The 72,089-nt window shown below is 43.8% G+C and overlaps 4 protein-coding genes across 4 annotated transcripts in view; 3 read left to right on the forward strand and 1 right to left on the reverse strand.

Annotated features, from left to right (window-relative positions):
* The window catches only part of slc8a2a (solute carrier family 8 member 2a), a gene marked incomplete at both ends in the record, with an annotated part of 10,523 nt that extends 5,809 nt beyond the window's left edge, over positions 1 to 4,714 (forward strand). The window contains 5 exons of the mRNA XM_079237231.1: positions 668 to 771; positions 2,365 to 2,477; positions 3,336 to 3,439; positions 3,925 to 4,193; positions 4,338 to 4,714. Coding sequence (XP_079093357.1) covers positions 668 to 771; positions 2,365 to 2,477; positions 3,336 to 3,439; positions 3,925 to 4,193; positions 4,338 to 4,714 — 967 coding nt within the window. The remainder of the gene's footprint in view (positions 1 to 667; positions 772 to 2,364; positions 2,478 to 3,335; positions 3,440 to 3,924; positions 4,194 to 4,337) is intronic.
* A 5,268-nt stretch (positions 4,715 to 9,982) lies between these two features.
* Positions 9,983 to 20,438, forward strand: LOC306753511 (heterogeneous nuclear ribonucleoprotein L-like). Its single transcript, XM_079237387.1, is given in 16 exon segments — positions 9,983 to 10,069; positions 10,557 to 10,675; positions 11,333 to 11,570; positions 12,025 to 12,105; positions 12,237 to 12,338; positions 12,439 to 12,511; positions 14,980 to 14,992; positions 14,994 to 15,055; positions 16,980 to 17,015; positions 17,253 to 17,321; positions 17,426 to 17,676; positions 18,198 to 18,319; positions 18,419 to 18,620; positions 18,707 to 18,764; positions 18,947 to 19,042; positions 19,186 to 20,438. Coding segments are annotated over 16 exon segments (1,665 nt in total). The 5' UTR covers positions 9,983 to 9,985; the 3' UTR covers positions 19,245 to 20,438.
* Positions 20,439 to 21,791: 1,353 nt separating this feature from the next.
* LOC306732926 (interferon regulatory factor 2-binding protein 1-like) lies at positions 21,792 to 27,934 on the forward strand. Its single transcript, XM_079214102.1, has 2 exons — positions 21,792 to 23,690; positions 27,020 to 27,934. The coding sequence occupies exon 1, from the start codon at positions 21,865 to 21,867 to the stop codon at positions 23,662 to 23,664; it is 1,800 nt and encodes a 599-aa protein (XP_079070228.1). The 5' UTR covers positions 21,792 to 21,864; the 3' UTR covers positions 23,665 to 23,690; positions 27,020 to 27,934.
* A 50-nt stretch (positions 27,935 to 27,984) lies between these two features.
* On the reverse strand, positions 27,985 to 33,754 carry micu2 (mitochondrial calcium uptake 2; the record flags this gene model as incomplete). The annotated part of the gene is made up of 12 exons (XM_079214103.1): positions 27,985 to 28,461; positions 29,222 to 29,379; positions 29,476 to 29,584; positions 29,667 to 29,838; positions 30,697 to 30,794; positions 30,927 to 30,980; positions 31,735 to 31,817; positions 32,170 to 32,217; positions 32,334 to 32,409; positions 32,499 to 32,530; positions 33,155 to 33,287; positions 33,557 to 33,754. 12 exons carry the CDS (start codon positions 33,752 to 33,754, stop codon positions 28,357 to 28,359), a joined length of 1,266 nt encoding a protein of 421 aa, XP_079070229.1. The 3' UTR covers positions 27,985 to 28,356.
* Between the last annotated feature and the right edge of the window lie 38,335 nt (positions 33,755 to 72,089).

A 72,089-nucleotide genomic window follows, 5' to 3' on the forward strand; every position in this document is an offset into this window, starting at 1 on the left:
CCTTGAGAGTCAAAATAATAGACATGATCTTGTTCTTTTTCAAACCAGCGGTAGTGTTACACAGCACCCTCCATGTTTTTTTTTACTCATACTTCTGTGGCCCATTAGAGCTGCTGATCAGGTGTGGGAACCTTTAGTCACCCCATGTAAACTGACGGATCCTTTTCCCATTAAAGTTTCATGTTATATAAGCTGTGTTTGCACATGGACTGATTGTACATTTAGTGAAAGACTTGAAGGCCCATCAATATGTGCAGCACACTAAAGTGGGTGGCAGATTGTAGCTCAGAGTTAATGGAGAGGCGTTAGTGTGTGGAGTCTTATTATTTCATGTCTTTTCTCAGCCCGGACCAGCATGCCGTATTTATATGTAAACTCAACTTCCAAGTTCTCAAGAATTCATCAAAATATGAATTATGCAGGCTTTGATTATTAACGATTGTTAATGTTGTGCTTCAAGACATTTAGTTTAGTGCTATTGCTTTGGCACTGAGGACCAAGTGTGCACTATGTTACGTTCAAGCCTGAATTATTTAAAGCCCCGCTGCGATTCATTATTTAGGTCACTACAATTTGCGAATGAGATTTAGACGGTCGAGCAAATGTTTAAGACGTTATGTTGATGATATTTGGTACTGAAAATGTGTGTGTGTGTGTGTGTGTCCAGTCAGATCTTACAGGTGCGCATTATAAATGTGGAGGAGTACGAGAAGCAGGAAAACTTCTTCATTGTGCTCGAGGACCCCAAATGGCTGAAGCGAGGCCTCTCCGGTGAGTGTGTCCTCATGGCTACGATGGTGATGTGCCGCCGCTTGCGATGACGTTTCACACGCAGTAGATGGCGAAGGTCTGGCATCGAAAACAACAGCAACACGGGCGGCTGAGCGCCGGCCACCTGCGTCAGAGCCAGTAACTGAAGATTACACGCTGCCATTCAGCAGCCAATTATGAATTTAGTGTCCCTTTAGTTGCCTGCTACCAATGTGTCAAAAAAGCAACTGGATATGTGCTTGTTACTGGAGGTCAAAAGACCCAATGGCATTAGATCGTAACGCACGGTAATTTATATCATTAGGTGCACTGTGCATGCCGACCCGCTGAACAAAGAATAGTAGAGGTGTTTTTTGTTTTTCCTGTTTTTGATCAAACCTCTCTGATGTGTATAAGCCTCTGAAAATAGTGTTGTATTGTGTTGAATCCATGTCTGTCTTTCTTCACAGCTCTGCTGCTAAACCAGGGTAAGATAGTCTGAGTGTTAAAGGTGCCATGTGCAGCATTTTTAAACACAAACTGTAAATCTGCCTATAGGCCGTGGATGAAGCCAGTGGACAGTCCCACGTCAAGTTACTGCATGTGTTCTTCTAAATGAATTGGATCGTAAACACCGTCCTTGAGATGAGTAGATCCCCTGGCCATCGCTCCCTTCTGGGGGAAATGATTTTGTTACTTTCCTTATACACTCGCTGGCATTGTGTGTGTACTACTATGCAAGTCTTTCATCACTTATCATTGTCAGAAACTCTGAAAGCTTTGGCTCCATTTACCCTATTTCTTGTTTCCTGCTGTGCTCAGCTCCCAGTACTTTAGCAGCTTCTGACTGAGTCTTAGTCCTTGTTTCAGATATCTGCTTTATTTGTCTTGCAGCTGGATGGGAGTCGTGTTAAGTCGCTGCAGAGGAAAACATTTCCTGATTTTCCTGCTTCATAAAAAAAATACGTTTTAAAGAACAAAATAACGGGGGACTTTTATTGTGAAGAATAGAAAACTGTAATGTCTTTATTAAGGAATATGCTAGCTTTGTTGGTGGCTAAGCTTCAACACAAACAAGTCTACCAACACTGCAGGGAGGAAGGTTCTTTAATTGGGTCGAATATAGTGAATGAAACGTGTTGATTCACCGCTTCACATTTGCTTCTTTGTCCCCCGTAATCACAGCCGAGGCTACGCTCACCTTGTTGTAAAGGAGTTGCAAAAACCCATGTACATGTGCACGGGAAAAAAGGGTGATAGGGTTATAGATGGGCATGGTCAGGGTTAAGACCACGACTACAGTCTGAGTCTATAAAAAGAGAAGCTACTCAACTCAAGGCCAAAAAAAAGTGCTCTTGGCCTCCTCAACATCCTGTTTCAACCGGAAATAAATCCACTGATGAAAGCAAGATTCTCTCTGAATGCTACACAGAGCACCTTTTAAACGTGTGTGCAGAGTGCTGCATGTTTGTTTCCTCTTCATCTTCTTGCATCAGGTGTGGGCCCTTGTGTCCTTGGCTGAAGTTGCGGATGTTTGTGTGGTTTTTGCAAATGACACAGTAAATATATATGAAAAATTGGACATGGTTATTTAACGTCTGCGCTCGCTGACAGGCAACCCCACCCCGGAGGAGGAGGAGGCCCGGAGGATCTCGGAGATGGGCAAACCCATTCTAGGGGAGCACAGCAGGCTGGAGGTCGTCATAGAGGAGTCCTGTGAGTTTAAGGTGTGTGAGTGGCTGATATATGCTGAATAGAGCAATGAATACAAGACATGTATGTTTCAGGTTAGGCCCATCAAGAAATGTTGCAGCTTTTTAAGGAACGTTTTAATGTAATATTACGTCTGAAATACGCTGCTATCTGCATTTGGCGTTGCAGACGAGCTAACTTCCAATATATACATTATTTATTTGAGTAGCAGCTCCTTTTTAAAAGCTTTAACAAATATATATAAGCACCTCAAGGGTCGGGGTTGTTCTTATTCAAGTATTTGTGTTTAAGCTCATTAACCAACTCACACCCTCTTACTCACCAGACTCCCAATGGAGTACTAGACCAGGTACAGTTTCTGCCAGCATTCTGTGTGTGATGGGACTATTTAGAGGTTCTCTCATCTCATTTCTTCATCAAACTCTCCTCATACTCTACTGATTACAAGAACATCCGATATTCATATCTACCCTTTCCCCCTTCTCGACTTCTCTCAGGCGTTGCATGCATCTTGATTTGAGATGTGTGTGTTCATTCATGTGTGCTGTGTGTGAAATTATGGGTGGGTTACTTCCAGATTAGATTCAAATTCTGCAGCAGAACAATGAGGCCAGTGGTTTTGTGGGCGTGCTATTAATACCAGCCATGTTCATGTTTGCCATATTTGCTTTGGATCTCACACTGTGGCTCCTATGAAACACACTTACCTCTCTCTGCTGCTGTTAAATATTCATATTAAATATGCTGTTAATATGTTCTTATGTAAAGATAGGTACAAACATATATAATACAATCCTGTGGATCCATCTGCCCTGTGTGTGTTAATACCAGCTATGACTGCCTCTGTCTCATTGCTTCATGTGTTGTAACAGAACACAGTGGACAAACTCCTGAGGGACACCAATCTGGCCGTGGTGCTCGGCACTCACTCGTGGAGGGAGCAGTTCATTGGAGCGGTCACAGTCAGTGCAGGTCAGTGGCGGATTGTTTGCCTTCTTCTTATCGATGTTTGTTTCTTTAAACCACGCTCATGTGGATGTATCGTCACCTGTAGTGTCTCTGTGTTTGTTCCCTGCCTATGGACCACGTAAATTAGCATTTTTTATAACTCCGGCATGTTTACAATATAAAAATGATGGTAACATTAAATGATGGTTAACCTTTATTAAGTATAAAATGGGAAATTAAAGGGTTTTGCGTTGCAATAAATGTTTACAATTAAAATGTTGCAACTGTTTCCTGCAAAGCTGGTCATCTGTCCGTTGAATATGAAACCACAGCCAGGAGCTGATTAGCTTAGCTTCGCATAAACACTCGGAACAGTTCATATCTCATGCTCACTAACATGTCATGTCTGTAAAAGGAGAAGTTGTGGCCTTACGGGCGGCGTCCAAAATAACAAACTATTCCTTTTTTTAAAGGAGCTTTGTTTGATTGATCTTCGCTGTGTCTCCTTCCAACAGGAGACGAGGATGAGGGACAGGAGCAGCGACCGCCCAACTGCTTCGACTATTTCATGCACATATTGTGCGTTTTCTGGAAGATTCTGTTCGCCTGCGTCCCACCCACAGAGTACTGGAACGGCTGGGCGTGCTTCATAGTGTCAATCTCCGTCATTGGTTTCTTAACGGCCATTATTGGAGACCTAGCCTCCCATTTTGGCTGCACCGTCGGCCTGAGGGACACCGTCACCGCGGTGGTCTTTGTAGCTCTGGGGACTTCAGTTCCTGGTAAGTGTTACTAGTAGTGAGTCTCGTTTTAGTTTTTCCCCTAGAATTCAGTATTCCATCAATTTTAGCTATGGTTATAAGCCCTGAAGGGTTGTTGTGTTGGATTAAACTCCTGAACTATTTGTTAACTTCCTTCTTCCCCAGATACCTTTGCCAGTAAAGTGGCTGCCACTCAGGACCAGTATGCGGATGCGTGTATAGGCAACGTGACAGGGAGCAACGCAGTCAATGTGTTTTTGGGCATCGGAGTGGCCTGGTCCATCGCTTCCATATATTGGCAAGTCAAAGGTAAGGTCTTCCGCGTTGACCCCGGCTCGCTGGCCTTCTCCGTCACACTCTTCACCATCTTCGCCTTCTTCGCTATGGGGGTGCTGATGCTACGCCGGAGGCCGTCTATAGGAGGCGAACTGGGCGGCGCGCGGACCTCCAAAATCCTCACTTCGCTGTTCCTCTTCGGACTCTGGTTCCTCTACGTCCTCTTCGCCAGCCTGGAGGCCTACTGCCATATACAGGGCTTCTGAGAGCGCACAGCTGGGGAGAGTAATGCATGCACAATAAAAAAACAACACACACCACTGGGACATTCACCTGTGCAGTTCTGTTCCAGTGACTTACCACTGAGAAGACTTATCATCACTTGACGCTGCCATGGTTCTTTGAAGTATATATAAATAGTATACATATATATAAAAACACACCACCAACTCGGACATGCAACAATCTGTACGTCTCCCCCACTGCAGGACAGTTCCAGCCAGCAGAGTTTTTTGACTAAATAACATGCGGTGACTGTTTTTGATGAAAGAGAGCGAAGCAGGTCAGCGCGTACTCTGGAGTCACTGGATTTTGCTTGATTCTGGCGTGATGCCTGTTGGTTCATAACCTGGATTTCAAGTTTGGTCTTCCCTTCTAGAGGCCAGGTCAGAGTAGACGGCCTGACCCGGTAATTAGATAAGAAAAACAGTGACAGCTGCTGTTACACAGATGTGCAATGTAAGTGTGTCGCCATGCTTATACCATGGCCACTTGTCTATGTTTGTTTGTCAGTAAGCATTAACCCACAATAAGGTATATTTGCTCAAAGCAAAAAAGTGGCATTGCTATGGTTACCTCCAGTTTGTGCGCACAGATTTAGAGCAATGGTAATAAAACTGTTGACTGGAAGCGTTTGAGTTGTCTTGGTGTACGACTTTGAATGGACCAGCCAGCCAATCGGAAGAGTTTTCTTCGGGCATGAAAAAATAACTGAGCACATTTCGGTTACAATCTACAGTTATGGGAGATAAGCTGCTGTTATGTAATTATCTCACACTGATAAATTGTGTTTCTCTGTTGAGTTATGTGACGCGAGGCATTGTGTAGTGTAATTTAATGCACCTACTGAGTTGAATCTCACTACAAGTATTGATAATAGTAAGCGATCAGAAATGCAATAACCCTATATTGGAACACATAATTTACAAAGAATTACACAGGCAATGAATTTCTAATAAGATGTGGAATGGGAAAACAAATGTACCTAGTATCTGCCATTGAGTGTGATTATTTAAAAGTGATGGTTCATTCACCCCTGAAGTCTTATTTGTGTATTTATCGATGGTGTCATTTCATGTCTTTGTAATTTAATGTATTTGAGCTGATATGAAGAAAAATACATTGTAATTTATTGCAAGCTGTCATAATTACATTGAAATTTTGAAATTTTAGCTGAGTGTGTCTCCATTGGACGACTTATTACTTCCTCATTAGTGCAAAAGAAGATGTTTGTGGAAAAGAAGTGTCTATGGCTAGATAGCAGTCAGGACTCTTAGAGGGTTAGAAATCTTTTTGAAAATGTCAAAGTGTGTTGACATGGAAAAAGCATGGCTGGAAAACCAAAAACAGACATAAATCAAGTCATTTTTATGAAGGAGGACCGGAGCAACGTAGCAACACTTTTCATGCAGGTGGGATGTAAGACAATAAAAACACTACCTGAGATGCCAGTCTAAAGATTAAAGCATGCAAGATCGGATGGTGCCTGGACCCAGCGCTGTGCTAAGGTCTAAAACAAGGACCCAGCGCTGTGCTAAGGTCTAAAACAAGGAACCAGAACTATATATATATATATATATATATATATATATATATATTTGCATTGGATCATACAGGGATGTTTGCTGAAATTGATTAGATGGCCCTACCAAAAACAATTGCCACCAGTCGCCAGTGTTGTTACAGGTTAGCAGTGTTCCTCTGCGCCCTATTTAAAATGTGTAACTCGTGGTATATAACCCTACGTATGGATTCACCCCACCTCCTCTCCTTCTCTTTCAACATTTACAATTTCATAAATTGACAATAGCAAACGGCAAAATACATTGAAATACAGTTAATCCACAACTGTACAACAAAAAAGGCAAAGACCAAAAATATAATTCAAATAAAAAAGAGGACACTAAGGCTTGATTGTGTAATAATTACAAACATATAGGCAACGCATACTGTTACAGGTCTCATGTTGTTGTTTTTTAGAACAGAGTTTATATATATATATATATATATATATATATATATATATATATATATATATATATATATATATATATATATATATATATATATATTGGTGGCTCAAGGTGGGCCAGGCCCCATGGCCCTCTATTGGCCGGCCGCCACTGACCCAAAGTCAGGTATGCATTTCCTCCTGATGCTCTGGCTGGCCCCAAGCGCCCAGCGCCTCATTTTCTGACACAAAAAAACAAGAGAAAGCACCTTAATAATCTCCGCAAACACATGGTTATTTAACTTCATTTAAATTGCTACAATACTGTCCGTAACCCTTGTGAGAAGAGACCTGTGGTTTAAAAATAATTAAAGTAACCGTTAATAAAGCGCCGTTCTTTCTCGTCAAAGTGGTTAAAAAAGGCTCGTTCGAGATGAGCCAGTTCTACGATACTCTCACGAGATCAAGCCGACCGTCGATTTTAGAGCCAGGCGCCGCAGTAGCTCTCCATCGACTGCGTGGCCCAGTGCATGATGGGAAACGCTTGGCTGTCGCCACGTCAGGGAGCTGATTGGCTGTTAGATCTGACTGCAAACACCACGTGTTGTAGAAAATTCTTATTTTATGTGTAGTTGTAATACTTAACGCTCGATTGTTGACTATTAGTCTCATGTTTAATCTAAAAACATATCTTTTGTGGTTAATAATACAAAATCGTATTTATAAAGCACACATCAAAACCAGTAGTAACGTATTTCCCAGGCAGACATAAAAAGAACAAAGGATGCAGCTACACACTCATTTCTACATAAATATATATTTACAAACACATAAATAAATCAAAACGTGATCTGTAAACTACAAGTAGACAAAAGTTCGGAACTAGCAGGAAGTCATTTTTTCTGTGACTTCCTGTGTTTACTTTGAAGCCTAAAACTGTCCGACTTGATCGCAGTTTATTGACAACGCCTCCTGCTGCAGCCGGCCCCCGACACTTTTTTTTTTTCCTCTCTCCAGTCCGCACCTGATGTGGAATACACGGCACTGTGAGTCGCGCGAGACACAAAAAATAACAATAAAAAAAAGGTGAAATAAGAAGTGTCAAATTCAATAAATGTCCGACACCCAGGGATGATCTCTCCTGTCCGTTCAAAGGAGCACCGTGATAGGGTGGATGGTTGGGTGGAAGATTTATTTTTGGTTGGTTCGATGTTTTATTTTATTCACAAATGCAAATGTGTATATATATATATATATATATATATATATATATATATATATATATATATATATATATATATATATATATATATATATATATATATATATATATATATATAAAATACTGAATTGTATTAATAAGATGTCCTATTAACTGCAAAGTTAAATACCTTTTTTTTGCATTGGATCATACAGGGATGTTTGCTGAAATTGATTAGATGGCCCTACCAAAAACAATTGCCACCAGTCGCCAGTGTTGTTACAGGTTAGCAGTGTTCCTCTGCGCCCTATTTAAAATGTGTAACTCGTGGTATATAACCCTACGTATGGATTCACCCCACCTCCTCTCCTTCTCCTCTTTCAACATTTACAATTTCATAAATTGACAATAGCAAACGGCAAAATACATTGAAATACAGTTTATCCACAACTGTACAACAAAAAAGGCAAAGACCAAAAATATAATTCAAATAAAAAAGAGGACACTAAGGCTTGATTGTGTAATAATTACAAACATATAGGCAACGCATACTGTTACAGGTCTCATGTTGTTGTTTTTTAGAACAGAGTTTATATATATATATATATATATATATATATATATATATATATATATATATATTTCAATTTTATATATATATAATTTCAATTTTATTTATATATATATATATATATATATATATATATATATATATATATATATATATATATATAATTTCAAACTCTTTGTAAAAAACACCCAACATTAGGTTTTTGGCTTGTAAATTTACACTTGTGAATATAAAATTTGGCAAAGATAATTAATACATTTATAATATACGCCCCTTTTCTGTCATAGATAACAAATCCAAATATAACATGTTCAAAAATAATACAAAATATTTGTACAAAACATTCCGAATAACTTTGGTGACATTTTTCCATAACATTTTGGAGAACTGACGATGCCAAAAAAGATGAGGCACAGTTTCAGGTTGAACTGTGCAAAAGGTACAATTTATATCTAAATCTTTCTTAAACTTCTTGAGAACATGCTTTGCACGGTAACACTTATGTAGAATCCTGAAGGAAACCTCTCTAATCTTATTTGTGAGACAATATTTGTGGGGCAATGACCAAACTTTAATCCAAGGAATATTCTTCGCAAAGTTACTCCAATATGTGATGACATAAGACTTTGAGATAATTTCACACTTGAAAAGAGAACAAATAGCTCGGTTATTATTCTGGATGGTGAGAAACACATTTTTTCACAATGGGTGTTGAAAAGGAATCCTCCTCGTCAGGATATTCCTTGAGTGTTCAAGAATTGACAGAACAGGTTATATTACAGTTAAGGTTATTTATTTAGCAATTACACACATACATGAAATGCATACATACAAGGCCTTGGACTCAGCTCCCCTGATGGTCTGCTCTGCATACAGTCTGCACACAGTCAGCACACCCCCAGAATGAGAGTGGGCACCGTTCTCTAAGAACAATGGATATTTATCCCATTTCTGTGAGACTCCCTCTTATCTGACTTTCATATTTGTCTCAGTCTTAGTAGCGAAAAAGGGAGCTGAGTCCGTCTGTAATTCAGACATCTAGCTGACATCAGCAGCAAAGACAGTCTGTCTGTATCTAATCTGTTTAGCCAAGGTCAAGAGCGACTGAGAACTTGACCAGTTGCGATTTCTCAGCTTCGAGACACATTCTTTAGTACAAGCGAGACATGAAACTTTAGTCAAAGTAAGGCAGTACAACATATACATCATTAAATTATCTTCAGTGTCAACAATATTAACCAAAGAAACATCAGCTGGACATGAAGTCATCCAGTGATCCCAACCTTTGATTACTATTGAAGAGACGCATTCATGAGTAGATTATTATCATTTATAATTATATAAGTCTTTGCCAACAGAATACAATGTGATTTTAGGAACTCCTGTGGAAATCAACTAGCTATGGACAATGGGCAAATAGAGTTGTTGCTTTTCCAGGGATCGTACGAATTGTGCTTTCAGCTGTCCAAAAAGGTATTCCCTTTTTCCCACATAACGTGAACGCAGCAATAACCCGGCACAGGGGACAGGACAACATGGCTGCCACTGCGGGCCGATACTACGGAGAAGGCGGCAGAGCAACGAAAAGACAGAAAACGGAGGAAGGAGGAATGACAACGGTGAGGCGTTCTCGCTGGCCTTCATATTAAGCGTGTTATTATGCTAAAACGTGCTCGGTTTAGTTGTTCTAGGAGACGCTTTTAGCCTGACAAAGTAGCGCTTATCTAGCAGCTAACGGCTAACTGAAATGTAGAAGCTAGCCACATTAGCGGTCGTTATATCGGGTTTGGATAGAAACACGTTAAAGCGGTGACAGCTGGTATAATACATATTGTGTAGAGCGTTAGCTACTAAACGACACGCAATTACCCTTTTCTTTACTGTAAACAAATATGATATATATAGTAAACCATAAGCGTTCACTATTAATGTTCATCTCCAACGCAATAAGGGTTATTTTATAAGGGTCTTGGTCTGCTATTCAGGCCCAACTAACGTTAGTAATCTCTGCCGAACTGCGCCATCCCTTTTTCCACCAGGTGTGGACATATTTCATGAACCTACAAGCGTCATGTTGTGTGTGTGTCTGTGTGTGTTCGTTTGCAGGAGAGCTACGATGACCCTCACAAACCGCTCCCCTCCTCGGTGGTGCACATCAGGGGCTTGGTGGACGGCATCATGGAGGCTGACCTGGTGGAGGCCCTGCAGGAGTTTGGGGCCATCAGGTAAAAAGGAATCCCCTGCAGTCTGTGTATGTCTAATGTGCTCTCTGTGTTGTCTTTACTGGTATTCATGTGTCAGGTCTCATGTGAATTAGTTAATCTGTCAGCATTCATAATAACCTCTTAAAATGCACTCACAGACAACCCAGTCCTGAACTGCTGTCATCCTATCAAGCTGTTACGACCATGTAGAGTAGCCGATTTGAAATGTGAATTCACATTTCAAATATAAAACAATATATATATTTGTTTGTATTTTCCAGTGGGTCAAATGTTCAGTTGTAAATCAACTGAACGCGGTCAAATGTGATATGCTACTATTACTTCTTTTATTAAAACAGGCCGTGATCAAAATAAAATGCGTGTTTGAAAATGGGCCGTTGCAAAACATGTAAATTAAAGATGTATAGAACAAATAGGTCCACCTCAGAAGTTTTCAACAACAATAACAGCCAGTCGGCAGTGTTGACTGGCGCTGTGTCTCCCTCCATGTTGCGAACGAGTGGGTCAAGTTTTGCTAGTACAGGGAAAGTGGTTTACGAGAGATGTGAAGGAGATTGAAAATGTAACAATACACATTTATGTGACTTGTGCTTTTACTCATGACACATGGTTCAGTAATCTAGCCTGTCATTTTCTTCTTTACATCTTTATTCACAGTTATGTCGTTATGATGCCCAAGAAGCGGCAGGCCCTCGTGGAGTATGAGGACACGAGTGGCTCTGCCAACGCTGTCACATATGCAGGAGAGAACCAGGTTTACATTGCAGGTCACCCCGCCTTCATCAATTACTCCACAAGCCAAAAGATCTCCCGGCCAGGGGACTCGGACGACACCCGGAGCGTCAACAACGTCCTGCTTCTCACGGTCATAAACCCCATCTATCCCATCACCACGGTAACCTTATTATACAAAATAACCTTGTGACCGCGTCACATCCTCATTTGTGTAGTAGTCTGTTGAACTGGATACGTTACTATGTGGTTACAAATTCAGACAGAATCATTTATTCAATAAATTACACAGTACATGTCGATGTCAGTTGAGTCTGGCTTGAGTCTGGCTTCATAAGAAATAAAGGGATTCGATCATTTTATTCTAAGTGCTGAAAAACTACTGTCTCATACTAGACGTACTGCTGCCAATAAGTCCATCATTGTAAATGCATATTAAAGCATACATATCTATTATTCTGCATCAGCATGGTTGTTGCAGCATTTGCATCTTTCTTCATTTTATATATGGTAGTTAAGAAAAGTGCATATTTTTCAAAGGTGATACGAGTGCTGTGGAAATGAGTGTGCTTACTTTATTAAGAGTGCTACATGAACTTATGTGTATGCCTCTGCAGGACGTGCTCTACACCATTTGTAACAACTGTGGACCTGTGCAGAGGATCGTCATCTTCAGAAAGAATGGCGTTCAGGCCATGGTGGAATATCCTTTTCAGTTATTGCCTTTTACATTTGGACACTCTATAATTGTACACTGTGTTGATGTTTAATTAAACCCGGGCCCCTCATAAATTTTGATTTTAATCAGAACTCGCCTTAACTCATTGCTGCCACGTTTGACTCGGTCCAAAGTGCTCAGAGGGCCAAAGCCTCTCTGAATGGGGCAGACATCTATTCTGGCTGCTGCACTCTAAAGATTGAGTATGCCAAGGTAAGCGTATGGCCATGTCTCAACTGTGGTGCCTGTTGAATTAATGTTAGATGTTAATGAGAGGAAACTGTTTTGATCTTTTTTGTAATGCAATCCACAGCCAGCACGACTTAATGTCTTCAAGAACGACCAGGACACGTGGGACTATACAAACCCCAACCTCAGTGGCCAAGGTAACATGCAGTCCCCGACCCTTTCTTCCCCCTATATTCTTCCTCTCATTCCACTGTATGGGATGATTAGGGCTCTCTGCCTCCGGGGTTATTGCCTTTGATCACAGGTGAATGGTTTCACCCACCGTTCACCACGCTACTCAGCACAGTGGTCAGAGGCAGTATTCCCGCGATGCCTTTCACAGTCTTCATGCATTTTTCTCGCCACACAGGAGGCTCAAAGTAAGGGCATGAGGAGCAACCTCAAGGGCAGCCAACCTTAATGACAGGCTCATGCATGTGAGAAGCCCTACACACTCGTCACAGTAGCATAAGTAGGCGCACCATTCCTTACGCAGGTCCACATTCCTTACAGAGCATGTCACAGCTACACACCCTCACAGCCCTGCTTACTCTACACTACAGAGACTATCACACCTGTTGTTATTCCTTCAAACATAGTGGAGATTTTATCATAGCTTATATTCAGCATTGCTCTAGCCAACTCGGTTGACTCGTGAAAATATTTGGCACACCTCTGGTTAAAGGTCCCATGAAACCACTCCTGAAATATTGAACATTTCTCAGGCATTGATTTACTGAAGAGGTACTTCTGCACGAGGGTGGGACTTAGTGATGGGCAGGCTCAGGTTTGAGGGTAGGTGGAGCATAAACCCAATGATCACTGTCAGTGACATCGAGATGTTGAGGATTAAACACTGAACTGTGGGGTTGAGTAGCATTACGATCAGCAGAGACAAAAGCTGCTGTGTTTACATTTTTAGTGGATGGATGATTTTGCATTTAACCATTGAACAACAGATCTGGGACACAAGAACATTCTACATTTCATGGGACCTTTTATTGTACAACATATATTCGAAACAAGCTGCATCGACATTGTTAAGCTTTCAAATCAATATTTTGGGCAAATACCATGTGAACATTGTTTTTTAAAGGTATGGATTACAGCATTTGTTATTGGATATGTGTTCTGTTGATGTAATGCTAAAATAATTTGTTTAAAAACCAACCTCCTTGCATACCTGAAACCTCCATGAAGGAAAATGAATCAGCCACTCACTTTATGATGACATAGATTCTTCTTTGCCACTACAATGACAGAAATACAGGTTAAAATACAAGATAGCCAACTGTTAAGTAGATGAAGATGATACTGCAATTCACATTTTCCTTAAATTCTGTGTGGGCCGCAATACTGTAGTTTTTAACCTGATTACAGACAAATACTTTACTTAAGTGTATCTGTGTTGAGGAGTTCTTTTTTTTTTTCTTTCATTTTTGGCCAATCACTGTTAAATGATGTAGTTGTTTTTTCTTGTACCAGGACCACAACATGTACATTCCAGGTCTTATACAGGTGTTTTGACATCTTTTTTATCGTTTGTGCTGCCTTACGAGCCAGAGGTTCTCCTTGTGTCCTCACTGTGCAAACTCATACAGGCTTACTTCAACCTCTACAGCACAACAGCACCCACAGCCACCGCTAATGTAAATCTGCTCTGTGGCATACATCGGACACAGTGGGGCAACAAATACCGGAACACAACCTCAACTCAGTACTTCCTTATTCCAAGTCCATCATCACCACTACCTCCACCACCTGACATGGGAGTCCATTTTATCTCTTGGTGGTGGTCAGTTGCCGCCATTTCAGTTTTAAAGGAACAGAAACATTCCCATGGCCACGCGAACAGACACCTCGCATATCCACCACAGACTGACGTTGATAGATTGATAAGCATCGACCCCCACCGCTCTGCCTGTACAGCACATCTCATCCGCAGAGCCCACCGAAGAGTCACAACACATTGATGATGAGGGCTGGGAGGCAGGCGTGTCGGTCGTTGGGATGTACCTGCCATAACACAACCACAGGGAGCAACAGAGGAGTTTTCAGACACACTCAGCCCGACCAGGGAACAGACGATACCACACACTGGGGCAGTAAACAAACAAAAAAGAGGCCATTCCCGTTCTCAGATGCTAACACCGCTCGTCTCTACCATCCTTGGGCGAACACAACACAACGAGGCGAATATCCACGGCAACACACAGCTGAACCGCCATGACAGCACATCGTCACGCAGATATTCCAGATGACTTATGTCAAGCGCTAGACGCCTTTTCCACTTTGCCAGAGGCTGACAGCTATTAAACCAAATAAGCAGGCATCACGTGAGCGTCCATTTTTTTTACATGAGAAGAAATATCCACGGGGGGGCCTATGAAGACACGAGCATCAAACACCTTTCAAGCATACAAGCACAGAGGCGAACAGATTCCAAAATCCTTTCCTAAAGCTTCCTACATTTATGGACTCTGGTGTTTTAGTTTTTCCCCCTGTATCTTCTTCCCCATTCCCCATCCTCTCTGTGCTGTTCTTGTGTTGTTTCTGCGTTGTTTCATTTTCCCTTTTTTTGCACTGGCCCATAGTTGATGCCTTTAACGCCTCCCGTGTGATGCAGGTTTGGCTCAGTGTGTCTGTGGACAGACAGCCCATTCTCAAACGGTGCAAATGTCCTGCTTTGTGGTCAGAGCACGGTAAGCTGGAAATGAGCCCTTTTGAATAGGAACTGTCCAAACAAACCGGCAGCAAGTCAAAACCCAGCACGGATGTGTGGATGTACTTTTCTTTCTGGTGGTTGGAATACAAGGAAGGGAAGAAGGAAGAAAAGACTGAAGAGGGAGAATGAGTTGAGGCTGGAGTCAAGAGGTTGGCAGGCAGCGTCCTTGCTGAAGACTGCCCCCTACCTGCCCACTGTGTCCCATGCTCCATGTGTGGTGCTGTAAGTACTTGACAGAATGAATTCATAATCTGACTTGATGGTTAAAAGTAGAAAAATGATTGTGAAACTAAAACAACGTGACTGTTGTTGAAGTGTTTAGCCATCATCATACTACAATATGGTAAAGGCCCACAGCAACACTAGCAAACAACAGATGTCAGTCATGGAATTGACAAATTGGCTCTGAATTGTCTTGCTAAATTCTATAATGTATTTTTATTTTTTTCTCGTTATACCACCTCATGTCAGGTTCACGCGCCTAACCATCCAAGGGAATGAGTGGGTCAGTCAGTAGTTGGGGAAAAACACTTTTTTATCAAGGAGGGAGTGTTATATTTGGATGTTACTGTCTCGTAGCACTAGTCGCTGCACGGTTGGTTATAAAATTAGGATTTTATTTCACAGATTTGGAATTTTAGTTCAGGTTGTTTTCATTTGGTTTTGCACTGTTCTCAGGTTGCTGTCACATCTGGTGGTGACACATTATTAAACAATTAAAATAGGTAGTTTTTATCGGTTCTCTTTATGTAAAAAAAATTAAAAAAACTTGTGGAGGTTGTGCTTGTCCCGATTTAAAGTCCCAATATTTGGTGACTACGCCAAGTGAACTCTCCCCATGTTTCTTATTGACGTGTGACTTGAGCTCCACATTCAATGAGCAATCTGCAGTCCAGGGTGCATTATAAGCAGCCACCAATTTAGTATGAACTCCACATCCGAGTCAGTCGGAGTTGGAAATTAGTACCAGTCGGCGGAAAAATGTGGCTACAACATGTGCTCCGCCCACCAGCCAAAACAACAACATTAATCTGAGGGGCTGGTGGTTTTTTTCAATCCACCAGACAAAGAGAAGTAAACTGTGGCGTTTAATGCACAATCTGTGTACCTGCAGTCTCTATGCACATCAGAACTATTCCGCAGATTCATATTTTGGTTACAGTTAAGGTTATATTTGGGATATTAAATCTATTTAATGGAACAGATGTGAAATGAATTGGATGTCATAAGCAAACTGTAACCAAACTATAAATAAGTTTGGGTCATGATGAGAAAATATGTAGTCATCATGAAGCTATAGTTATGAAGAAGAAATTCACTGATTGACAGATTATATTATTATATGGTGTATATATATATATATATATATATATATATATATATATATATATATATATATATATATATATATATTCCAACACTCAATTTTAAATGAGAACATTAAATGTTGTTTTCATAATGGATCGCCATGACTAGATTGTCAATCCGCTAAACTACAGGAAGTTGCCTTTATGAACCGGGTTTGGTTGAACAGAGCTTTTTTTACATCAAATATTATGGGGGAAAAATCCCTACTTACTTTTTGGTTGATTACATAAAGCCCAGTCTACAAATCGGGTGTCATTTTTTTTCATTCTTCCACAATGTAACCTCGTCAAAACAATTGATGTCAATTCACTTCTGGTATTCTACGTCTGTCGTATCTGATTTGTTTGAACCTGTATAGTTTTGATAGTTTTCAATAAAACATGCTTAGCTCATAGCACTGATGCAGGTTGAACCCTCTGATCTTCTACTGGGATCTTTCTACTCCATGTAATAGGATGTTGATACAGTGTTGCCAAATGTATACGCTCTAATGTTTATTTGGATTTGACATGTGTATATGTGTACCTGCACAGATGCTGATGGTGAAGGCAATTGGAACAATTCACAAGGTGTGTGTGTTTGTACTGGGATGGCGGATAAAAGATGAAAGCTATTTTTCCAAAATCACTGCTAAAAAAAAATCTCCATTATGTCACGTATTGGATTAGCAATACCTTAACACCTTAAGTATTAACCCCTCTGTTGCATGTCAATCACAACCATGTCCCTTAGTAGCCTGCGGTACCTGTTGGATGTTCTTTGACAAGGAAGCTGTTTTATAGGCAACTTTTATTTGACCATTTTAGATCCCAATGCCAATCCTAACAAACGGCAGAGGCAGCCGGCTCTTCTGGGAGACCACCCACCTGACTATGGTAAATATCCCGTCAAGACATTGGTCTGACATTTCGAAGAATGGATCACACTCCCAAGACTGTATCTGTACCTCAAATGTTGTGGTTTGTCCCCTCTGATGAAGCTGGCCCACAAGGAGGTTATCACGGCTACAATGAGGACAGCTACGGCCCGCCTCCTCCCCACCGCATGGGGCCAGGGATGGGCGGGCGCGGGCGTGGCAGCCAGCGCTACGGCCCGAGTTACGGGCCGCCGCCGCCCGAGTACGGGCCTCACGCCGACTCCCCGGTTCTTATGGTTTATGGCCTCGAGCCGTCTAAGGTCAACGCCGACAAGGTCTTCAACGTCTTCTGCCTCTACGGCAACGTAGAGAGGGTGAGTGGAACACCTTGGGAACATTACATTTAGCTGACGCTTTTATCCAAAGAGACTTACAATGAGTGCATTCAACCATGAGTACAAACTCGAAACAATAAGAATCAAGAAAGTACAATTTCTTCAATAAAGTTAAACTACAAAGTGCTGTCATTAAGTGCTACTAAAGTGTTACTAGTCAGTCAACACCAAAAACTGATGGCTGCATACGTCGTGGAATACGTCATGCATTTGTTTGATTGATAGTTATTGTTGGAGTTTAATAGAACACCTGCGTATATTTCATTTTCATTTCTTTAACTGATTCATAATTGTCGGCATTTTTTTTCCAAGCCAAAATATTTGTAAATAACTAGTCCATTTAATACTGTTAAACAAAACATGCAAATTTAAGTCATGGCCTCATAAAGGAATCGACCTTATTGGTAATGAAAATAATCGCCGTTTGCAGAACTAGTTTCATGCTCGCTGTTTTTTTCCCCTTTTGTGTGCGAGTCAGCTGAACGTTTTTCTTCCTTCAGATTAAGTTTATGAAGAGTAAGCCTGGAGCGGCAATGGTGGAGATGGGAGACTGTTACTCTGTGGACCGGGCCATCACTCACCTCAACAACAACTTCCTTTTCGGACAGAAACTCAACGTTTGGTAAGAGCAGCTGTCCAGACTATTAAAAAAAACAAGAGACCATAACATATAAAAAGATGCAGAGCTGGATAAACGACCTTTGACCTTTCCCCCTGGCAGTGTGTCCAAGCAGCAGGCTATTGTGCCCGGACAGTGCTACCAGTTGGAGGACAACACCAGCAGCTTCAAAGATTTCCACGGATCCCGCAACAACCGCTTCACCTCCCCGGAGCAGGCGTCCAAGAACCGGATTCAGCACCCCAGCAACGTCCTCCACTTCTTCAACGCGCAGCCCGACATCGCTCCAGAGGTCTTCAACCAGGTGAGCAAAGCCGCCAGGGTTCCATTGTGCACATTTTTTACACACCGTCGCCTCAAACTTCCACTGAAACTGTTCTTTCCTTCCAGGCCTGCGAAGAACTGGGAATCAAGAGCCCCACCAGTGTGAAACTTTTCACCGGAAAGAGTGAGTACTATGAGCTACAACCAGGACAATAGTATAATATTATAGAAGATTCTGTCTTTTATATGTTTTATAAAGTGAAGTAAAGAGTGGGTTGTAGTAGTTAAATGTGTGTAATAATTTAAAAGACAGTTGCGTATTAATTATTTTAGTAACCTAATCAGACCCGTTGTGTGGCACAAAAGGTGAGAGGAGTTCATCTGGCCTCATGGAGTGGGAATCCATCAATGATGCCATGGAAGCCCTGGCTCTGATTAACCATTTCCAGATGAAAAACCCCAGTAAGTTCTCCTCTTTGCAATAACATATCAACATTGTTTGTACATGCTGGTCGTGTAGTTGCACCATATACTTTACATGTTATAGCCTTTATATTGTCTTTTACCTTTCTTTAAAACGCATGTTTGTTTGTGTCCTCTTCCAGGTGGGCCTTACCCGTACACACTGAAGCTGTGTTTCTCAACCACACACCATGCCAACTGAACACACTCCCCACAAACCATTTGTAATGTTTCGTGTCTTTGCATACTGTTCTCTACAATGTCACGCTCCTGGAAAACATTCGATCAGTAAAATTGACGAAAACTAGGACTGCTTTGCTTTAGAACATGTTACTTAAACTATGATTTTTGTATGATGTATTTACTTTAATCATTTTTTCAATCAGTTTTATTTTGTATGTTTCTAACACAAGGTTTGAAGAAAGAAAAGCACTCCCCTGAAATAGTTCAATGTGGACCTCCGTTTGTTTGTTTAGTTTAATCACGTAGAACAGTAATGATGTGAATACTGATATAACCAGTGTTCACGCCTCCAGAGATGATTTGTATTGTATCATTCATTTCTTCACTCTTGACAGGGAAACCTCCACGTTCACAGGGAGGTACAAATATATATATATACTGGCACGTTCTTCCAAAGAGAAGCGGCTGTAGTTTTCTGACATCTCTGTCCCGCAGTAGTTCGGGTGCCTTCTGTATGTTGATACCTGAACAATAAAGGATTATCATGAGGAAGATTAAAGGTGGGCGGAGATGAAGGAGCTGGTTATCAGTTTAGCCTCTGTCGAAATGCCATCGTCAAGTCGTCACCTTTTGTAGTTATCAATACTGTGAATATAACTTTGGCTGGAATAACTCAAGAGTTAGTGGTTTCAGTTTCCACTTACCAGCATTAGGTAGCTTGGATCGGGCTGAAGCCCCATCACTACACGCAGGTTGTGTGTAGCATAATGCACTCAGACCTGCACTGCATTATTTTCAGTATTACTGTTTGTATTCAGAAGTGCTAGATGAATTAAAGCAGTTAAAAAAAAATGAAAATAATTGCCCTTTTTACTTATTCACCTAAATTTTTTTTTATTATTGACGCATGTTAGTAGAATATCCAAATTACACTTGAGCTAACTATATACAAAGTGTATGTAGTATACTTGTATTTTTTAATTGTAGACCACACTTTATTGTGTTGCGGCTTGGATTATTTGCTGGCTCTGCATATATAGCCTGTACTTGTGTTTCCATACAAAAATAAATGGAATGCAGTTTACTAAATAAATTGCACACATATATAAAACAACTTGTTAAAACATAGAAGGACCGTTCTTTCACCTTTCAACAGTTTAAAAAAAAAAAAAAAAAATCTAAAAAAGGCAATTCTACTCCAGGAACTAGATTGTCTCTAGTGGAGAATCACAACACAGGTAGCAATTTACACCAGAACACCACGTGTCCTGCTCCAGAGCCACCAGTGTAACCAGTCACGTCACGTACACAGGTATCAAGAACAGAGATGGGTTCTGCAGGTTTCATACGGTCATGGAAAACCTGGAAAAGTAATGGGATTTTAAAATGGTTATTCACAGGCCTGTAAAAGCCCTTGAAAAAAAATAAAATCCCAAAAGTTTTGGAAAAGTCATGGAAATTTGTTGTATTCATGTTGTTCATTTACGCTGAGTTTGAATAGTTAATATGCTTTTAAAATAAAGACGCTCAAAATATAAGCAGGCATACATACAGGCATATATAAATGTGTATTATTTTAATCAAACTATTGTTTGTTTGTTTGTGTGTTTTACTGAAAAGGTATAGGTAGAAGCAAAAAATGCTTATATATTCCTATCCTAAATTATTATCAATTAAGTCAGATAATTAACTCGAAATAAAGAAAAAAATATATATATATGTATATGTATATATATATATATACATATATATATGTATATATATACATATATATATATATTTTTATATATATATATATATATATATATATATATATATATACATATACATATATATTTTTTTCTTTATTTCGAGTTAATTATCTGACTTAATTGATAATAATTTAGGATAGGATATATATATATATATATATATATATATATATATATATATATGTATATGTATATATATATATATATATATATATATATATATATATATATATATATATACATCTTCTATATACATACATTTCATTCACACTTGTAACCCTCAACAATTGTCTCTCATTCATTTGTACACCGAGATTTCACAAAATGTTTGGTCATGGAAATGTGATTAAAAGTCATGGAAATCCATTGGTCAAAATGTGTATGAACCCTGATTCTGACTTGATGCAGGTCACGTTAGCTTACGTTAACATTGTAGTTCATTTTGAAGTGCCACATTTCAGTAGTTATGTTCTCATAATAATGGATGTAAAACAACTCGTGTCTCGGTTAATCGCCCCCTTTACTTTCCTTTGACTCGTTATGTTGTAGCGTTCATAATACTGGAGAGAAGAAAGCGGTGGAAGCAAAAGAAAACTACAACTCCCATGATGCCCTCGGCCTCGTAGGTGTTTCCGGTGTCTTATAACATTTTACTTCCTTCCACACAGACCGACACGAACAAAAATCGAGAAAGAAGACGTCCGCCAACTTTTAAATGTCGTCGTCAACGGTCGCGTGTTGAGCTCGTTCCCTCGCTTCCGTTTCCATCGTAACATGCGCGGCGCGTGACGCCACGTCTGAGAATAGAAGCGCTGTTGACAAAACGCAGAACCGTAACGTGTAGGCCTCCCCCGAAGAAAGTTTTTTGGTCGAGGGCCTGTAAACAACATGTCCTCCGCCTCGCAGCCTTCCTCCAGACGGCAGTGGTGCTACCTCTGCGATCTGCCCAAGATGCCCTGGGCCATGCTGTGGGAGTTCAGCGAGGCCGTGTGCCGGGGATGCGTCAACTACGACGGCGCGGACAGGATAGAGCTCCTCATCGAGACTGCCAGGCAGCTGAAGAGCACGCACGGGGTTTTGGACGGCCGGTCCCCGGGTCCTCAGCAGCAGGGCAAACCCAGCTCGGCCGGGCCCCTGGAAGCAGGGCGGCAGCACGGGGAGCGTATGGAGAGGGAGAGGGAGAGGGGGAGGGGTGAGTACGGGGTGTCATCTCGCCTCCCCAACGGGCTGCACAGGGCCGAAGACGTGGCCCTGTCAGAGGGCAGCAGACAGAGCCCAAACACACGCCGGGCTATCGTTGGGGCAGTTCCTAGCCTCCATGGTGCCATATCCCATGCCTTGATGACTCAGGGGTTGGTAGCGGCCCCTCACGGGCTTCTAGCACCCATGTCGGGCTCCAGATCGGGGGCCACGGCGATCACCGTCTCGGCCGGCCCCGTAATGGGCGACTCCGGCAGGAGGCAGGTGGTGTCCCTCGGCGTGGGTGCTAGCACCTCTGCTCTGGTGGGTATAGATCCCGCGTTGTGGCGGAACAATGAAGTGATGGCGGAGCTGAACGAGGTGGCTCGCTGCCGGGTCGAGGGCTGGCCCAACCGCCCCAAAGCGGTGCGGGACGTGCTCGTGGCGCTGAGCAGCTGCGTCCCCTTCAACGTGCGCTTCAGGAAGGACCACAACCTGACGGGCCGCGTCCTGGCCTTCGACACCAGCACGTCGCCGGAGTTCGAGCTGAAGGTGTTCGTGGAGTACCCCGCCGGCTCCGGGATGATCTTCTCGGGCGTCCCGGACCTGGTCAGGCAGATGTTCCGCGACTCGGCGAAAGACGCGGGCAAAGCGGTGAACTCTGGGCTGCGCTACGTGGAGTACGAGAAGCGGCCGGGCACGGGAGACTGGCGCGGGCTGTCGGAGCTGCTGAACGACGGCGTGCGCATGTTCAAGGAGCCGCCCATCCAAGAGGTCCTGCCCCAGCTGGATGCGGGGTTGCCCATGCCGACCGCTGGACGCTCCGCACCGGCGAAGGGCGCCCCTCGCCGCCGCAAGGCCTCCCCGGGCTCCGAGAACGGGGAGAGCGAAGGGAGGCCCGATCACCCGGCGAGAGAGCCCTGGCCCCGGGGCGCCTACTCCGGCATGGAGCCGCTCCCCGGCATGGCCGTCCCGCAAGAAGGGCCGCCCCGCCTGCACAGCCAGCCCTCGCCCATCTCGGCGCTGATGGGCGTCGCGGACAGCCTGAGCTCCAGCCAGATGGCCAGGGACGGCGCCGGCATGTCCACGGCGCACTCCTCCTCGGCCGGGCGCCCCACCAGCGGCAGCCCCTCCACCGCCTCCACCTCGGTGTCCCAGGCGGCCTTGGGGCAGGGCCTGAGCGCGGCGGGACAGAGCGGAAACGCCGCCGGCACCGGGGAGTCCACGAGCGGCGCCCAGGGCACCCTGCTCTGCTGCACCCTCTGCCGAGAGCGCCTGGAGGACACCCACTTTGTCCAGTGTCCCTCCGTCCCGCACCACAAGTTCTGCTTCCCCTGCACCCGGGGGTTCATCCGCAGCCAGGGTCAAGGCGGGGAGGTGTACTGTCCCAGCGGGGAGCGCTGTCCGCTGGCCGGGTCCTCCGTGCCCTGGGCCTTCATGCAGGGAGAGATCTCGACCATCCTGGCCGGAGACGGAGACGTGACGGTGAAGAAGGAGAGCGACCCTTGACGTCTCCATCTTGGCGTGGTGAATTGGTAAGACGATGAGAAACACGCGCCGCTTCTGCGTCTGTCTTAGATCAGCCGACACGAGGGACGCAGCTGTCCTGAGGGGGACGGACGCCGGCTTTAACAGAACATTATTTTTATTAGGTAGGGACACGGCGGACATTAATAAAACGTTCCTGTAAATGCGCCAGAGGCTGTTTTTCCATCTGTGGTCCCTGGACAGATGTTGCAAAGTCACCCTAAAAAAACTATCAGTTTGAAATTACAAAGTTACGCATCATTTACCCTTTACAAAGCATGCAGAAACAATAAAAGAGAGAATATTAATATGAGTAGAAACATCATTCAGGACACTTAAGATGTGCAACACAGAGGCTCATAAAGCAACACGTGCAAATACATGAGGGATAGTTCTGTCCAATAGAAACATGGACTAGAGATGATGCTGCGTTTTAGACGCTTAAAATATATAAATCCATCTGAGGCTGCAAAACAAAAGAGATGCATGCAGGGAGATGAGGGTCCACTGGCAATTACAAGACAGACAGACAGACGGGTGACAGCAGACAGACTGACTGAGGACAGACAGTCGGGTGACAGCAGACAGACGGGTAGGTGACAGTAGATTGGTAGGTGACAGCAGACCGACATGCAGGTAGGTGACGGCAGACAGACAGACAGACGGGTAGGTGACAGGAGACAGACAGACGGGTAGGTGACAGGAGACAGACAGACAGACGACAGGAGACAGACAGACGGGTAGGTGACAGGAGACAGACAGACAGACAGACGACAGGAGACAGACAGACAGACGACAGGAGACAGACAGACAGACAGACGGGTAGGTGACAGGAGACAGACAGACAGACGGGTAGGTGACAGGAGACAGACAGACAGACAGACGACAGGAGACAGACAGACAGACGACAGGAGACAGACAGACAGACAGACAGGTAGGTGACGGCAGACAGACAGGTAGGTGACGGCAGACAGACAGACAGACGGGTAGGTGACGGCAGACAGACAGACAGACGGGTAGGTGACGGCAGACAGACAGACAGACGGGTAGGTGACGGCAGACAGACAGACAGACGGGTAGGTGACGGCAGGCAGACAGACAGACAGACGGGTAGGTGACAGACAGACAGAGGGGTAGGTGACAGACAGACAGACAGACAGACAGACAGACGGGTAGGTGACAGACAGACAGACAGAGGGGTAGGTGACAGACAGACAGACAGAGGGGTAGGTGACAGACAGACAGAGGGGTAGGTGACAGACAGACAGACGGGTAGGTGACAGCAGACAGACGGGTAGGTGACGGCAGACAGACAGACAGACAGACGGGTAGGTGACAGACAGAAAGAGGGGTAGGTGACAGACAGACAAGTGGGTAGGTGACAGACAGACGGGTGGGTAGGTGACAGACGGGTGGGTAGGTGACAGACGGGTGGGTAGGTGACAGCAGACAGACGGGTAGGTGACAACAGACAGACGGGTAGGTGACAACAGACAGACGGGTAGGTGACGGCAGACAGACAGACAGACAGACGGGTGGGTAGGTGACAGCAGACAGACGGGTAGGTGACAACAGACAGACGGGTAGGTGACAACAGACAGACGGGTAGGTGACGGCAGACAGACAGACAGACAGACGGGTGGGTAGGTGACAGCAGACAGACGGGTAGGTGACAACAGACAGACGGGTAGGTGACGGCAGACAGACAGACAGACAGACGGGTGGGTAGGTGACAGCAGACAGACGGGTAGGTGACAACAGACAGACGGGTAGGTGACGGCAGACAGACAGACAGACAGACGGGTGGGTAGGTGACAGCAGACAGACGGGTAGGTGACAACAGACAGACGGGTAGGTGACGGCAGACAGACAGACAGACAGACGGGTGGGTAGGTGACAGCAGACAGACGGGTAGGTGACAACAGACAGACGGGTAGGTGACAGGAGACTGAGGACAGACAGACAGACAGACGGGTAGGTGACAGGAGACAGACGGGTAGGTGACAGGAGACTGAGGACAGACAGACAGACGGGTAGGTGACAGGAGACTGAGGACAGACAGACAGACAGACGGGTAGGTGACAGGAGACTGAGGACAGACAGACAGACGGGTAGGTGACAGGAGACAGACGGGTAGGTGACAGGAGACTGAGGACAGACAGACAGACAGACGGGTAGGTGACAGGAGACAGACGGGTAGGTGACAGGAGACTGAGGACAGACAGACAGACGGGTAGGTGACAGGAGACTGAGGACAGACAGACAGACGGGTAGGTGACAGGAGACTGAGGACAGACAGACAGACGGGTAGGTGACAGGAGACTGAGGACAGACAGACAGACAGACGGGTAGGTGACAGGAGACAGACGGGTAGGTGACAGGAGACAGACGGGTAGGTGACAGGAGACAGACGGGTAGGTGACGGCAGACAGACGGGTAGGTGACAGGAGACTGAGGACAGAGGTGTTCTAGAGCTGGGTCTGGTGCTGGGTACTAATTAACTATTTCTTTAAAGTATGTGTATTTTAAATATGACAACCAAAACAGATTAAATTAATCAAAACCAACTTGAGTCCCCGATAGGAAATGTGTAAAAAATAATAGCTGCAAAAAAGATTATTGCAAATGAAGAAAAAAAAACTATCAGTGTTACCAACCGTGGTACTGTTTATGATTATTATTATTATTATTATTATTATTATTATTATTTTTATTCAGCTTGGCTTACAAAGACAGAGTAGAACTCTGTGGCTGATGTGTCCTTCCTCACGTCCCTCACGATGTTCTTCCAGACTGCACGAAGGTGAAGGAAGGAGCGCGGTCACACTGTAGCTCAGAAGAATGTTTATTCGGCGTGTAATCGCCCAAATAATTCAGACTGCGCTGGGTTTTGCGCATGATCGGCCCGTTGCGAAGACGTAGAAGAAAGGTGCGTCTGCCGTGGTGCCAACGGAGATCTCAATAGTAGACTCACAAGACTCACAGGAATTCACAAGATGCTCTGTAGACGCTGTGACGTAAACACAACGTCGTCATCGCCTCTCAGCTGATGTCTCTGGCGGCCCGGTGTCCTCGGCTAACCGCCGTCTCTAATATTACACCTGGGGCTTTCAGGGTTCACCGACTGTTAAGGGCAAGACTTTTTAGGAATGTATTCACCTTTTTTTTATATCCCACTTTTGTACTCGTGCTGCAACATTTTCTAGTAGTATAAGTGATCAATTACTGTGACCTGGACCCCAGATGAGTTAATTTCTTTGCTAAAATGAACTTTATTATGAGTGGATTGTAGTTTAGCTAGTTTTGCTGACCCATGTTTCTTCTTCTCTCCCCCCAGTGGATCAAACACTTTGAAAGCACTTCCCTATTATCTCGAGCAGAGGTCCACTTCGGCTGCAGTTCATCATGTGTGCCTCTAAGAACAGAATGACTCTGAACCCCAGGAGAACAGCTACACACACACACACACACACACACCGCTATCTAAAGAAGAGGGACGCGTCCATCTGTCGGGGGGGAGGAGGCGGGAGGGTCCTCGGCTCCCCTGCGAAGGCCGAGCTGCTCGCGTCCCAGCCGAAGGTGGAGTCCTGAACCAAATCTCTTCCCCTCTTTGTTCCAGAGCAGCGGAGGCCTCGTCGTCAAAGCCCAGGATAGAAAGCACACGCTTGTTTTAGAAACGACAATCCGTTTTGGTCCTTTTTTGTTTCGGTTCTACGTGTTGTCCCCGTGCAGACGGAGGACGGCGACATTTGACAGAATCGAGCAATTCTTTTTAAAAAAAACATAACAAATGAATGTTCAAAATGTGGCAAAACCAATTGGTCCTTAAAAAGCCAAGGATTGAAGAAAAAAAAAAAAAAAAATGTAATCCCACAATATGTCTCTTAGGTATTCTCCTCTTATTGTATGTCAAAAATGTGAATTTACTTTCAATATGGCTATGTAATTTCTATTTTTGATACAATACAAATTTCTATGTATTTGTTTATAGTGATAAGAAGACCAAAGATGGCTTCATGCTCAATGTAATTTTATTGTATTGTAGCCGTGTATGCTGTACTCACTGATGACCTCGGCGTCAGTCACTAATTTGTTCATCTATCACAGAGGTAAGCTTGTCTTTTGTCTATTTACTTCTTTTTTTTATTGTATGTATGGTAAGATAATTAGCACCACAATCTTCAATGGTTAACCCACATACTCATGTGACCCGAACGGGTCAATTCTACAATAAATTACAAAATAGTTACGAGTCACGGACACTTTATTCTTTCAGCCTCACAAGTGCAGTGTTGAGACGTCTTTTTTTTTTTTTTTTTTTAAGAAACTTTATTTGATAAATATTGTTGACACAAAAAAAATCGTGAAAAACCCACACCAGAAAAAGGAGCCATTGAAAATGCATTAATGGCCACTGAATTAAAAGGAAGTGAATGTTCCAGAACACCGTGGGAGTGTGTAGAATGCAAACGTCATTATAAAGCGATCAGACATTCTGAACAGAAAATGCACGACTTGAATTAAGCACACGCACCAAACGATAAAAACTAATGTTTTGTAAACACAACTAGAACCCGTTCTTCAGCGAACATCAGACAATAGATAGTTGATCTGTAAACATATCGTTTTGTACACAAGATAGTGGCGTAAATCCTTTGTTTCTTGACAGAAGGTTCAGAAGGGGCACCCGGTGTCGGCGCCCAGGGCCTCCTGAGCCGCCTTCATGGTCTCCCGCTTCACACACCGCCAGTAGCCAGGGAAGCCGCTCTGATGCCGCACCTGAGGGCGAGGCGGGGGTTATCCCATCAGACAGACCCATTATTCAAAATGCAACACAGGAACATCTACTGATTCATTTAGCAAATAGTTTGCCATGCTAAAAGCGTCAATCTTATAAGTGTGGAGAGTATTTTTTCTCCCCCTTCTGAATTTCATCAGCATTCAATTTGATCACTTACTTAAATACAGGGTTCATACACATTTTGATGGATTTCCATGACCAAACATTTTGTGAAACATGAAAAGGGGAGAAAATGTAGTATTTAAACTAAAAATGAGAATGAGAGTGTATGTCTGCTTATATTTTGAGCGTCTTTCTTTTAAAAGCATATTCATTATTTCAAACTCGGCATAAATGAACGACATGAACACATGAATATAACACTTTTCCATGACTTTTCCAAAACTTGTGGGACTTTTCCAGGCCTGGAAATAACCATTTTAAAATTCCATGACCGTAAGAACCCTGTTAATAACTTGTTAGCAGAATAATTCAGCAATTCTGGGAAATATGAAAATCATTTTCTGCATAGTTGCAGATGAATTAGTTAGAGGGCCTTAGAGGGGCTGGTGGGCGGACCTTTGGACCGAGGCAGTTGAGTCGCTTCCCTTCTTTATGCTAAGCTACGGTAACCAGCTTCCGGCTGTAGCTCCATACGGACGTGAGAGCATCTGAACGTCTTAACTCTCCGCAAGTGTCCCACCTATTCCTTTCAGAAGGCCGTATGTGCGCTGATGAATAAACAACGAGGGGACCCACCTTCAGACCTCGCAGCACTCGGTCTTTCATCACGCCCATGAACTCCTTGTGGCTCAGGCAGTTGTCTCCGTCCATGTCGAACAGTTTGAACACCGTGTCCAGCACGCTCTCGGACAGGTCGTGGCCCGTGGCGATCCTCACGGCTCGCTTGAACTGGGCTGCGGCGAGAAGGGAAGGGAAACAATGGCGTCACCGGCTGCATATTCAGTGTGCAGAGCAAACGGGCCACGATCTGCTCGACAGAGAGGACTCACCCATTCCAACGGGACGGTTGGCTCCGGTCACCAGTTTCACGGAAAAGGCAAAATCCTCCAGGTTGTTGGCGAAGAGGCAGAAGGCTTTGAACTCATCAAATGTGATACTCTGCAAGGCAAGAGGTCCACTTCACTTGTGTGCTACACTGAAGGACCTTTTCACAGCATTTACGAAGGAGAGGTCCTCTCACCTGGCCGGCGGGGATCCTCCTCCTGATGTTTTGCCAGTAGACTTCGTTGTCTTCCTCGTTGGTGTAGTGGAGCAGCCACTCCGCAAAGTCCTCTCTCCGCATGGTGTCCATACCTCTGGAGAACTGCATGAACTCCATCTCCTGGACTTCGGCCTGCAGGTCCTCCATGAACCTGAGGAACAGAGAACGTGACGCCTGAGGACCCAGGAGTCCTGCTCACAGAAGAGGCTGTAGCTAAGACGTCCGTTTCATTCTTCACAATGACGTCTATCAGAGGTCTCGACTGACTTCTTTTCTGCATCGGTTTACCGCTTCGGTTCTGTGTTGATCGCACATTTTGCTCTCATTTAAGAAACCAAAGCGTGGATATTTCAGTCTCTCGTAAGTTTAACCACCTAAAACACCGTAAGACACAGTGATGATGGAAAGCGTGCAACATTTTCACACTACTGTGTCACAGCGATGGCCACGTTGTGACGCTGCTCTCTGCTGCTGATGTGAGGCCTGTAGTCTGAACATGGGACTCGGTGTTCTGCACCTTGCATGAGAGGACAGAATGAGGCGTCGAGAGGCCACATAGCACTGAAACCTGGTGGTATTGAGCTAAAGCGATTGGAAAATATTGTAATACACGTGGTAGTTCAACCCAGACTGAACAGGGTTTGGTGCTGAACATATTTACAACCAAAAGGTTGAACGTAAAATGTTCATTGATTTCATCATCAGATCAAACCGTTGCTCAGATTTATCTTAACTTCAATTTAAATTATGGAAAATATGTTCTCCGATTTGTCCCAAGGTCTGTAATACTCCTCCCTACAAAAGTGGACAGTACGATCACTATTTTGGAAATAAAGAATCAAATATTCCACACATTTTTGCAGGATTCTGGCCACAGAGCTGACCGTAACATCTCAAATGTAGACTTGAACACACCATGTGATCACCGACAGTAGCAGGTGTGTGTGTGTGTGTGTGTGTGTGTGTGTGTGTGTGTGTGTGTGTGTGTGTGTGTGTTACATTTCCTCACCTGCGGAACTCCTGATACTGCAACTTGTTTTCTCCTCTCTTGCCGAAGAAGTAGGCCTGCAGAGTGGTGTTGGCGCTTTCCCCGTCCTCCGCCGGTTTCTGTAAACATCCGGGGAATGTACAACCACACCCACGCTTTGTTACTATGACAACTGGCAATGCTATTAGCGATGCTAAAAAATGACTCAAATCAAGCTCGGCTTCCCTCTGAAGGGGAGGTGAATAACCCACCTCTGTGCTGTCCTTGGGGACCCGCCTCATACTTTTCCCAATGATTTTCTTCAGCTTCAGAAGAAGAAAAAAACAAAAACATTGTTAATGTTCAACCAGAGAAATTGAGAATTAACTTCTGCAATGGATTTTATTAAATGGCTCAATGTGAACATAGATCCTTCGTCACTGAACTGCCATAAGAAATGAACAAATAGGAGTATTTTACTGATTATATATATATATATATTTATTATACATATATCTATATAAATCCTACGTCTACGTAACACACACACAGACACAGAGGGCAGGCCGTGCACCTCTTCTCTCTTACTCAAGGCTTTGGGCTTGTTCACGATATGAGAATACGACTCAAGGTGCATAGCGTGCCGACATGCAGCCTGCTGGCCCGGTCCCGGTCTGGACTCGGCAGAAAGAGAACCGGTCTGGTTGGAGCCGACACAAACATATCAAGTGGCTCTAAATAAATGGACTAAACTGCGGTGCTGACTCAGGCTGAAGGAATGCAAACACACGACCGGGTGGAAACCGGCTCTCCCTCACCTTCACGCGGCGCCATGGTCCATACTTACACCCGCCCTGGCATCAGTGCTTGAGGCAGCATTAAAAAGGTGGCAAAATATTTTGAAATTTGAATGCACACACACACACACAGAACAGAATGACAATCCTCTCTGTGCAACGTGTCCTCCCATGATTACAGCGCTTCTATGTGAAACAAATGTGTGTTTTACGGAAGTACACTGCTCACATCTCGCCAATAACAAAAGAAAAACTAAATCCGGAGACATGTCTGGGGTCTTACCTTGAGAAATTCCTTTTGGTCCACTTGCTCGTTGCCGTCAATGTCGAGCATTTTGAAAGCTATGTGAAATCCTGTGCGTGGCTCTGCAACAGTAATGTTATCGTTATACAGTCAGTTATAGATAAAACTATACCTGTATATTTACCACACACACACACACACACACACACACACACACAGTCACATTAGTCAACCCACTCGGTCAGTAGGGCAAAGCTGCATTTGTGCTGCGACAGCCTGGAAAACAGCATTAAAACAGAAATCAGGTCAAACAGCTGCTCCGCTGACATGTGCAGGTGTGCAAAAAGTTGGAACACCAACAGAGGGAGAGGGAGGGAAGCGGAGCAGCATTCTTGCAGAAGAGAAGAAAATGCACGTGCATCCATTTAGCACAACATCCCTGAGAGGTGAGGGCGGGTCTGGGATTCTACTCACTGGTCAGGATGGTCAGCAGGAACAGATACTCCGTGTAGGATATCAAACCTGCAAAGGAATGAGCGCTGAGTTTTACTCACGGAATACGATCGCCAACACATCTATTGATTGGCTTCTGAAAACAATCGCCCCACGTGTTGGCCGCGGACAGACAGAAGACTCACCGTTGTCTCCGATGGACCTGAACAGCTCGTTGCCGGCCGGGGCTTTAGAGGCCGCGCACAGCATGCCGTTAAGGTCCTGCAAAGACGCCAAGAAGAACACTGTCACACTGTGCTCTCCATGGGCCGTTTGAAACTCATTTACACAACGTGACGGTGGAGGCATACTTTTGCTGTTAGGTTTCTCTTCTGCAGCTTTCCTGCATGAGGAGGAGGAGAAGGGAAGATTTGTTAAGAAGAATACAACAACAATTTAGTTTTTTCCCCCATGTATCTTGGTTTATACATCTGAATGTCAGGGATGGATCTCAATATCTGATTGCAATCACATCACTGGAAATGATGCAACACAAAGGGTCTAAGTTAGAGGTCAGCTGTATCCAGGGTTCATACACATGTTGACCAATGGATTTCCATGACTTTAAACCAAATTTCCATAACCAAACATTTTGTGAAATCTCGGTGTAAACATGAAAAAGTGAGAAAATTTAGTATTTAAACTAACAATGAGAATTCCAAAGCCAGTATACCTCATGACACAAATGAATGAGACACTAGTTTGATTAAAAGAATAAACATTTATAGATAGAGCGTCTGCCTGTTTATATTTTGCACGTCTTTCTTTTAAAAGCAGATTAATTATTTAAAACTCAGCGTAAATGAACGACATGAACACATACTTATAAACACATTTCCATGACTTTTCCAAAACTTTTGGGATTTTTATTTTTTTCAAGGACTTTTCTAGGCCTGGAAATAACCATTTTAGGGTCTAAGTTAGGGGTCACTGGCAGTAGATGGAGACAGGAGCAGTGCGGCCTTACGGTCTACGTTCTCCAGCATCACCGAGAACAGGAAGTCCCTCGGGGTCATGTAGGGCTCCTGGTCGTAGACCACCGAGGCGAACTGGTTGAAGCGGACCTTTCTGGCGGATGGATATGGGTTTGCAGCAGAGACCTGAAACGGCACAGCGAGTGAAATAAACAAGACCCGACATGAGGACGCAGTGTTGGCCTGACAACAGGGAGGGGAGGGGCGTGGTTACTGAAGTACCTGACGCTCTTTCTGTAAATATTAATGAGTGCTCGCTCTTATTTCGACTTATCAGCATTTTACTCGACGTTTTAAACCCTCAGAAGTGTGAAACGAACAGTTGTCACGTGTGTCAGCGTGCTTCAGTTTCGACCGTAGAAACTTTTATTCGCCATGTTGAGTTCTTTACTCACTTTTGGAACCTCCGCGTGAACGGCGAAGGGCAGAGTCCTGTTGTTCGCACGATACTGGTAATAACAGAGAGCCCCGGTTCCGATAAGGGACCCGAGGATGCCGGGTCCCACGGCCCGGCGCAGTGCTAAACCTTTCAGGGACCGAGGGCTCCTCAAAACGTTCCTCAAGACGGCGGCGACCCTTCCCCAGCTGGCCATTTTACAGGAACTTGCTCGATAGCTGGCTGCGTGATCTCCCGAGGCTTCCGTAGCTGCGTACTGTACGTGGGCAGAGCCGCACTCCTAGTCACGTGACGCCCGCAGGTCCAGGAATACCATACATGTACTTTTTAATGAATAAAGGAATTTAGAGAATAACAATAATACATAATTAACATTACTACATCCTGACAAATCGATGGACACGAAAACTAAGCAACCTTTTTCAAAATCTAAAAGACAGGACTTATTTCAGTGATCACATATTAAAAGATCCCCTGAGACATGTTCTAAGTTATATACAAATACTCAGCTTTGAATATAAATTGGTGTTTTATATAGTTTTCCCATAGAAAAGTTCAAGTGCTATCTATTCCTCCCTCGTTGACAAATCCTGAATCTATGAAAATGCAGATCATTTTCATTTCAAAAGCTGAACTTCTGGACAGAAGACTTCACTGGAAAGTCTTTTCTCATTTTTCCTCATTTGTAACCTGGAGGCATCACATAAGTGGCTTATTGGTCCACGATTGGCTTATGATGTCATAAATGCTGCTGTTAGACGTCCAGGTGTTAAACTGAGAAAGATTTGAGGTGAGCGCAGAGAACCCGTCTTGACCCTTTGATAGCAAGCTGTAACACACTGGTCGTAACGTGTTTTCCATCACCCGCCAGCAGAGCAAGCGCAACAGACCTCTTCAATTTACTTACTGTACATAACGTGCTGCAAGATTTTATCTGGTCTCTGCTAGCATTGCAGGTAAACGGTTATATGGCCGAACAAACGAAGAGGGATGGCTGTGGACGATGAAACGTCAAAACAAGTGCAAATCCAAAGAAAGGTCACACAGGCGACACCAGGATGGACCAACCTCCGGTTCTGCGGAGTAAAGCCAATGAGGAAGTGTCTTAAAACTTGCATTATCTCTACTGTCCACCAGGGGGGCACTCCTCTGGTTGTATAGAAGTCTATGAGAAGATTACTCTACTTCTCTCTTGATTTATTCCCTCAGTAAACATTGTAAACATGAGTTTATGTCTCAATCTCTAGTTTCAAGTATTCTTCAATACAGCATGATGTTCATTTAGTAAATTATGGTTCATTTTGAGTCAAACAGACCAAAAAAAAGGGTATGCTTTAGGGCGGGGCTACTGTGATTGACAAGTCGTTGAAGCTACTACTTCAATGCGTGGCTGACTTTTGAGACGGGCAGTTGGATGTAGTCTAGACGTCGTCCTCACAGCCTGAACATTTCTTCGCAGTGTGACACAGTAGATCATTTCATCAGTTTTGGAAAAAAGGACTACTTTGACCGTGTGTATCGGCCTCAGAGCAATCCGTCATCTTAAACCAAGTTTCACAGAGAGATGCAACTTCTGTCCCATTTCAAAGTAAAGGCATTTTCAGGCATCTGTGGAGGTCTGCATGAGGTAGTATTTGGTCTAATTGTGTCATAGTTGGAGCACCCCATTTGGTATGGCTTACAGTATTACCAAAAATGCCAGAATACACTGGCAGGATGTATCAACATTTATCTTGGTCAAAAACCATTTAGCAGTGATTAATATAATGTATATTGCAATTTTGATCAATCAGACACTTAAATCCCAACAGTTCACGAGGCCCCTTGAGATTCCTCTTAGAATAACTGTGACACTAAAGTGTCCGTCACGGGACAGGCTAACCTACAAGGGGGACAAAAGACAATGGCAAAATTAAGGGATGAACAGATTTTATGAGACAATACCATATTTCCACAGACAGATATTGGCAGATGTTACTCAATTTCAATATACACACACATATGATTCAAATGTACAATCTGAAAACACACATCAAGTTGTGCAGTTTGTGCAATACCGTGTTTGTGTGTGTATGTTTTATCAGAGAACAGACCCCCGCATCGCCACCGCTGTCTTACACCGTACATCGGCGGCTTTGCTTTAGTGCAAAAACAAAAAGCAGCACGAACCTTTATGGTTTTCTTACTCAGATAAATTATTAACGCGCCCGCTCCACATTTTTATTTCAAACGGCACGTACGTAGCTCGGATGAGATTAGGCATTTTTACATCGGCCGCTGTAAGAAAGCCGTAAATACAGCATTAAAAAAATGTTTGCGTTGTGCCAGTCACTGCATATACAGAAGCAAGTGGGGCGGCTCTGAAGCGTTTAGATAACCTCTGGACATGGACACGAGTTTGGGGAAATACCAACTCTTCAGTTGATGTCCCCTGCAGTGGTGTCGGCATGAGGGCTAGTTCAGCTCTAACTCCAGGGGGGACTTATGTGAACACACACACCCTCTTTAAAAAAAAAGACATTTTCCTCATTTTATTTATCAGTTAAGTGTGTTTACACATCTACACTGTGTGTTGGAGCACCAAGGCTTTAGCATGGAGGACGTGGAGCCCATCGTAGCCAACGCTAATCTACCTCGTTGTGTCTTTTCCTTTCGTGGACACTGAGGGAGCTGCAGTAGAAGTCCATTGTTGGTCTCAAGAAGGTGCGACTGAGTGGAGAACCACTCGGCGCGTGGGTCTTAAACCCATGTTGAGGAACAAACTGTTTCCGATAGGCACGCGTCTGTGACCGGCGCGGGCGTCCACGTCAACTGCACGCCAAGTCGGCATCAGTTTGGAGGTTTGTTTCATGTCATAGCAGCAAGTGTACGCTTGTAAGACCATCAACGAACGAAACAAAGTTTGCACAATGTATATATACATATTCAGTTTTTTTCTTCAGTCATGGCTTATAATATGCAGGGGTTCATTAAAAGTGATGGGAAGCAAAAACACTTACAACGCACGTGGTGATGCAGGCTAAATATCCGCCATGAGCAATTACAGCCACACGAACATACTACAGCTCCGATGTCAATGATACAAAAATCTGTATTGCAATGAATAAGCGACTGTTTTCTCTTCTGACCCACTGCTTCAGCAAACACATGGCACTTATGCAATGAATAAAAAACAATGGAGAGAACATTCACACCGTAGCAAAGCTCGTCCGTCCCCTTGTTCGGCGACTTCAAACACTGAGATATGCTTTTGGTGTTCTTGTAGAAAGGAAGACTTTATATATTTTTTTTTACACTTTTGAGGTGCAGCTTGATCGATGGAAAGTCGCAGCTGCTGCACACTTTACACATACACACACTCGTCTGTCATTAATGTGAGTACAATGTGTCAAAATGGCTACATTTTCCTGACAATTTTAATTGTACTGAAAAAAAAAAACTAATGCATGGCAAACAATAAGCGGACTAATTCCCTCTCTCCTCTGTGATACCTTAGTTTATTTAGTGCCTTTCCAGAGCAGCAGGTACTGAACTGCCCAGGCTAGTTGCACTGCTAGGTCTGTGATGTATGAATGTAACACACCTCTCACAGACACACTCAGTCGGATATTTTTACACGTTGTTATTGGGGCAACTCCTGAATCTCGGAAGAATAAATATAGGCATATAAAAATACAACAAGCATACCTCCAGTATGTCCTGCTGCTCTTCCCTGGTAAAATGTGTTTCACAACTAGGTACTGGTGTACTTATATACACTATGCTATTCAATAGTGGCTCCTAATTTGCATATTCTTGATTTAAATGTCATTCATATATTTGAGTGACGGTTGTTTTTCTTTATTTGTGGATTAATACAAATGTTTTAATTTTACCCATTTCAGTTCAGAGTATTGTTTTATTAGAGCACAGGATTTATTGGTATACATACAAAGATAGGTATATACAATTCATGACTCGAATCATGACAGTTTTACATTTAACTTGCCTTTTGATGGAGAGATTCCGATCGGTTTGAACTTCAAATGAAACACACAGGGTACGGAGAGGCTCGACTCTCAGCCAAACCGCTTCAGGGGGCTGTTTGTTTTCTTTTACAATTTTTGGGGCACCGCAATACGCGGCGGCGACGGAACATTTCACAGCTGAAAATCAATACATTCTGTGGGAAATGAATTGCAGTAATACAGTACAAACAGCAGAGGGGCCATTTGGCGTCTTACGTCATGTCACAGATCAAGGAGTAGTCTCTAATCTGGTGTACCCCTGTCCAAAAAAACAAACCATCCCTTTCTTCTCATGCGCGCTGTGGTGTAGAAGACAACCCGACTTTGTCAAACTTACCTCTGGATTTTCAGAAGTGGACCGTGATAGTAAAATACAATTTGCCCCCCACCCCCACACTCACATTCAATTATTGCAATTCCAATACTGCCCGACCTATTTCACAAACAGAAAAATAAAGGCAAGTTCAACAGGTGCACTAGTAGACTTTTTTCATGCAATGTTCAGATTTTTTGTCATGTACTGTATACAAAGGCATCGTGTCACATTAGGCTTAGTATTACTTTGAGCGTTGCCACTTTTGAACACACCTTGGATTAGAATTTGATGGAAAGTTCTTTTTTTTTCTTTTTTTTACATGGATCGTCGTGGACAAACAATAATAATAATGAAAATTGTAAAAAAAAAAAAAAAGAGACTGTAGAACTGTGTATTCATTGACACCAATGAAGTCAGGTGGGTAACACCAGCATTCCGTTATATTAACATGATTCAAAGCTAGCCATGTGACTGGATTAAATGTCAGTATGATTAGTATACAGATGTGTCAAGTGTCTAAGGTGCACAACTGCCTGGAGTAAGCTCACGTGGATGTGACAAATCATAGAGTTCACATTTGTGATTATTCCTTGTTTCCTCTTCCCACTTGTATCTCTTTGACAAAGAGAAGAAATAAAAAAGTATATTGCTTCAAAAAACTTTTTTTTCTTTTTTTTCTTGCTCTTTTTTGATATTGTGAAACATTTCATTCACCGCTTCTCGGGTTCGTCTAGCTAGACAGAGCGTTACATTATCAGTCAAAGATACATACAGAAAGATGCTGTGAATCCAAGAGATTAAACGATCAACGATGGGACGTGACGGTGACTAATTCCTGGGACCACTTGTTGGAGTCTGTCTGTCTGTCTGGGCCGACCTCCTATCTACCAGCAGGTGGCCCAATGCAAGCACTGATGTATTTGCCTGGGTGAAGGGGAGGGGCTGAGAGATTAGTCTGTCACAGTAACAATAGTCAGTCCGAGGACCATGGCCTCGGTGTGTTCCGGCTCTGTGACTGAGGATCTGCAAACCGCTGCACATGCTCTCCATCCGTCCCTCCCACCCACCGCCTCCTACGCCTTTAGTCAGTGAGTAATGTTAAAAACACAAAGGGGCTCCTCATTTGCTCTTCCCAGACGTGCTGGAGCCCCCCGCCCCGCCCTCCATTTTGTCGGCAATTTCTGATGTGTCTAACTTCTCGGAGCCGTCCCCTTTCTCTGACCTCTCCTTCTCGGACCGCTCCTCCCCTTCGGCCAGCTCGGACCTCTCTGACCTGGCGTCCGCGTCCCCTTCTGACTTCTCCTTCCTCTCCGAGTTGTCGGGGTCCATGGACGAGGTGCCCGGCTTGTCCCACTTGCCCATGGAGTCGTGCTCATTTATAGAGGAGGTGATGTTTGAAGTCCAGGCCTTCAGGTCCTCCTACGAAGCAAATGACACACGTCTTATGTAAGGATTCGCACTCTTATGTAATCTTATTCTTTTTGCATGTGTTTCATATTATGTTTGGGGGATGAATCATTTCATCATTTTAGATCAGAATTTTAACCTGCAACAGAGAGGAGAAAACATGTCAAAGCGTGGCTCTACTCATGGACGAGAGGCTCGTGCTTGAATTAAATAGGCTAATATCTCCAAAAGGTTTATAGTAAATACACCCACCATAGAGAAGGATGGTAAACTGACTTGTTATATGTCATGAGCAAACAATGTTGCAAGTGACATTAAAGAAACCACACTAGCATCCAAGTGACATTTGCAGGTAAGTGTACATGCTGTTTTATGTGCTGCAACTGAGAAGCTAATTAGCTTTCCGACCTACATTCTGACGTTAGCGGTGCACCTTTAATTAATTAGCTACCTAATTTCTCTAATTTTTTGATTTTTTTTCTCAAAGGACAGCTATGTAAACTGCAGCAATAAATAAAAATAACGATTACATGTCAGCTGGGCATGAATTAAATTATTCCATAAGTCTGAGGAGAAGGCCACACATTCCATAGGAACTCATTGAGATAATTTCCTGAAGCATAAAAAAAAGGAATATTCCTCTGCAGTTGTACTGACAGTATACTGTGTATTCTGCTCATATCCTGTTATTTAAATAACACAAAAGGAAATTAAAAATAGACAAACTGATGCAATGTCTGACATTTATTTGCATACAGTGATGATCAAAAACACATGACAACTGTCTCCAGTTTTTATTTTGTTTTACTTTATTCCATTTTACTGCACTTGGTTAGTTCTAAATCTATATTAGGATTTTACTCTTCAAAACATAAGGCCGATGATGATATTCTATATATATTTTTTATCTTCCACAAATCTCATGGAAAGACCAAAACCATAAAAGAAGTGCAGGCATTTTTCTAACATGTAGAACACCCTAGAGAGCACTGCATCACGTTTTCTCTATTTTAGTGTTAAAGAGAGCAATAATGAAGCTAGCTGGTCGCTCACTCCCCCACATGGCTGAAGCATGGCCGCAACAAGCTGCCGTCCGATGCTAACGACCGATGCTAACGACCGATGCTAACGACCGATGCTAACGACCGATGCTAACGACCGATGCTAACGACCGATGCTAACGATTCCCTGCTGGCAAACATTAGAGAGATGGTCAAAGATCACCACTAAATTTGTTTTGGTCATCTCGGAGACAGTCAAGACAGAGAGAGAGTATCTGCTTTGAATCCCCACGCTGGCCGGCGAGCTAACCTCCAGGGTAAGGCTGCAATGCTAACCACCCAAGATGGCTACCTCTCGAAAACATACGAGGACCTGGAAGGACCTGGCACTCAAAATGGAACCTTGTGCCATCCTGAGCGCCCTTCCAGGTCCAGACCACACCAGGATCTAACCGGCCCCAAGTGAGATTTGTAGGTAAGTGTACCTGCTGTTTAATGTGCTGCAACTGATAAGCTAATTAGCTTTCTAACCTGCAAACTGAGTCTGGGTCTTGGCTTGCATTGGGAGCTCGCAGGGTCCCATCTCACTGAGTTTGTGTCCCAGTTCCCTCTGGGAGACTGAGTTTGGCCTAATCTTCCCAGCTATGTCAAACTATGTCAAGCAATGGGACACACTTTATTAAAAATATTAATACAAAATGTAGTCACCCCTGATGCTGTTTGTACCTGCTATGGGTCTGTTTATCCTGGCCTAATGGAGTATTGCAGCAAGCTATGATGACTACATAGTCTATTCAGTGACATCTCTTATTTGCACTTACAGGTGTAGTCTTTCATGGACCTCTTATGTGGCACTCATATGGTCTAAAGTAAGTAAAGTGGATTATGTCCTATGTATGCTTTTCTTAAACATGACTCAAATGTAAATGTTCTTACCTCATCCTTTGCATGGAATGCGAAGTTGATTCCATCGTTCATTCTGTTGCAGAGGAAATCAACAAGAATTGTCAGCTTCTCATGCACAGCAATGCCTTTTACGTCTCTAGTGAATACTAATATTGCACTTGTTAAAGATTCTGTGATGTTTTTCTTTTAAATCTATCATTTCTTATTTTATTGTAAAGCAACATTACAGTTGAAAATCTGTAAAATCACAATTTAAAATCACAATAGAAAAGCTCTCACTGAAGAATGAAGACATTTTTCTTCTTTTTGTATCCCATTGAAGGATCAAACGTGCAGTTACAGAGGTCAACAGGGGGCTCCTCGTTGTATGTTGTGGTAAGGTGCCGAGCATCCTTGTAGAAGGTCATTTGTCCATCCTTCAGCACACAATATACGTTCATCCAGGACTTGCTGTAAAATTAAAATGACACATTAAGCCACTTTTAACAGATAATGATTGATGATATGTAACTTGGGTTATTTCTTTTAAACAAATGTGTATTCAAATAAAGATGTTAACAACACATGCCACACAGTCACGATAAAGGTATGACAACAAACTAAAGATTACAAATATTTTAAAAACACATTTGATTTAATTTACTTTTTGACGATGTAGTTGACGATGATAATGGTGGCAGATTAACCATCAAAGTTCACAGTACTTTTAGAAGCAATGGGCGCTTGATTTATGACACAAAAGCAGGCTTCTCATTTCCAGTAGACTGAAGATAAAAAAACGACTTACGCTAAAACTGTCATTGGCAGATTAGAATAAACTATATTAGTTGGAAACATTGTTTCCAGCTGACTTTATAATATTTCCAGCTTTTACAACAACAAAAAAAATCTTGTAAAAGGGGCCTTAGATACATTTGACACACTCTACACTCTTGACACACTCTACACACAATGATATTGTGCTAAAAGCTGCATTTAAAGGAGAATAGTCAGCATCCCCACCAGTTGATGTTCCATGTAGCGGACATGGAAAAAAAGAAACGGCATTGCTCTTTTGTTGCAGTATATAGAGAGTTAGTCTTAGTATTACAGGTAGAATAAGGACACCTAGTTTGGATGCTTAGCTTGTGTACGTTTGCACATTTTAGACATTTTCTTTTATCTATAAGAAAAAAGGGTTTTAGTATGAGGACTAACTGATTTGTTTGGCTGACAATGCTGGAGTGTAAACCTCCCACAAACTCTGACAGCTTCCCAGATCAACTTCCACACATCGGATAAAGACAACAAAGCGATTGTGACCAGAGCTTCTTCTAACACCTAACCCCATTAATGACTCTTGGTACGGTAGTCCATAATGCGCCTCTTGGCCTTGGAAGTACAGATCAGTTACTACTGTAGGTTGTAAACTAGTGAGCTGGACATGCTATCATTGACATCTTTTGTTAGAGCAGATAAATACAGGGTTTTATCCAGGCCTTCTGTTGCAGTTGCTAAGATATGACTGGACAATTGCTTGTGGGCTATGGGGTTTAGCGAATGATGAATTGTAAGCTATTTTGTATGTTTTTTTATCAGTCGCGGTTGTACCTATTCGGGCTTCTCTGCTGAGCTTCAAGGTCAGAAGCGGTGGCCTTTTTGCGGTAGAGGAAGCCTTCGTTTTGGGCAGTGTGTGAAGGCGGTTGAGGGGTCGTTGGGGCACCGGTAGCTGGTGCCGAGCGAGAACGTCGTGACTCCTCAGGTTCTTTAGGACGGGGCCTCCTCCTGGGTTTGGGGCGATCTCGGGCACGAGGGCGCCCGTCAAAACGAGTCACGGGTGCTGAGAGGCTGCTTGTCGGGCGATAAGGCTCTCCTCGTGCCTAAGGAAGTAGAAACACGAGAATGTGACACCAAGACCCAAAAACTATTTAACATGCACAACATCGTTGTGATATACGGTATGGAAGCTAACTCACCTCTGCTGCCTCTCTCTCCTGGGCCTGTTCTACAATCTCTGCCATGGTAGATCTCTTGTCCCTAAGTGATGACAGACACGAGTCACCCAAACAGTGAACACAATCAATATAAACTCCTTAAATATCATTCGGCTCACACAGGACAGTGCTGACTAGGAAACTGTAATACCAAAGTTTGTAAAGATCATTAGAATTTCACTGTCACCAGCGCGACTCATTGACATACCCTGAGCGTTTGTCAGAGCCATCCTTAACAGAGCCCTCCAGGTCACTCGAGTCCTGTCTCTGTATCCTCGGCTTGCCGTTCCCCTCCTGTTCGCTGGACGACTGCCTTTCCAGGCGCCTCCGGTAGCGCTCCTGACGCACAATCAGCGGCAACTCGTTCAGTCTGGCCTGGATCTCCTGTTCGCTGGAGGTCTGTCTACCCAGCTTGTACTCCCTCTCTCGCCTCAGATGGTCCATCTGAGGATCAGAGCGGCTGCCACGGGGATCCCTCTGGAGACGGCCGTGGAGGAGCTCCAGCCCTGACTCTGGCCCCGCCATGTCTGCCATTGGGATGTCCCCAAACTGTTCCCGCTGCACTCTGCTGGCCTCTAGGAGTGGGTTTACAGCCTTGTGGATGTGGTTGATTCTGGGCTGCATGAAGTCAGCTTTCAGGTGCTGCCATGCATACGCCATTTTAGGGTCCAGGATGCCACCACTCTGCGCCAGGTAACCAGAACTGCCCAGACTTCCACTGCTGTAATTATTTTGTGCCAGAAAGCCTGAGCTACCCAATCCCCCACTGGTCTGGTAATTCTGTGCTAGGTATCCAGGACTCACCGTATTAGGCTGTGGTGCCAAATATCCAGAACTCCCCGTATTAGGCTGTTGTGCCAAATATCCAGAACTCCCCGTATTAGGCTGCTGAGCCAAATATCCTGAACTCCCCGTATTAGGCTGCTGAGCCAAATACCCAGAGCTTCCCATATTAGGCTGTTGTGCCAAATATCCTGTACTCCCTAAATTAGGCTGATGTCCCAAGTATCCAGAACTGCCCATATTTTGATGTTGAGCCAAATACCCAGAACTGCCCATATTCTGTTGAGGCAGAAAGCCAGGGCTTCCCATACCTCCACTGCTTGGCTGCTGAGCTAGGTTACCTGAACTTCCTAACCTGCCACTGCCTTGATGGTTTTGCATACTACCCACACTCCCAGTTGTCAGTCCAAAGTACCCAGAGCTCTCTGCACTGCCAGCAGTTTGATGGTTTATCCCAAGGTAAGTAGAAGTGTCTGCTCCACCACTCTGGGAGGTCAGCGCCGAGAAACCCGAGTCACTTCCACCCCCAACCGTCTGTTGGTTCATTCCAAGGTACGAGGAGCTCACCAACTTCCCACTGCTCTGCTGTTCCAATCCGTGGTAGCCTGATCCATTTATAATTGGCTTGTAGCTGCCTAGGGTTGAGGACAATCTCTGGCTTGCAGGGGTGGCACCAAGATCCAGACTGGTCTGTAAGGGTTTGTGTTCTATATGTGCATGTACAGTCTGCCTCAAGAAAGATGAGGTAGCACTGGTCGAGGGAACGCTGGGAGTCAGACATGATAATGGGAACATCCTTCGGCTGGAGAGCGGGGTTGTCTTTTTCTCCTCCTCTTTATTCTTCTCAGCCTGAAGAGAGAGTTAACTAAATAACTAATAGCACTACATGAACTCAATTCAAACCAGAAAACAAAGAATGGTCCAATAAAATGTGGGTACAAGTTATCAGGAGAGATCTGCTTATTTCAAAACAGTCTGGCTACTAAGCAATGTCGCATGAAAGGCAGATGGGGTGCAGTGAATGAGGGTACACCACATGCAGTAAACCCGTAAACGATGCAAACTCATGGCTTGCGCCATGCCTGCTAAGCAAACACACATCCCAAGGTCACTTTTTTCTTTTTCCTGTAGCAGCATTAAATTGTGACTCCACCAAAAACTGATTAAACATTTATCTACAGTCAAGCTTACTGCGGAAAGCTGGCGGAGAGAGCTGAAGCGTTCTTTCCAGGTTACAGCAGCCTTGCGGAAGGCCTCGTGGCGAAGGATGAGTTGCTCAACCTCGTCTGTTTGGGCCCGGGCCCCTCCTCCCTCGGGCTCTCTGGAGGCGATCAGCGGCTCCTTGGCCTTGAGCCAGGCTTCCGCCCTTACCGTCTCCTGGGCAAACTGGAACTTCTCCTGCTCTGGTGGTGACAGCAGACCAACAGCATGGTTACCATCACACCAACGCACACAACAGTAGAAATCCGTTGTTAACATGCTTGTTTACTTGATGATATTTATGCTTTCTATCGCGGCTAATGTGTCTCCGCTCTTATTTCAGAGTGAGTGTGTAGCGGTAGCGCACACGAGAAGAACTAAAAGATTCATACATGATTCATGATTCATGATAAAAGTGGGAAAAAACATTTGTAGTTTGAGCCCCTTTGACGTTTAACATCGCGTTGTGTTAAAAGCTGCTCTGATGTAGCCGTCTGGTGAGTTACTCACTGCGCTGTAACTTCTCCTGGTGTTTGTCCCATTTCTCAACAAGATCCCTCTGCTTAGCCAGAAGGCTGTCCAGCTTCTCTTGTATCTGTGGTGACAGACACGTTGCAGTCATGACCACAACAACACATTGCTGCATCCTAATCAAGTAACTGTGTGGGTATTCCTTTTGTGGCATGTGTGACAGTCATTCAAATGTGTTGCACGCAAATGTGTTGCCCGACCTCCTCTGATGCAGGGTTGCCGGCTGCTATTAGGATCTTGCCCAGATCGGCACACTGCTGGATGGTCTTGCTGCGGCCGTCTACTTTGGCTTTCAGATCCTGATGTTGTTTCATCATCACCTCTAGAGCCGTCAAATCCCTGAGAAGGGATAGATCAGATTATTCAGATTAAATGCAGCACCAAATACTGTGAGGGAATCCGTATACCTGCAGAGTGTAAGATGTTATGCATGGACTTTTCTCCCAGTGAAGTGAAGGATCAGTAAATTAATAATAATAGTAATTGTAATTTTGTACAATTGCATATGCCTGATTAGGCACAATGGACTTTGTGCTTTTTGTGGCCTCGGCTGTCTCTGTTAATTTCTTCTCCCTGTGCCCTTATAAATGCATCATCCATGAACCTATTTTGCATACGAATTATTAAGAAAATATATGAAAATTAAATGCCATTAAGGATGCCTTATTATAATTAATGAAATACAATTCAAATGACAGGGTAAGACAACATTTTAATTATAATGGAAAGGGTCCTAAAAATTTAAAATGACAGACAACGAGATAAATTGCCAAAGACGTTGCTGAAATTATTATATTTAGGATCAACAAACATTTCTTAACAATGAGCTTTACAGCCTCAGAGAGCTGCTAGTGACATTCTCTTTGTCCTGCTCTTTTAAAGATGTCATGCCATAAAGGCCGGATTCGATGCTCATATGGTATGCATCTTGCTGGCTGACAATAATTTTGATATCCAATTAATCATTGAGCCATTTATTAAGCACAAATTATACACATTTACAATAAGTAACAAGTCATGTCAATTTTATTTATATAAAATGATATATACAATTTGCCTCAAGGGTTGTTCAATCACAGCATACAACACCTTCTATTGTTTTGTATTGTAAAATGCACATCTTTGTGTTTGGACTGTTGATTGGACGAAACAAACAATTTGAAGAAGTCCCCTTGCTTGGACTGGGTGTTTTTCAATTTTTCTTCAATTGTATAAACTAAGTAATCAATAGACTTAAAAAAATAAACCACAGACCAACCAGTAACGGAAGTAGATGATGTTATTTCAGTTATTTATTATTATGTTGAATAATGTCTCAATGACTCATCTTCATTTCTTGTTTTGAACAAAACAGGATAAAAAACTAAAATATTCAGTTTACATGAGACAAAATAAAGCAGAAAAAAATCCCCAACTGTGAATGTCTGGCATTTTTGCTTGAATTTATCAAAATATTAGCTTTTACTATTCATGGCCTAATCAATGAATCGACTTCGTTGCAGCATTATCTAGAACAAGTGGACGTGCTCTGAGCTTATTCCACTGTGGCTCTGGTTGAGTAGAATGAGAAACACTGGCAGTGATCACGATGTAAAATGTGTAGCCTGCATTTCATGATATGGAAAATGTCATGGGGAATTAGGTCAAGGTGGAACAGCAGCCTAATGCGCCACTACACTGAAATGAAATTGTGTCTACAGGGACTGCACAAGACCACAGAGACTTTTAAACACTGAACCACAAGATGCAGCTACTAAACCTGGACCACAGACTGGTGCACGGTGGTTTTCACCACATCTCGAGTCGGTGAACAACAGCAGAAGTCTTACCTGGGCTCATCCCATCCGATCTGGCCCATGATGCCTTCCATCCACATCAGGTTTTCGCGCACCACCGAGAAGAACTGCACCTTGTCCGTCACCGAGGTGACCTGCACGCGACTGGCCTCGCAAGAGCTCAGCAGCTCCTTCCAGGCCTCCATCACCTGCATCTCTTTGAGCATGATGGCCTCGGCCTTCTCGCCAGCATAGATGGTCCTCAACTGGGCCGCGTTCTCCTGCAGCTGCCTCACCTGCACCGAGACGGGATGAAGGCAGTTTAGCGGCTTCATCCCGGTAGAATGTAGTCAGCTCGACGAACGGTTGTGTTTATAGAAAATACATTGACCTGCTTTATATCGGGTTTCTGACTGTGAAGCACATATTTTAATGTACTTCTCCGGTCTAAGGGCTGGGCTAGCGGATGTGGAAATTCAATTCAATTCAGTATATTTTATATAGCCCAACATCACAAATACAAGTTTGCCTCGGAGGGCTGTACACATAACATCCCTGTCCTGGGACCTCGCATCGGATCAGGAAAAACTCCCCCAATAAAGATAGTAAAAACCCTTTCACAGGGAAAAAAGTTGTAGAAACCTGAGGGAGAGCAACAGAGGAGGATCCCTCTCCCCGGATGGACAGAAGCAATAGATGTTATGTGGCCAGAATGAATAACGTAACAGAGTTACAGCACATTCAATGAATGTGACAGACATTATTCATATATTTCTATATAAGTTTGGTGAAATCTATATGCCCTCACTTTGTGCCCGTGAGCAGGAAGTGGGCCTAAGCTGAAATTGCATCACTTGCCTGTGCGACGAGCAGTTGAAGGGCATGTTCGAAGGAGTGCATGAGTCTCTGCAGGGTGGCCGGATTGGTGATGTTGGCTTGGCACGCCCTCACCTCTGGCAGCTGCTTCATCTTCCCCGCGATCTGAGCCAAGACCTACAACACAGGACAGCGTCGTCGTCACGAGCAGCTTTAAAAATAGAAGCCGCGTGTCACGGCCAGACTGTCTACCTCTTCAAACAGACCGGCGGTACACCTGGATCACAGGCGGACGTTTGTTTTTCGGCCGTACCTCTTTGCAGTCGGTGAAGAACTTGTGCAGCTGGTGCGACGCCGCCAGCATCTGCCTGCGCGTCTCCATCAGCTCCAGGAGGTCGGCCCACGACTCGTTCAGCCCGTCCTTCCACTCGGCGATGGTGGCCGCGTCCGAGTGGCCGCAGTCGATCATCTCGTTCACCATTTTGTTCACCTGCTCCATGCGCTGCTGGCCGACGTTGTTGGTTTCCGAGGCGAACTTGGTGAATCTCTCCTGAAGCACCTGGAACACGGGAGAAGCACACGACACTGAAGAGACCGATGCAATACATACTCACTGTGTGAGGCTCATAATATTATTATTATTATAATCTGCACCAGGAGGAAAGGTATTAGTTTGTGTGCGTGCGTGAGTGTGTATCTCGGTGTCTGTCCACGGCTAATCTCGCATTCTGCTGGACCCTTCAGTCTAATATTTCTGCTGCTCACTTATGACTATATGCTCATGGACCTCTCGTGGTTTGCAGTGATTCACACCTTTTGAAAACATGTTTTATTGACTGATTTCGACTGCGGACTCAACAACTGTTTCAATTTGGACTCGTGCTTCTCCTACGGAGTACGAATTGTTCTTAATTCGCATGTATGTATGTGTTGAGAGAGTAATAATTCATTGCAGCCATAATGTCTTCATAACATAAAAATGACAGGATTTGTGTGAGATAGAAGTCATGAATGAAATCTAACCAAAACACGTTTCTTAGTTTTCATGAAACATTCATCCGACATGCTGTACATCTATACGCAGTCGCAGTTATCATTCAGTTCTATAATATCAACCTATGCCTTCAGCCTCCTACAAATAAATGTTATATTTTATTTTGAGTATTTATAGCTGCTCTCTTATGTCTGTTCTGTTCTTTTAGTAAAAAAAAAAAGTTAATTGTTTATTGGTTTTTATTTAGATCAGTCACATTCTGTGAAACACACATGAGATCTATAGTTGATTTAATTGGAGTAGTAGTCATCAAACATTGAGTGTTTTAAACTGTTATTATAATTTACTATCACTATGTTATTTCCACACATTAGGACAGTTCAGAAGATGTGTGTCGTGAGTATCTGCCGTCGGGTTCATTTCCTTCATCAGTCTCTTCCTCGCGTCTCTCGCTTGGAAAATCCCCACCGTGAGAATGGAGCTGTTTATCCAACTCTCTCGTCATTGTCGTGTCTGTAGTTTATGTGCATTAGTGTTAAAATAATTATCCACCGCTCGCCTCGGCCATCTATGGACAGGAAGAACAATGCAAGGCGTGTGTTTCATGTTGGGGTTATTTTTTGAAACATAAGCATCTGTGATCCTTTTTTATTTATTTTTAAATAGAGGTTATTCATCACATTTTTTATTTTTTTATTAAAGGGAACATTTGTAGAAGTTGTCTCTGCCTATCTGAGTTTTTTTTTTAAACGGTTGCAGTTATTGTCAATGTTCTTTTCTTCTTCAGCTTTGGTAGCTTTGGGGCGCGATGCCATTCGAGAACATCCTGTTCTCTTCGCTTGTATTGAAAGCTAGTTACGTTTCCATCATTGGAAATGGCTTCGTTATGGGATCCAGAAGGCATTACGGACAAAGACGTCGACGGTGTACAATTTAGATTGTTTTGCCTGACTCGGATATTCAGCCGGAAGTGAGGAGGATACGGCCAGCGATCTTTCTCAAAGGAGGAGCGAGAGCCTCCGACGAGCTGCCGTCATGCCAGAGAGATGCGGGGGGTAGAACAGCGTGGAGAGACGGCATATTGTCGCATATTGTCACTGTGGAGAGACTGACCAAGATGTGTATTGTGAGTTTTATTTTGTGTCGAATGAAGCATGTTTTACAATGAGTTAACGAGGCAATTCAAATTCGTAGTTCCGTCTCAGAGGGAACCCTGAATTCAGAAGGTGTACGGTTGTATTTTGTTGTTGCGCTGTAAGAATATTAACTTGAATTGACATTGTTAGTTTATGTTGTTGCATGCTTGTACGTGTAGGCCCAGCCGGCACGGCGGAAGAGATAAGCTTTCTCAGTCAATACAGCACACACTGGGGAATTTATTTCTATCTACCATCAGCACTGATTGGACATCCACATAAAAGGTGGTTCATTTCCCCTTGTGTCATGCTTAATAATAGTATAAAACAAAGCATGGCATTGGCTAAAGCATGGCATTGGCTAATGGCAGCCAATGTTGCTGATTAATTAAAGAGCCCATAAAATAAATGCTGTGATCGTGAATGAATTCACGACCTAAAGATAACAAATGATGGTCATAATGGAAATAAGTACTTATTTCGTCGCATTTTTGCTTGGCTCGTGGAAACATAATGTTTGGTTTCATTAAAATAATCTCAGAATTAAATCAGATCAGAAGATAACAGGGCTTTAAACTAAATGTATTATTTAATGTTGCTTTCTTTTCTTTTAGTTTATCTTTAAATAGAGAAAACGCAAAATATAGTCTGTGCAATATTTATTATAGATTTTAAGCTAAATTGTAGGTTTTATTACAGTCTTCCACCTTTTTCTATCACAATAAATACAAGAGGTAAATAAAAAAGTCCTTTCAATAAGAATAACTAAGACTATTTTCACTGTGTTTTCTATTTGCTCATTTATATTCAACTTTATTTAAATTGGTTGGACTTGTAAAATATAAAACAGCAATGGCATTTAATTGTTGTGATGTGAAATACGTCCCGCAGCTGGAGCAACCCAAACCGCGCTGATGAACTGACCGTGACGTCCTCGAGGTCGTGGCCCAGCTCAGTGGAACTGGCCACCGTCTCCCGGTCCGTGATCCACTTCTCTAACTCCTCCACGTCCTTGTTGAGCTGGTAGAGCCAGTACTGCTGCTCCAGCTTGGTCTTCCTGTGCTCCACCATGTCCTTCAGAGACACATACAGCCGGTCCACGTGCGTCTGCTGCTTGGTGAGCTGCGTGCTGTTAAAAAAGAGAGGGGGAAAACGAAACGTTACAGCTGCCAGCGAGACGACGAGCGTTCTCCTGCGCGGCACACGGAACATGCAAAGGTCACGCTTTACTCTGTCCTTGGGCCGTATGTGCTGCTTTGTGAGTGCACGTGAGCCACACCTTTCTGGGTGTCCGACTTCCAGTAGACGCTGGCACTGCTGGGATAGCATGCCTACTGTCTCTGCGTACGTTTCCACCGTTTGCTCCAGAGCCAGGTGGGCCTTCAGCAGCTGCAGGGTGCTCGCCTCGTCCTGAAATCGATGATCACAACGACGTCAGGATTCACTTTCACAACGGCGGCAAGAAAGAAATGACCCCGTGTGAGCGACAGCGCTGCCCGTACCGTGCCTCTCTCTTCGTTGACCAGATGGAGCTTCTGACCAGACAGCCAGGACTCCAATTTAGCCGCCTCGCTGTAGTACTGCTGAGCCTGCAGCGTGGCGTCCAGCATCATGCACCGCCGCTCCGTCTCCAGCTGCAAAACCTCCCACAGCTGGCGCACGTGGCCGGCCCCTTCGCGCACAAACTCCACCTCGGGGGTCCTCAGAGAAGCGATGATCCCCGCGCGGTCCAGAACCTCCTCCACGCGAGCCCGTCGCCCGGTCAGCTCCCTCTGGAGCGTCTGGAGGACCAATCGGAGGTGAGTTCCCAAACTGAGCATTTCAGCCCACCAAACGTCGTCTCTGACACTTACCTGGTTCTTTTTGACATGCTGCTGTACACCCTGGAGGTTGGTCCCATAGTCCTTACAGGAGGCCAAGGGAAGCCTCTCCTGAATCCACAGCTATCAAGCAACCACAGTCAGGTCATTACATTTCTCACAATCAAACGTGGAAGCCACGGCACTGATGAACCTTCGTCCATGCACCATATACCATATATATTTGGGTGTTCCAAAGGGAATTAAAAACAGTGTAAACGAAAGAGGAAGTGTGTGGAGGGACGGGATGGGGAACAGGGGAAAGAAGTGTGCACTCACTATCTCGTCCTCCAGGTCCTGGGCGACCTGGTGCATCTCTTTGGAAGCCAGCAGGATGCGGCGTCTCTCCTTCAGCGGCTCAATGAGGCGGACGATGCGGGTCTCCGCCACGCCCGACTGCTCGCCGCCCTCCCTGTCGCCCGCCATCAGCCCTCGCTGGGGAAGGCAGACCCCCTGCAGGCTACCCAGCTCTCCCACATCCTTGTAAAAGTCCCCAATCTGAGACTCCATAGCCTGCAGCGGAGGGGAGAGGTCATGTTACAGCCACATGAGGGACGGACAAACACCGCACACATCAGCTGTTTTCCCATTGGAACATTTCAGATTATGTAACGGACACAAAAAGCATGTGGTGCATTTTTTCATGTGTTTAAGAACACGCCACAATGGGCATGGGGGACACATGACGGAGACGGGGAAATTACATAAACAACAGCGAGCTGAAGGACGCCGTCTGTCAAAAGCATTGGCCACATCCAGGCCAATTAGAGAGTTTTAGTTCAACAACATTTATCACGGTCACATGACATGCCTGTTGTCAAGCAAGGTGGCAGTACATAAGCTGAGGATGACCAATTGGTGGCGGTTACCGCCAACATAAATCCTTCGTGGCTGGGGAGCCGCTCCGGTTTACACGTGAAAGAATCATTTGGGTTTCGGGCGACACTGAGCGTATTACAAGGGAGCTCTTGAGACTTGCCTGGAATTTCTGGAGCTGCTCGTTGAAGGTGGGCAGATGGTGCACCGGCTCCAACTGGGGGGGTTGCTGCTCCAGGTGGGAGAGCTGGTTGTCCAGGTCCAAGTAGCTCTTCACCGCCGGCTCGGGCTTGTTGTTTTCGAAGAGCTGGCGGGCCTTGGCCTTGGTCGTGCTCTCCAGGTCGGACCAGCACTCTCTGATCTCCTCCAGCTTCTGCTGAACCACCGGACGCAGCTCCGGCTTCTCCTGGATCAGCTCCTGACCCTCCTGGACACAGGGAGGGATGACCAATTGTTAAACACTGGCCCAACCCATCAGTTTAAGTCACTATGTGTTGAAAAAATGACATTGTTGGACTGACGTTTCTTGGCCGAGTGACTCGTACACTGCTTTAATGTCAGCGTTGGCTTCCGGGGACGCTTCCTATATGGGCTGAGATGATTTTTTTTCACTTGCTACCACAAATCTGTGAACTGCACATATCTGTCCACCATTTTAGATTTCAAGTTCAAAGAAAATCTATTTCTGAAATCGAACCGTGTTCATTCTAAATCCATCTTTTTTTCACACGACCAACGATTTTAGGTAATTGATATCCTTTGATGGAACGTCTCTACCAAAAGGGAATTAGCGTTCAAAGAAAAAAATGACTATATCAGCGGCCCTCAACCAATCTACACAAAGCACAACATGCTATTCTAAGCCATGAACCAGTGGATCTTGTTTTAATAGATTACATTATTCCAGAAGGGCTCTGTTCATGGCGCTGAAAGAGAGTGGCTAAATTCAGTTTTGTCCCCAAAAATAGCTCGGGACAACACAGCGCCATGCCAAGTACGGAGCCCCCCCCAATGCCAAGCAGAGAGGCAGGTGTGTGGGGCAAAGTTTGGCCTCGGGCTGACCTAAAAAATCATGCGTGGTAAGTCTAATAAACGCATGCTCTGTCCTCCGCCCGTGCTCCTCTGCTCCTCTCCCCTCCCCTAAATCTTGGGCTTTGTTCATGACGTGATGTGGATGAGGAGATGCGGGGAGATCAAAGCTTGTGACACATTCCCCTTTGTGTCAATGAAGCTCTCCCCTGAAACAGATTATCACCGGTCTCCTTGAAGGTGTTGGAGGTGCTGCCACAAGATTTGGGGATATGTTTCCTTGCATTTACGCCGTCGTGACTTAGAATCTCTGCGGATTTGATTCATGTTTCTGCTCCACATCCCTCTGTTGCATACGCTCATCCTTTACCCAGCCCGTGTTGTAATAACAACCCTGCACATGATGGATTCGATCTTCTAAATTCTGCTTCCCCTCCTTTATCTTTTTTTTTCGCGGGGAGCTGGACCTATATCCTATGGCTTTCATAATGCAGTGCTGCATTCCTCCTCTTGGCACCGGCTCTCTGCTTAACTGCTGCTAGCGCTCACTCGCTCACCACCCATCTCTCTCTCTCTCGCCCGCACTCTCGCTCCTATCTTCCCCCAGCCTGGCTCTCCCTCTCATAATGCAGAGCCAGCAGAAAGCAGGTATCTCTCTCTCTCTCTCTCTCTCTCTCTCTCTCTCTTTCTCTCCTCCCTCCTCCCTTGGCTTTACTGACACACACAGTGAGGCAGAGGGAGAAGAAATCAGAGAGGGGGTGGAGAGAGAGAGAGAGGAGAGAGAGCAGAAAGCAGAGTAAAAAGGAAGAAGGGAGGCAAAAGGAGAGGGAATCAAAGGTTTGTGGGGCAGGAATGAGGCTGCGGGTGTGTGCTACAGCCTGGGCACAGTCGGATCCAAAGGGCATCTGCGAAAGCGAATGTTCGAGGCAGTCGGCTGACACGGTGTGATATTTGAATGGCTACCACGTAGGAATCGTGCAATTACGGCAGCGGAGTTGTGTTGCCGAATTCTGCAGGCTTTTCTTGTGATGCTGATGCAGCATAGTGAAGTAGTGGGCGGGATTGAGGGGTTTGTTTTATATTGGCAAAAACAACAATGTGTTCACACCCTCTGGATGCATTAAAGTAACATTATGCAAAACACTGAGAAGAGTTAGAGTGCTGCAAATATCACTTAATGTAGACGGGAGCGTTCTTCTTTGGTGCCATGTCTCCCCTTCTGCCCAACCCACAATGCAACAGTGACAACCAGAAAACTGTCCACTTTGAGTGGATGTGCCGTTATTTACAATTCTGGATTATTCCCACTTGATGAAAACTTTCAGATGTGAAAAATAATATTTTCAAACGTCTTGGATTAGTAAATTCCATTATTTCTAAAATGCATACGCTAAAGAGGCTGAATGCATGATGCCAGCAACTGCATGCTCTTTATGAGAGTACTATTGCCATCAAGACAGAAACGTATTGCAGTTTGAACATGCTGCCATAAATAATAAATAAAATCATATATATAGTAAATAAAAATAATAATTGATGGATATAAAATAGCAGGATCGATGTAATCGACCAAAAATATAGATGTGCAGGTTCGGGATGAGTAATATACTAAATCAGAGGAAAAGATTAGGATAATAAATGCAGCACGATAAGCTTAAATAATGTATTCACATTATTATGAAGAACAGCAACACCTGGAGAGCAACATTAGTCTATACTGCATTAAAGACGTGACAAACCGTTACTTCATTGTACTGGTGGTACACGATTTATTGAAAATGTACTTTAAACCTCTGAAAGTCATCGTTGTATGTTGAAAATATGATTCTAAACTGTTTTGAATTAACAGAGTTTTGGAAATACAAGACTTTTCAAGAGCATCAGGACAATAAATAAAACATAAGTCATTTATTAATAAATCCCAGTGTAACGTCGATAACGCTGGTGTGTGTTTTGGAGAGACGATGTCAACTGCAGCTGCATTTCTAGTGCAAACACGTTGCCCACTGTGGTGTTTGCACACTGTTGTTTTATAGCAGGGAACGGTGTCTGCACTGGGTTCATAACTCCTAGTGTTTAAATGTGTGTGCAACAGAATGCCCCAAACAGAAGCAAGTACCGTTAGCTTAACCGTATATACAAGATGCTCACTAATGCTAGCTAACGCTTAGTTGAGCTCTTTTGTCCATTAATTCACGTCATTGAACAGGTTGATTACATCTCACACACAACAGCCACATGGGCAATAAAGAGCTAGCGAGGTTTAGATATTAGCATCAATATGTTTGCCAACTTTGCTAAAACCTGCAGCAGACATGACATCATTAGCTATGCTAATATGATGGCAGTGTTGGCTGTTTAGCAATAAGTTGACACATATGTGCGTGTAGTACTCATGCAGATGTCTATAAACCACGCACCGGGCGCCATTAGGTGATTAGCTACTGCGCCAAACATTTGATCCCAACATGTGCTAAATCTGCTACTATCTGACAGGAAGAGATGATCTTTGATGAATTCATTCAGAGAATTAACACAAGCTTAGCGCTGCTACTTCCTGTCATAGCGGCAAAACAGTGTGATTGCTAATTGAACAATGCATAGTTTAAAACAACCAAAATAACCTGAAATCGCATGTTTATGCTTAATATTTACTTCATGATATTGCATATTAGATGGGACACAATTTAAATAGCAGAAAGGATTTTTAATAAAGTCCTGCCTGACATTATAAAAAAGGCGTGACGTTCAACATGACTTTCATATTAGAAGAGATGAAAATAATTGAGGAAAATTGAATGCAGATACCATACAAAGACTAAAACCATGTTAAATGGATCCTACTGATTATTAATAGCCAAAGCCTTCATTAACGACACTACATATACACCGTCCTGTTAAATACTCTCTAGCGCAGCGGTCCTCAACCTTTTTTGCACCACGGACCGGTTTTGTGTAAGACAATATTTTCACGGACCGGCCTTCACGGTGTGGCCGATAAATATGACGTAATAAAATGATACGACCGGCATGAAAACAAAAATAAAGTGCATAAAAATACAACTCACCATTACCCCGAATTAGTGGAGCTGTGAGCTTGTTTCTCTGCAACGAGCCGGTCTCATCTCGGGGTGATGGAGACAACGACACCTGACGTGTGTTCTGTATGTCAGTCTACTCCTTAACCTAAACCTTTAGTCCAGTCTACTCCTTAACCTAAACCTTTAGTCCAGTCTACTCCTTAACTTAAACCTTTAGTCCAGTCTACTCCTTAACCTAAACCTTTAGTCCAGTCTACTCCGTACCTTAAACCTTTAGTCCAGTCTACTCTGTAACTTAAACCTTTAGTCCAGTCTACTCTGTAACTTAAACCTTTAGTCCAGTCTGCTGCGTACCTTAAACCTTTAGTCCAGTCTACTCTGTAACTTAAACCTTTAGTCCAGTCTACTCTGTAACCTAAACCTTCAGTCCAGTCTACTCCTTAACCTAAACCTTTAGTCCAGTCTGCTGCGTACCTTAAACCTTTAGTCCAGTCTACTCCGTAACTTAAACCTTTAGTCCAGTCTACTCCTTAACCTAAACCTTTAGTCCAGTCTACTCCTTAACCTAAACCTTTAGTCCAGTCTACTCCTTAACCTAAACCTTTAGTCCAGTCTACTCCTTAACTTAAACCTTTAGTCCAGTCTACTCCTTAACTTAAACCTTTAGTCCAGTCTACTCCGTAACTTAAACCTTTAGTCCAGTCTACTCCTTTACCTAAACCTTTAGTCCAGTCTACTCCTTAACTTAAACCTTTAGTCCAGTCTACTCCTTAACCTAAACCTTTAGTCCAGTCTACTCCGTACCTTAAACCTTTAGTCCAGTCTACTCTGTAACTTAAACCTTTAGTCCAGTCTACTCTGTAACTTAAACCTTTAGTCCAGTCTGCTGCGTACCTTAAACCTTTAGTCCAGTCTACTCTGTAACTTAAACCTTTAGTCCAGTCTACTCTGTAACCTAAACCTTCAGTCCAGTCTACTCCTTAACCTAAACCTTTAGTCCAGTCTGCTGCGTACCTTAAACCTTTAGTCCAGTCTACTCCGTAACTTAAACCTTTAGTCCAGTCTACTCCTTAACCTAAACCTTTAGTCCAGTCTACTCCTTAACCTAAACCTTTAGTCCAGTCTGCTGCGTACCTTAAACCTTTAGTCCAGTCTACTCTGTAACTTAAACCTTTAGTCCAGTCTGTAACTTAAACCTTTAGTCCAGCCTACTCCATAACTTAAATCATTAGTCCAGTCTACTCCTTAACTTAAACCTTTAGTCCAGTCTACTCCTTAACTTAAACCTTTAGTCCAGTCTACTCCTTAACTTAAACCTTTAGTCCAGTCTACTCCTTAACCTAAACCTTTAGTCCAGTCTACTCCTTAACTTAAACCTTTAGTCCAGTCTACTCCGTACCTTAAACCTTTAGTCCAGTCTACTCTGTAACCTAAACCTTTAGTCCAGTCTACTCTGTAACCTAAACCTTTAGTCCAGTCTACTCCTTAACCTAAACCTTTAGTCCAGTCTGCTGCGTACCTTAAACCTTTAGTCCAGTCTACTCTGTAACCTAAACCTTTAGTCCAGTCTACTCCTTAACCTAAACCTTTAGTCCAGTCTACTCTGTAACCTAAACCTTTAGTCCAGTCTACTCCTTAACCTAAACCTTTAGTCCAGTCTGCTGCGTACCTTAAACCTTTAGTCCAGTCTACTCTGTAACTTAAACCTTTAGTCCAGTCTGTAACTTAAACCTTTAGTCCAGTCTACTCCATAACTTAAATCATTAGTCCAGTCTGTAACTTAAACCTTTAGTCCAGTCTGCTGCGTAACTTAAACCTTTAGTCCAGTCTGTAACTTAAACCTTTAGTCCAGTCTACTCCTTAACTTAAACCTTTAGTCCAGTCTACTCCGTAACCTAAACCTTTAGTCCAGTTTACTCTGTAACTTAAACCTTTAGTCCAGTCTACTCTGTAACTTAAACCTTTAGTCCAGTCTACTCCTTAACCTTTAGTCCAGTCTACTCCATAACTTAAACCTTTAGTCCAGTCTGTAACTTAAACCTTTAGTCCAGTCTACTCCTTAACTTAAACCTTTAGTCCAGTCTGTAACTTAAACCTTTAGTCCAGTCTACTCCTAAACCTATACCTTTAGTCCAGTCTGCTGCGTACCTTAAACCTTTAGTCCAGTCTACTCTATAACTTAAACCTTTAGTCCAGTCTACTCCTTAACTTAAACCTTTAGTCCAGTCTGTAACTTAAACCTTTAGTCCAGTCTACTCCTAAACCTAAACCTTTAGTCCAGTCTGCTGCGTACCTTAAACCTTTAGTCCAGTCTACTCTATAACTTAAACCTTTAGTCCAGTCTACTCTATAACTTAAACCTTTAGTCCAGTCTACTCTATAACTTAAACCTTTAGTCCAGTCTACTCTATAACTTAAACCTTTAGTCCAGTCTACTCCGTAACTTAAAACCCGCTTCACAAAGACAGGATGTTGAAATGGAGGCAGGTTCTCAGAGCTTTTTGGTGATCTCAGGATACTCTGCCTTGATTTTAATCCAGAACACCGGCAAAATTAAAAACTTTTAAGTTTCATTTTTGGGGTAGCGTATCACGTGACATGTGTCAAGAGGTTCAGACGGATGTATCCGGTCATTTTTTAAAACAAAACATCTTTCCGATCTTGATAATCAATCAATTTTTTTTCCATTCATTCTTTCTGTGCGGCCCGGCACCGCTGCTCTAGAGCACCGACTGTTATCTACCACTGAAAGTAGTCCCAACAGACGGGGTAGTGAAGTTGGAAAAGTTTAGCCCGTTTCACAAAAGACATTGTGACTCGGCATAGCAGGAAATGCATGTGCTACTGACAACGTTAACAATGGCTTTGTGTCCCAGTAAGTCATGACAGCACCTGGGCCCTGAAGCTGGAGCAGCGTAATGGAATTCAGCCGTCCTTCATTTTATTAGTTGCTCTGTAGTTTCTTACTGATACGTTCAGGTAGGTCTTATCCAGCATTCATTGCTATAACTCCAAAAATGTGCCGTAATTCGTAGATATCCCACGAAATGATTACGTATGTTATCCACGATTTATTTGTCACATAACTTGTGTACTTAAGTATCGGCACTTCCGTAGTTATTGGAATCCAAACATCAATCTTTACCTAAATCTAACTCAGTAAGTTTGTTGCCTAAACCTAACTGAGTTGCTTCCTGTGAAGATATAAGTCCATTTTGAAAAGAATGACGGCGTATAACAAGCGGAAAATCACACGTATTGCTGGCTTTCACAGGAAAACGCATAAAAAGTGAGGAGTAACTTTTCGTAAGATATCATAGGAACCGTTGTATGAGGATACGCTGATATGTTAAATTAAAGTCTGGGTCAAAGGTGGGACTCTCCCCCAGAAGAGGTTTCCGGGTACCGTGTAAAACCAAAAGCAACATACTTTATTTTAACCCAAAACATGATCTTTCGCTAACTCTAACCAAATAGTCGTGTTCCCTAGACCTGAACGTAATCAAGACTGCAGCTTCAAAAGAGCCACGAGAGGTCAAGACACTATAACATTGATAAATACATATGTGGAAACGTCTATATGAAATTCAATGTATCGCTGCTTTGCAGAAATGAACAAATGAACAATTTGATTCTGGCGCCTGGGTTGCAAATGTCCTCAGTGACAAAGGCCAAAAAAAGAGATGCATTCTTAGTTTGGGCTCTCTGGGATTTATTATTTGATGATATAAATAAGAAATAGAATAATTCAAGCATGCATTGAAAAATACATGTTAAATGCATGTCTTAAAGAGAAGCCATCATCCCTTGTTTATCTCCTATCACATATAAAGGAAGGTGAAGATACAGAGTAAAAAAGTGATTTTAATAATTTTTTCAAAAGGGCAGCAGCTAAATATGAAGACGCCCCAAATATATTCTGCATGTGTGAATATGTAAGAGGTGCAGTGTTTATCAGCCAGCCACTGATCCATGGGCTCCGGGCGGACAGGCCCATGGTTTGTCTGTGCGTTGACCCCTGAGCCCACGCTGAGGCTCGGCACAAGGTCGGCCGTGAGTCCTCTCACTGTAACAGAGAAGCAGCCTACAACACACACACGCACACACACACACACACACACACACACACACACACACACACACACACACACGAGTCGGCCCGGAGCTGTGTGCGCCCGGCTTCATGTGCTGAGTAAGTACTGAGAGAACAGAGGTGAGGGGCGGAGGCGGGAACCCTTCCAAAAAAGGACGCGGAGTTCTCCGATCGCGGCAGCACGCGGCGTCATCTTTTCTCTCCTCCCCTTAGGTAACGACGGGCAGAGAGACACGGGGGTAGATTATGGGATGCTAGCAGGGTCGCGTAGACATGAGTGTGCCTGCTCCCGCCTGTATGTGGCTACATACACAGGAAATTGTGTCGGTCAGCACGGGAGAGACAACCTCTGTCGAGCGGCCATCTTTCTGTCAATCCTTCCAGTTGGTTGGATCTGGTATTTGGCAATAAAGGTTATTCAAACACGCTGATGATTCACGTACAGCAGTATCCGGTTCAGTCCATTCTCATTTCAAGCTGAGACGTAGCTCTATTAGAGGAGCTCTCTGTCTCTTTGATCAGAGTCTCGTGCTAACTTTGTATTATTATGGAAACAAATTAAAATATTGTGCACATTAAAGGCAACTAGTGAGAAGTTGTCATGGTGCCATAGTGGTTTAAGATGCATACCATATAACGATAGACTGTAAGAAGTGGCAGTGGTGGTCGTGGAGTCACCCATTGGTTTGTGAACTGCCTTTTTGAAGCCTGGAGTTTGGCCGTCGCCATCTTGGATTACGGCCACTGCCATCTTAACTTTTCGCAACCAATAAACGTAAGTGACCATATGTGGACTGTGGAGGAGGGACGTAGAGGCTTTACGGTTCTGGTAGGACTGCAACCTGTCAATCACCTTGTAGCCCCGCCCTAAAGCAAACCCTGCATTATCGTCTATTTGACTCTAAATGGATCATCGTTTACTAAATGAGCATCATGCTGTTGTGAAGAAGACTTGAAACTAGATTGAGACATAAACTCATGTTTATAATGTTTACTGAGGGAATAAATCAAGAGAAAAGAGTCATTTTCTCATAGACTTCTAGCAACCAGAGGAGTCGCCCCCTGATGGTCAGTAGAGAGAATGCAGCTTTAACACACTTCAGCGTTGGTTTTTGAGTTTGCCTACTGCATATAAACTGCACTATTGAACAGGTAATAACATGGTATTTGTCTTTAAAAATACATTTAATATAGCTGTTAATTGAATTAAATGAAGAAATGTTTCAAACCCAGTCACATCTTCTATAAAGTGTATATTTCATTGATGATAAAATCACGTGCTACACCAACTCAAGTGTCCTCAACTTGAGTCCAGCTTCTGTTGAATGGATCATTTCATTCTATATACCAGTGATGAAGATAATAACAGGCATATGATGAGGATGTTGACTGTGGTCCCACCAAGTCGGCTTTTTATATATTTATACATATATATGAAAATGTCATCGTTCCACCATTTGATTATCTGTTTTGGCTGTAGAGCCACACATTAAACCTGGGCTGCAATGAACACAGTGCATTATTGATTCATCTGGTTGTTCATTTTCTTGATTATTTAGATAAATTGCTTGGTCTATAAAATGTCAGAAATCAGGGATAAAAGGCTGTACCATTCCCTAAAGCCCAAATCCTACAGCTTCAAATGACTTGCTTTCCCCCTCAAACCCAAAGCTGTTCAGTTTACAATGCTATAAAATGGAGAGAAGCAGCAAATCCCTGCATTTGGAAAGCCGCTGGAACCAGAGAATGGTCGTAGTTTTGCGCGGAAAACGCGATTAATCGGTGATCAAAACAGTTGCAGCTTAATTTTCTATCAATTCACTAATCCTTAAATTGACTAATCGTTTCAGCGCCACATTATTTAAAAAAAAAAAGAAACAGAAAACGTAAGTGTAAAAATACATCTGGCAAACCACGTTAGGCTCAGGTAACAAGTTCCATCCAGAGTCTTATAGCCTGTATTTTTTAAATTCCCAGTGAATGCTCAAATTGGCGTTATTATGACATTAAATAGTAGCACTCTGTTGTTTGACAACATTACATCTTTTATAGTTCCATTTAAGCAATGTTGCCACATTTGATAATTAACTTTCCCACACACGAGCCTCTCCACTTTTGACATTGTAAAAAAAAGAAATCCATAAAAAAAAACCACTGTAATGTCGTAAAAAAAATCACAAACGGAATATCCTGAGCTCCGAAGCCACAGGATGCAGCACGCGTCTGGATGTGGCTGCAGAGACTCTGGAGCTGGGAACCGGCTGGAGCAAAGACAACATGAAGAAAAGACTCATCGACTCTGCACACGTTGAGCTAAAGGCACAAGTCTCTCTTTCGCATCGTGACTGAACTAGGAGGAGGTGTTTGCCGGCTCAACTGGGAGGGTCTGCACTGTGGTGAACCCGGTGACGGCTAATGAGGGCTTCCTCATTAGGTCACATGCAGCGGTGGGCCTCGTCTTCATGGGCCGTGGTTATAATTAGTTGCGCCGCTACCCGTATGAATATTTAATAAGACCGTATATACTACGAAAACATGAATGTGTAAAAATCTATACAGTCTAATGAATTTTTTAATGTATTCAATAAAGAATTAATAATTAAAACGGTAGGAAATGTCAACAAAACCTCTCAGGATGTTATCGGAGATGTAAATACATTTTAGCAAGGTCACAGTCTGATAAACCTCACCGGCACTGCCATCACGTTATTCAGCATTTTTCTCCTAAACGTGTGTCCAGGAGCCACTCGCCATGTCTCTCGGTGCCACTGGTGCAGCCGGAGGACTGGCAGCAGCCACACGTTTGCTTCTGGATTAGCAAAATTGATTATCTAATATTACGCACACAAAAAAAAAACGCACACACTTTACACCATAAATCATTGTGCGGCGATTGATTTTGCCCTGGTGCAGCTTTTGGGTCCACTGAAATGCATGAAAGGACATAAATAATGTGCTCGTTAACCTGCAGAAATGAGAAAATAATGAGTATTTAGAGAAACGGGTGAATTATAGGATTCCAGTTGCAAAAAGGGCTTTCGGTCCGGCTTCTCGTCTTTCGCATGCTGCCTCGAGGGCTGAAGCACTTCCTGGTTTAACCAAGATCTCATCAATCTGCATCAATTATAACACAGTGCATCTCTGAAGTCAGCGATTCTGCTTAAATCGTTTCAAAGCATCAAAGGGGGTGACAGCGTGATAACCGATGCACATTTCTACACGATCTTGTATTGGCTTCTGCAAACCTTTCCACTGAGAGCTAAGCCCTCTTGGATCTCGTGTTCTCCACATGTCCGCCTCATCAGCATCAGCTTCACGTGTGACCGAGCCGATCATCACAGCCTTCTGAGCGACGGCAGCGACATGTTTGACTGGCTGACTTCAGCGGAGACGGAGGCCGGCTCATCGCCTCATAAAGAGCCCACCTGAGCTCCACCGAGGCGGATGGCATCGGGGAACGTTCTGTGTGGATGGGACGGCTGCTCTGTCAGGGTGGCAAAGCATGATGGGAATGTGGGGCCGAAAAGAAGAAGGAAAAGAAGCAAAAAAAAAAGGGTGTTCGTGATGTGAGCTGACTATGTATATTTCTTCCTAACGGACACCGTTTGTATATGCATGGGCACGAGAGGAACCGGCATCCTCTGTGTGTTTGGCCTCCACTGCTGCGGAGGTTTACGTGTCCTCTGTGTGATTCACTGTAACCTCCATAACGGAGCCGTGAAATCCAGGTGGTCTCACCTCTGGGCAAGAGACACCAGAGAGCCACGGGCGGTGGGTGTGTGGGGGTGTGGAGGTGGGAGGGATCGTACCACCTGTGAACCGGAACAACACCGCCTACCATGGCGACGTAACCTTGAGAACGTAATTCAGGATGTTCCCCGAGCAAAGTGATGAAATGAAAAGCTGAGTGACGACTCCTCTCGCACTCTCTCTCTCACCTTATCACCGTTTCACTGCCACCACACCCACTGTCACTCATGCCATGCTCTCACCTGCTCCGGCCCGTCCAACCACCCACCATCCATGCCTCCCCTCCCCTCCCTCCCTCCCTCCATCATCTTGCCCATGTCACCTCCACTCACCTGCTCGATCTTGGCAAGCCATTCTTTATTGCGGGCCAGTTCCGCCATAAAGGCCTGGTGCTTCAGCCACTTCCTGTGTAGCTTTTGAGCCTCGTCCCGCGCCGTGTCTCGGGCCATAAGCATCTTCTCTTCCACCCGCTGTCCCAATCACTCAGCTAGGGGAGACAAAAATAGCCACCATCAGGAGCCCGACGCTCGAGCCGGCCCTTCTTCTCCCCCCCCCCCCCTCTTTCCCACAGGACGTCCTGCCTGCCTCCTTTTACGCAAGAGCCACCCGCTCTGCTCTGCTCTGCAGGGGCCTGGGTACCTGTGCTGTCACCGCTCACCCCAACCCCCACCAGACACCCCTTTCTGGAGGATAAAAAAAAAATAAAAAAATCAAGATAAGCACCTCAGCAGCAGTGGTAGCAATGGAAGCACTCAAGCCCTTCCTTTGGGTCGCCCCTGGGTCCTCATGCCCTACTGCTTCATGGGTCTTGCGGTCCTGATGCTGCAGTGCCTGCTAGCCAGTCTCAGAGAAGGCAAAAAAAAAAAAAAACAAGCAGCGAAATAGAGCAAATGCGCCAAATGACAACGCCGGTAAAAAGAAACGACACAACACATCCGAGGCTCCTTTTCGGCTCGTCGGGTCGTCTTCCAGCTCCTGGATGTCGATTACAATCCAGCCGTCAGCGGAGGTGTAGACGTAGCTTAGCCACAGAGGTGTCTTCCAGCCGGGGCGAACCTGACCAGTCCCGGTCAATCTGTAGTCCGGTGTAATGATGCTGTAGACAGGAGGAGGAGGAAGACTTGGAGTGGGAGGAGCAGGGTGGACGGGATGCAGAGGCAGTGCAGGGGGGAAGGCCGGATAACATAAGCTATCCGCTCTGGATATGCATCGCTCCCGGCCGCTGCAAAGATGCCCACGTAAAGGCTGCTGTGAGATAGCTCACTATTCCTCTCCTCAGTTCCCCCTTCCTCGTGTCCCCGAACAGCTCAGCCGCGGTTGGTGCATGCTGCTGCAGTCCTTGCCTCTCAGCTACGCTCCTGTGTGTGTGAGTGTGTGTGTGTGTATGTGTGTGTGTGTGTGCGTGTGTGCTTGCGCGTGTGTATGTGTGTGTGTGCAATCACAATCAGCACTGCAGTGCCGGAGTAGAGAGAGAGAGAGAGCGAGAGAGAGCGAGAAGGAAGGAAGGGAGAGAGGAGGAGGAGGAGGAGGAGGAGGAGGAGGGAGAGACAGCAGGAGGAGTGGGGGAGAGGGAGAAGAAATGTAGAAAGGGGGAGCGCCAGAGCAACAAAAAAAATAAGAAGAAGGGGAAAGCAAGTGAAAAGAGGGAAAAGATGGTGTTGGTGAGAAGGGGGGAGGGTGTGTGTGTGTGTGTGTGTGTGTGTGTGTGTGTGGGGGGGGGGGGGGGGGGGGGGTAGTGGAACAGAGAAAGGAAGAGAGAGCGAGAAAGGAAGAGAGAGCCTGCGTCATCCCTCAGTGTCACCAGGGACATTTCTCTGCACTAGAAATGACTGCACTCAGAGCGGGAGCAGGATTTGGGAAGGGTGGGGGTGTCGTTTTTTAAAACAGCTGAATGGGAGGGATGGGAGGATGCATGCACACATGGTCCACGCTGCAGCCGACTGATTCGGATCACCGTTCACGCTCCCTCTTTAAAGGGCACCCGCATGCCATTCCTCCTGCCGCAAATCCCGTGTCCTTCGGGTGCAGAAGGTGCACAGGCTTCACCGTGTGCTCACCGCCGCTCCCCCGGATCTGAATTATAGATAAGAGAGGCGATTTTTTTTTTTTTTTACGTTATCAAAAAAAAAAAAAAGATACATGTTCTGTTCACTTCTAATGTTTAGTCCTCGCCCGTGCTGCAGCATCGAGAACATATGTTTGTTTTTCTTTCATTTTTATACGGTCTTTTACAAATACACATTTTGATCAATTTTGAATCGTCACAGCATCCAGAGGCGATTAAAGTTTCATGAGAGTGAAGTGGAGCACTATACCCAAAACCACCAAGTTGTGTTGTTCAGGCTGGTTGTGTGTGTTTCTTTTATGATCAGTTATTTAATTTATGCAATTTATTGAACCACATCTTTTGGTTTAAAGCAGGATCAGACCTCACCAGACCCTATAAATTACAAAGATCACAAATAAAAATATGAAGTATTAGGCGAACACTGTAGATACAAAATAATAATACAAAATAAAAAAAAGATTCTCTCATCAAAATTGAAAATTCAAGCCTTCCCATGTTTACAAACATTACTGATGTAAACATTTACAAATTATAAAACATGCACTATTTACCTGACTTTATTTTATTTATTTATTTGTTAAGGGCGGTCAATCCTTCAGAAAGTGATTGCAGCTTTTGATTCTATGTTTTTAAAGACGTAGACCATTCTTTATTAGATTACATCGCTCATTGGCAACACACGTGTGAGCAAGAGAGCGAGAAAAGGTGTTGTGACCTTTCACGACAAACAGCCATAGAGGGCACGATGCAAAACACATCTTCAAACTGGGTTTGACTATGGAAGCCAAGACCCGTAATGTTTGCAATAATGTTTAATCAACGTTATGTTCTATCGAGATCACAAGTTATTTCGTTATCTCGGGAAAGCGAACTATGTTACCTTGAAATAATGATAATGGAAAAAAAAGGTTGTGGGTGTATCAAGCTGACAAGACTTCTTTATCAAAGAGTATAATATGAAAAGACGGTATATAAAAAGTCTCTATAGGCTGTGGAGATGACGGCTAGCAATGCACTTGGCAAAGTTAGCTGAAGGAGACACGCGTGAATACGTCCAGTTTTCAAAATCAGGTAATAATAATAATTCTATAATTCTCACAAAAGATATAAAATACATGGTATTGAGAGTTTAGGTCAAAATGTAGAACTTTCACCTTGTAATATCTCCAAGATGATAAAGGAACATGTTTGATTTTCTGTCTGTGTGTAGTAAGAGATGTCCTCAACTCAAATGAATATCAGTCGTTATTATTATTCAAGTTTTTTCTCCAAGAACCCGTGAAATGAAAGAATAAAAACATTTCCCTCTCAATTTATTGGTATTTTCTCTTTCAACTCTCAAGGTACATGGGTAACATGTGTTATACTTGGTGTAAACATCCAGTTAATCTTGTTAACTCAAGTGTTTTAAACCCTTTGTGAACACTTTATTTGGAAAACCGAACGTATAGTCAAACCTGTATTGTACTGCTAACTTTGGCAAGTTACTGTCATCACCAAAGACTGCAAATAGGTTTTTTATAGACAGTCTTTCTATATTAAACAATTTATATTCAGACTTCTTTACAGTCTATCAACAGCGCAGTCATTTAGTGTGGGTGCTTTACACTTTAGCGTCAGCTGATCCGACCACATGTTTTAAAAATAAATAAAACGTGTATTGTCTGGGGGTAACTAAATAATTAAATAGCCATCTCAAGTTAACGGCATAAAAAAAAAGCTTCCATAAATGTGTCTACTGGGTGGACGAAAGGACTCAGCAGTACTGGACTGTATTCCACTACATTAGGGAGTTTCTATCTCAGATCTAACAGGGTTCACTCACCCTCCAATGTCTCCAAAACAAAGCAAAGAAAAAATCACCTGATCTGGCGTGGGGATCTTTCAGATGGACACAACTCTACGTCTGAGGAACCTGGGAGTTGCACACACTGATCTCAAGCCGGACAACCTCCTGATGGTGGACCATGTGAGATTAAGATGATGACTGACTCATACATGCAGCCACGCTATTACAAGCCATTAGTAACATTGCACAGTCGATCTGTAGCCTTGTAACAGTGATACCACATGGTCAGTGTTACACTGAAGAAATCATTTAAAAAAAGTTTCATCCATTGTGTATAAGGGATGAGAAGTGTTATCACCGTGTACCGGGACATGCTAACACTATATTAGCTAGAACAGCATCTTAGAGGAACATTTGTACGCGATTTCTTTCCAAAAGTTGGATGAGAAGTTTTAACATCAGCCTCAAGTCTGTGAGTTAGTTATGGAGGTAGAGCTGTAGGGCGATTAGCTTAGCTTAGCATAAACAGGGAAAACAATGAGAAACAGCTAACCTGGCTCTCTCTTCTATTTTTTTCTTTTTAAAGCTTAGTTATTGCTTGTCACGTGTCTCAAACTGAAATGTTGCTCGCTATTTACTAATGCTTTCACTCTCTATGCCAATCTAAAATGATCTCCTCCGGACTCCAGCTCCATAGCTAATGCACAGACAGCAGACATCTTATGATTCTTGGCAAGAAAGCAAATAACTGCAATACCCTAAATGTCAAACTATTTATTTACTTTATTCAGTAACAGCATAACAAGGCAAGGCAAGTTGATTTGTATAGCATTGTTTTAAAAGCATCAAAGCATAATGCAAAAGAAAATAAATCTTAATATTGTAATGTGCCAAGTGGAACTGACTTGTCGTATCAACAGCTACAACATATGATGCAGACTCAGGGTCAGCTGCAGCACCAACTTCTAAAATATGGCATCAAACAAACCCAGTTTTTCCCGGAGAGACAGCCGAGGACGTCGTGGAGCTTAATGGTACCAACACTCAGCGGCTTTCACCTAGAATACCTTCCTTTACCTGTGTGTCTTTCCAGCCAATGACACTTATTGGGTTCATAATCAACTATTATTTCTCTTCAGATGCCTTTTGAATGTGGGCAAATTGCTGGGAGCGAGAGCATATTTCAACTCCCTGGATGATTTGAAGAAGGTAGGAAGCTTGAAATCAGGCTGTGAAATGAGATCAGCGTCTGAGCTCTGACTCAATGGACCAGCAGCCTTGGTTGAACCCTCAGGCCTCCACCAGCACCTCCGGCAAGGTCGCTCCCGCTTGGCACAGTCGCCAAGAGCGACTCCTCAAACTGGAGATTGCGACTCCATTGTTGTCTCCAGCAGCCTCTCCATCCAGGAGGACCAGCTCAGCTCATCTGTTCACAAGGAAAAGACCTCGTGAACAGATGGATTTCATCGAGACTCGCGGCGCAGGTAGGCGCAATTATAGCAGCACAATAACAGGTCATGAATACATTTGAACTTACACACAGCCGGTGCAACAGCCTGCAAGTTCGTTTTGAAATCACTTCAGTGTAGTTAAGTCTGATCTGAAATAAAGGAGTAATGTTTTACAAGAAGTTATCTTGCTGGGAAAGCGGGACGGTGACATGTATGATCTACTTATCAGAGTAAATTAAATCTGTATTCTTTTGGTGAACATGAACCATTGCTTTCCTTAACTTTGAGAGCATTATGACCATTATAATCTGAGTTATCTCAAACATTGAAAGAGGCTCCTGCTGCGGCTTCATCCAGCTAAGCCTCAGAGGAAAAGGACGTGGGCCACTTGTGTAGTGGCTGAAGGTAGGTGATATTTAATAGTACTTATCTGTACTGATAAAACTAGAGATGCGCAGATACTTGATATTAATACAAAATGAATGAAATAGCTGGATCAGGTATCTGTGACAATAGGCCCATCTGGCATCGGATGCCATTATTGTATTGCATTTACATTCATGTATTTATTTGTTACTTTGTTGGGAATGCAAGGTTTAAACAAGCCCGATGGCGCCTGACACATAAAAGAATGATGCCAGTCACTTCCACACAGCGCATTAATCAAACAATGGCATCAGACCGGTACTCGGTATTGGCCAATACCCAAAGCCCAGGTATCCGTATCGGTGTCAGGACTGAAAAAGTCGTATCTGTGCATCCCTTGTTAAAATTCAAGAGATTCAAACACATTTCATTTTGCAGAACTCTACGCAGCAGCTCACCAGAGAGGAGGAAGATGAGGAGGAGCATGCTTCATGACCCAAAATAGGGTCCAATTGCAGCTTCGTCCGATGAGGTTCAGAGGTTTCATCCACGCAGAACCACATACAGCGGCTCACCAGAGAGGAAGAACATGAAGAAGAGCCTGGATAAGGTGGAGACACACACACAAGTGAGCTAAGCTTTGACTCCTATTCAATGGACCTCAGTACAAACATGCCCTGCATACAAAGTTTTGGTGAAACTTGAAAACCTTTTACCCCACAGAGACCCTAACCAGGCTCCATCCAGCGAGGCCAAACGTCCCGGCAGGTGTTATGTCACCTCCCTGTTTTGATGCCATTGTGCTGTTCCTGTTGGATTCAAGACATTTGATCGGTGCAGAAAACCCAAACTGTGCGGAGAGGAAGACCAGAAAAAAGAAAAGATATTCTAATGAGGCTCCAGTGACGAAGGCCCCAACCAAATCTCAGAGGAAAAGAAGTGTCTAATTAGGTAGGTGTTGCATCACTCTGCTGTTTTGACGATCTGTCCCATTAGACTTTAAGATTCAAGAGATTCAAGTTTTGATGTGGGCAGAAATCCAGACAGAAGCTTCCCCCACAGAGGAAGAGGATGAAGATGAGCCTGGATGAGGGTGGACAAACATGTACAGGTAGACTCATCTATGACAACTCATAGGATCAGCTCTGTTAATTCAAGTGGCTTTAAGTTTGATATGTAACAAAGTTTAACATTTTTAACAGATGTGAAGTTTGATAGAAGTCGACATTGAGGGATGGAGGTTATTTGGTTGTATTATGGACATTACTGAGTCTGTATTTGTTCTGTATGACGCTGTAGTCAGAGTGATGACGCTGTAGTCAGAGTGATGTGGTTTCTGGTGAACACACACACACACATACACACACAATGCAGAGAATAAATGTCAGAATAAGGAATTAAAAATGTAATAAAAAAGAACAGAA

The sequence above is a fragment of the Taurulus bubalis genome (assembly GCF_910589615.1).
Source record: "Taurulus bubalis genome assembly, chromosome: 2".
Lineage (NCBI taxonomy): Eukaryota > Metazoa > Chordata > Actinopteri > Perciformes > Cottidae > Taurulus > Taurulus bubalis.

Coding starts and splice junctions, on each gene's coding strand:
- LOC306732926 (XM_079214102.1), top strand. CDS start 21,865: ATGTCCTCCGCCTCGCAGCCTTCCTCCAGACGGCAGTGGTGCTACCTC.